Source organism: Phalaenopsis equestris, unplaced genomic scaffold (genome assembly GCF_001263595.1).
Source record: "Phalaenopsis equestris unplaced genomic scaffold, ASM126359v1 Scaffold221752, whole genome shotgun sequence".
NCBI classification, from domain to species: Eukaryota; Viridiplantae; Streptophyta; class Magnoliopsida; order Asparagales; family Orchidaceae; genus Phalaenopsis; species Phalaenopsis equestris.
In genome coordinates, this window is record NW_018239953.1 from 2,372 (window position 1) to 63,067 (window position 60,696).

At 32.1% G+C, this 60,696-nt stretch overlaps 1 protein-coding gene across 1 annotated transcript; it reads right to left on the minus strand.

Moving 5' to 3' along the window:
- Positions 1–43,598: 43,598 nt before the first annotated feature.
- LOC110037587 (subtilisin-like protease SBT1.7) lies at positions 43,599–47,983 on the minus strand. The gene is made up of 2 exons (XM_020742269.1): positions 47,124–47,983; positions 43,599–45,242 (listed from the first exon to the last, which is right to left on the minus strand). Exons 1-2 carry the CDS (start codon positions 47,895–47,897, stop codon positions 43,746–43,748), a joined length of 2,271 nt encoding a protein of 756 aa, XP_020597928.1. The 5' UTR covers positions 47,898–47,983; the 3' UTR covers positions 43,599–43,745.
- Positions 47,984–60,696: the final 12,713 nt, after the last annotated feature.

Genomic DNA, 60,696 nt, shown 5'->3' on the forward strand with positions numbered 1-60,696 from the left:
TAATTTTTCTTGATTTTTATTGAGAGTATTCTTAGGTAACTTTAGTTATTTATGATGTAATTAACTATAGGGGCTTGCCCTTATAGGAAGCTTTTCCCAAACCCAGCATAATATAAACCCTATTTAATTCCTTATATTAAATAGGGGAATTTGTCGGCCAATATATTGGTTTTGCAGCCAAAACGGATGTCATAACTTTCTTTAGTTTATTTGATCGAGCCTCACCCTCAATTCTTATGTTCATCCTTTGGGATAGATACAAGATTTGAGGTAAAGCACTCTTTCATCTAAACTATGAAAATTATGGGGTCAGTTTGACTTCATCTTTTTCAAAACTAGAATTAAAAAAAAAACGTCCTTCCGAAACGGGCAATGGGATTTCAATTCCGATGATCTACGGCTTCTTACGGGCAAACCCCACACCAAAAATAGTGCCGACAACATGTAAAATTGATCAACTTGCATTTTAAAATCTATTATGAGAACATGTAAGATCCATGATGGTATTGTCTCAATCAGTTGTGGCAGAATAATATCAGATTGTATGGATGAGAATGAAGTCCATATGGTTCAGTGCAAATAAATAGGAAAATAATCTTTGATGGGTATAGAATTAGAAGACTTTAGAGTGATAGGCTAAAGCCCCCTAATCTGGACTATTTTTTTAGGTTTTGATGTGAGATGTTAGCCTCCATGTGGAGGGATAAGAGGGAACTCTAGAGTGAGAACTAGTATCTTGCCTTCCTAGCCCATCTTCAAAACTATTCAAACTTTAGTTTAACCAATATTCTTTATAGCATCTCTAGTAAAGGTAATGAATATAATTGCTCCTATTTGTCACAATCTATCTCATCACTTGTTTTATTTTTACACATGTCACTAATTTCATTGAATGAGGAAGAGTACTTTTAATATATTAAACCTCACTTTTTGATTTTTACTAAGTATTTTAGTTTAGAAGTAGAAGTAGTATTGTAGTGATAATTCTAGGATATAATAAAAGACAAACCTTTATCGACCTTCCAAGCTAGGGCATGTTATTCTAAACTAGAACTTCTCTTGAAAGCGGTCGTGATTAACCTCGATCTCCATGGGATCGATATTCAGGACTTAATCAGAAAGCCCTATATTACTTCATAACAATATGTATACTTGCGTAGAATCCCTACAAATATAATTGAAATTTTACTTTGCTTGAGATCAAGTTTTTGGTGCCATTATTGGGGATTAAAATCTTCAAGTTGTGGTGTCAACTTCATAAATCCTTGCATATAAAAAATATTGGGATCAAGTTTTTGACACAGTTGTCGGGGATCGCAATGGTTGATCTTGACTTTTATATTGGAGTTATTACTTTTATATTGAAGTAATTAGGCTTGGACTTGGAAAACTATATTGTCATAATAACTATTTTTGTGTGAAAAGTATTTTTTTTGTTTGAAAAAGTTTTGTGAAAAAATTGCTTGTGTGAAAAACAATGTGTTTGTGAAAATATTTTGTTTTATTGAATATATTTTTTGTTTTATTTGTTTAATTATTAATGTTTTATTTGTTGTGTTGTGTATGTGAAATAAAGTATCTGCATGACTTGTGCCTTATGATCCCGAGTTAGAAAAAAAGAGAAAAATAAAAAAAAATAGAAAGGACTTGAAAAACTAGAAATGTAAATGGAAAACATTCAATAAATGGAAAACATTCAACATCATAAATCAAAGCACATATGATATATCATTCCTAGGCAAAACTATCCGGTCAAACTAAACAAGCTGGCCTCTATCCCTATCTTAGAAGTTGACTCGTTTGAAATTAATCCGGCGATTATCCAACTGGTGCAGAACAACCAGTTAGGGGGAACTCCTTCGAAGGATCCCTATTTACACTTATCAAGTTTTCTAGAGCTTTGTGCTACATTCTGTTATAATGGCATGCCAGACGATGCTGGATGCTACTGTTAGACTAAGGTTTTTTCCTTTCTAAGTAAGGGATAATGCTAAAATGTGGTTATACTCATTAGCACCCAGCTCTATTAAAATTATGAGAAGTTAACTTAGAAATTCCTAACTAAGTATTTTTCACCTACAAGGACAACTAAACTTAGAAATGATATTATATCATTTTGTCAGTATAAAGGGGAATCAATATACAAAGCCTGAAAAGATTTAAGGAACTCTTAAGAAAGTGTCTACACCATGCTCTGCCTGATTGATTAATCATTCAAACTTTTAAAATGGGTTAGTAGGATCCCTTAGGTCTATAATTGATGCTGCCACTGGTGGATCTTTAATGTCAAAACCATTTGATGAAACCTATGCATTGATGAAAGAAATGGCTACAAATGAATTTCAATGGCCCTCTGTAAGGGTAAATCCTAAAAAGGCAGTGAGTGTTCATGATACAGATGCGATTGCAATTCTTGCATCTCAGGTTGCTGCAATATTAAGAAATTTGGACCAATTTGGAATGAACCAGCCTCAATTTACTCTAGTAAGTGAAGAAAGTTAATTAGGGCATATGATTGATTCTAACTGATCATATGAAATTTTACATACCATAAACACCCATATTCTAACTTCTACAACCCAGGTTGGAAGAACCATCCTAATTTTTACAGGTATCATACTACTGGGAGTGGAAACCAAAAATGGGAATGTAATCATGTAAATCCTAATAGAAGTTGGAGTAATCTGGGTCACACAAACTATAGACCTTCATATCCACTAGACTCTAACAATGATCAACAATTTCAGGATAAGAAGATGTCTATCAAAGAAGTTGGATTGCAAATAGGAAACCAATTGCAAGTTCAAAATGCTGCGATTAGAAACATAAAGAATCAATTGGGACAAATTGTTAATTAACTTAGCAATATAACCGAAAGAACACTTTCTAGCAACACTGAGATCAACTCTAAAGAGAACAATGATGAACAAGTAGAAATTGTCCAATTAAGAACTGGAAGAGAGATAAAGGATGTGGTTAGAAAAGAGAAAGATTTGTGAGAGAAACAAAGGAAACAAAAAGTTAATATCTCCAACTAAAATAAATTTAGAAAAAACACCACCTTCATTTCTTCAAGGACTTAGACAACATGAGTTGGATAAACAATTTTCAAAGTTCATGGAAGTACTTAAGAAGTTAATGATAAATATTCCTTTCATCGAAGCTTTGGAACAGATGCCAAATTATGCCAAGTTAATGAAGAAGATATTAAATAAGAAAAGGAAATTTGGGGATTATGAGACAGTTGCACTAAGTGAGGAGTGCAACTCTATACTTCAGAAAAAGCTTCCTCAGAAACTTAAAGATCCTTGTAGCTTAACAATTCCTTGTGCAATTGGAGAAAAATTATGTGGAAAAGCTTTAGTGATTTAGGAGCGAGCATTAATGTGATGCCTCTATCTATATTTAAAAGGTTAGGTTTAGCCAATATTTCTCCCACTACTGTAAGCCTTTAGTTAGTTAATCGATCTATCATTCATCTAAAAGGGGTTATAAAAGATATGCTTGTTAAAGTGGATAAATTTATCTTTCCTGTGGACTTTAAAGTATTAGATATGGATGAAAATAAAGAAAATCCAATTTTTTTGTGGAGACCTTTTCTTGTTACTAGACAAGCTATGATAGATGTATGAAAAGGAGAGTTGACTATGAATATTAATGACCATGAAGCCACTTTTGATGTTTAAAGACTTTGAATTATCCATTTGAGAGAAAAGATATGATTGTTTTTGAATAAATGAAATTGATTATCTAAGTAAAGACTATTTCCAAGAAAGTTTTGAGAGTAAGTTAACAGATGAGATCGAAATGGACCTTCATGATGAGTTGAAAACGTTGTTTAAAGAAGAATGCATGTATGCATGTATGTTCAGGAGAGATGTTCAGGAGAGGTGTGAAATGATGGACGTTAAGTTTTAATTCTATCTGTTGAGAAATCTCATGAACTTCAGATGAATGTACCCCATACAATTTTAAAGCCTACCTATTTAGGGAATTCATCTACACCACCAGTCTTTATATTTATATCTTTAGGTTCGACTCAATCACAAGAAGAACCTGAACTAAATGATGAAATTAGTAGAAGATCTCCTAAGAAAGAGTTAGTCAAAATCAATGAATGGTATATTCCTGGGTATTCAGACAAAATGAATGAAATTTGGATGTTGGGGCAACCAGAGTAAACATTGGATACATCGGGTCGTTGATGTTAGACTAAGTGCTTCGTGGAAGACAACCCATGGTTATCTTTGTTATCTGTTTAGTGTGATTGGTGTTATTTTGGATTGGATAATAGTGAAATGTTGGACTTTGTTCTGTGTTTGATGTGTAAGAGTGGATTGGATTAATGTTGTGAGGTAATTCCTTCGTCCTGACTAGATTTATATATGATTTATGGGAGTAGCAGGTTGACGAGTCTTTTACAACTTAGTTCTTAACTGAAGCTGAGCATTACCTTGAAGCATGTACAGTTTGGACTTGGACCACTCCATGTTAACTCTATTACTTCCTTTATCTGAATTCGTCTTAACTGAGTAAGGTCATGAACTTACTTAGTGAATAACATCTAGATGAACTGCACTATTTTATTTACCAGATTTTGTACACCTTAGACTTAGAGTAACCCTAAAATTGGCAACACATGAGAATTTTGGTCCATGGGTGAAAACCATATAAAGTTTTATAATACACCCACGTTATTAGTGTATTTTCTTCCGTTAGAAATTGGAAGTAAAGAGGGGAAATGTGAGTAGAAGAGAGATCTGTTGTCTGTTTATTAATCTGTGAGTTTGTGTACTTAAGTTTGAGTGTCTATGTTTGTGATTCAAGTTGAATGATTCATTAGTGATGATAAAAGTTATCTCAATATTTTAAACTTGTTAGCAGCCAGCAATCCCTTTATAAAGTTTAAAATGTATTCATGTTTAATCTTCAGTTTGTACTTATTCTACTATTTAAAATTCCTTTATTGTGTTATGTCAAACTTGTTTAGGCTAAATTTACTTTATACTGCAATATTCTACCATGTGTTATTTGTTGATATTTTTGTACGATGTGTAGTAAATTGTAAAAGTTATCTTTTCCTGCTGCATATTTTTGTACTTCATTGTTACATATGTTTGAGCTTAAGTTTGTGGGGAAAGAGCTTAAGTTTAAATTTAAACCTTACTTTTTTTAAAAAGTACTACAAATAAAATTTTATTTTATTTCTAATGATTATTATTATGTGGAGTCACCTTAAGGATGTTAGAATTATGTGGATATGTGGAGTCACCTTAAGGATGTTAGAATTTTATGTAAAGAAATGGAGTAGGAAAACTTAGTAGATATTTTTAGTGAAAAGGGTGAACCTAGAGTTAACGATATTTAGTGGAGAACTTAGGAAAATGAATAACTATCTTTAGTAGGAAAAATTGAATTTTTGACAAATTAAGGATTCTTAGAATTTTTATTTTCAAACATTTAAGGCTCCTTTAAAAAGTATTTTAAAAAATACATTATTTCAAGTGAAGGAAAGTAATAAGTTCTAACTTTAGAGGAGAATAGTTGAATTCAAAATTATTTAAGGACTTCTCCAGATATAATAATCCTCACATATAAAAAAAAGAAGAAAAAAAAAATAATGGATCAAAAACATCCTGAAAAAGATAAAGAAAAAAAAAGTAAGGAGAAGCTTGAGGAGAGGTCCTAATCAAAAATTGGTTTCACTTGAGTCTTTCTAGAGTAAAGAAATTAGAACAATCCTAAGCTTTCTTTTTATACTTATATCAGTACAAAATATTTTTAAGAGAGTTCTTAAGACTGGAAAGTAAAGTTCATTGGATCCGAAGTTTGAAAATCCAGCATTTATTTCTGAGTATAATAGGAAAACAAATTCTCAAGTTTGATGATAAATATTTTAGACCCTGGGGTAGTTTGATTCACTAGAAATTCTTCTAATTTGAACTATCACATTTTTAGAACAAATTTTTATATCACATTTTTAGAACAAAGTTTTAGCAATTCTAAAGGATGACCTATTAACTCTAATCTACATAAATTACTTTAAAAATGTAGTCTTACTTGAGAACAAGTAATGTTTTAAGTTTGGAGGATTTTGATATACTTAAAATATATAGTATTTTTATACATATTTTTATACCTATTTTTAAGATATTGCGCTTTAATGGAAGGTATTTGTGTGTTTTTTCTTTAGGTACAACTAAAAAGGTGAAAAATGGCAAAAAGAGTGACAAGGGATCAAATATGGAGGAAAAGTGCAAAAATGATGTAAAAGTATTTTGGCGTCTAAGCACCGGTGAAATAGAGAAGGCCACGCCTAAGTTGCAGAGGCCCCACGCTTAAGCGCCAGTGACAATTACTTGATGGGTTAAATCATTTTAAAAAATTTGAAGGGACATTTGCGGCACCTATTGGCTAAAGTGGGTGGTTATGACCACTAGAACTGAAAATATGGTTAAAAGAGTTGTGAAAGGAGGAATCCTTTGGAGAATACATTTAATTTAGACACATTTTGAAGAGGCACGTGAGGCACTTTTTAGAAGTTCAATTGAATATGGATATTTTTGAAGAGACACTTAAGAATCTCTTGGGAAATAATAAATAAGGCTTAGAAATGCTTTTTAAGGACTCTTGGACTCTTGAATTAATTTGAAGAGGAGAATAAGACTTGGAGAAGAAGAAGAAGTCTTGGGCGTGAGCCCCAAGTTGGGCGACAAGATGAGAGAGAAAGAGAGAGTGTTAGAATTTCTTCTTTTCTTTTCAGTTTGTTCTTGGAGAGGATTGCAAAGAGATTGCTTTTACTATACAAGAGATTTTGATTTCCATCAGAGATAAGTTTTTTCATTATATTTTGATTTGAATTTAATTCTTTATTTGTAAGGTTTCAAAGTTTTGTTCAATGAAAAGTTATTGTTGTTTCTCCATGTGTAGTGAGTAGTTTTCTTTACTCTTCCCTCTCGTACGTAATGAATTAGTATGCATGTGTAGGATATATAATTGAATAGAGTGAGAATATATTGTGATGATTTTTCTTTAATCTTCATTTACATGTAAACTTGATTAACTTTCATGTTAAAATCTGTTATGAGAACATGTAAGATTATGAGAACATGTATGTTATGAGAACATGTAAGATCCGTGATGGTATTATCTCAATCAACTATGGCAGAATCACATGAGATTGTATTTATGAGAATGTAGTACATTTGATTGAGTGCAAATAAATAGGGAAATAATCTTTGATGGGTGTAGCCTTAAAGGAATTTAGAGTGACAGACTAAAGCCCCCTAACTTGGTCTATTGTTTTAGGTTTGATGTGAGATGTTAGCCTCCATGTGAAGGGATAAGAGGGAACTCTAGAGTGAGAGCTAGTATCTTCCCTGCTTAGCTCATCTTTAGAACTATTTAAACTTTAGTTTAACCAATGTTCTTTATAACATCTCTAGTAAGGGTAAGGAAGATAATTGCTTCTATTTGTCATAATCTCTCTCACTACTTATTTTACTTTTACACATATTTTACCTCTCACTACTTGTTTTACTTTTACACATGTCACTAATTTGATTGAATGAGGAAGAGCACTTTTAATACATTAAACCCCACTTTCTGATTTTCACTAAGTATTTTAGTTTAGAAGTAGTAGTATTGTAGTGATAATTGTAGGATATAATCAATATCAAACCTTTATTGACCTTCCAAGCTAGGACGTGTTATTCTAAACTAGAACTTCTCTTGAAAGCCCTCGTGATTAACCTCGATCTCCATGGGATTGATATTCGGGGCTTAATCAGAAAACCCTATATTACTTGATAACAATATGTATAATTCCATAGAATCCCTACCAATATAATTGAAATCTTACTTAAGTTAAGATCATGTTTGGGATCAAGTTTTTGGTGTCATTACTGGGATTAAAATCTTCAAGTTGTGGTGTCAACTTCATAAATCCTTGCATATAAAAAATACTGGGATCAAGTTTTTGGCACCGTTGTTGGGGATCACAATGGTTGATCTTGACTTTTATGAGAGTTTTAGTTCAAGTAATTAGGCTTAGACTTGGAAAACTGTATTGTCGTAACTGTTTTTTTGTGAAAAGTGTTTTTTTTTTGTTTGAAAAAGTGTTGTGAAAAAATTATTTGTGTGAAAATTAAAGTGTTTGTGAAAATTTTTTCTTGTGTTGAATATTTTTTTTTATTTTATTTATTTAATTATTAATGTTTTGTTTGTTGTGTTGCGTATGTGAAATAAAGGATCAACAGGACTTGTGCCTTATGATCTCGAGTTAAAAAAAAAGGGAAAAATTAAAAAATAGAAAGGACTTGAAAAACAAGAAATGGAAATGGAAAAAATTCAAGATAATAACTTGGAAAACCATCATAAATCATTGAGGGATTATGTAAATCCTCTGATAAATGAAGTCACTCAAGTATACAAATCCCTATCATAGAAGCTGACTCTTTTGAAATTAATCCAGTGATTATCCAACTAGTGTAGAACAACCAGTTTGTGGGAACTCCTTCGGAGGGTCCCTATTTACACTTATCAAGTTTTCTAGAACTTTGTGCTACATTTTGCTATAACAGCATGTCAGACGATGCTGCTAGACTAAGACTTTTTCCTTTCTCACTAAGGGATAATGTTAAAATGTGATTATAATCATTAGCACCTAGCTCTATTAAAAATTTGGAGCAATTAACTTAGAAATTCCTAGCTAAGTATTTTCCACCTTCAACGATAACTAAACTTAGAAACGATATTATCTCATTTTGTCAATATAAAGGGGAATCAATATACTGGGGATTAAAATCTTCAAGTGATGTTGTCAAATTCATAAATCCTTGCATATAAAAAATATTGGGAACATATATTGGCTGCCACTCCAGAGCTTCCACTACTCCCTCACCTAAGGGCTAACAATCTCGCATTAGTTTCTAATCAACTGGACCAAATTAGGGATTTTAATCTATCACCTTAAAATCTCTAATTTAATTATCACCTTAAAATCTCTAATTTTGTATCCAACAAAGTATATTTCCTTATTTATTTGCACTTAACCCATGGATGCCATTCTCTCTCATGGAATCAAATGTGACTCTCACTATGTTGTAGAAATTGTAGCCCTTTTGGAACATGTTTCTCAACACATTTTGACATTTCAATTTGCCATATCAAAAAGTAAATGAAGATCAGAGTTCAAATCATCACAAATTATTGACATTTAAAATTGTATAAAACAAAATCAATCTTTACGAAACCATATCTCAAAGTAGGGACAAGGATAAAGAAGACTACTGAGAATTCATGAGAAGGATACGACAAAACACGGATTTCATATATAAAAACAACTTTACAAAATAAAAAAAATAAAAGAATACAATTTATCTCACAATCCTTCTTAAGCAAATCCCTAAAAGTTCTCTTCAAGCACTTTCCCTCTTTACAAGCACTCTCAATTCTCTCTTAGAAAAGTAATAAAGAAAAAATCTCTCACTTTCCTTCTCCTCTTACAATTCTTAAAGAAAATCTCCAAGCCCTTGACTCTCTTCCTTACTCACGCCCCTCTTCTTCTCTCCACGCCACCAATAATTTCATGCCCTAGAATTCCCTCTCTTTTATCAAAGGTTGTATCCCTCCAAAAATGAATTAAAAATTCCCTTCAAAAATTATATCCAAAAGTCAATTCTTTTAAATTCAAAAGACATGTCTGTTGATCCAAGAGACATAACTTTTCATAAAAAAACCATCCAAACTGTCTAGAAACATTGAATCACTCCATGGGGAGTTTAGAACAAGTGTCCCTTTTGAAATTCATGCAAAATTCATCCCAAACAACCTTAATCCGCAAAAATTCATCTCTATCTCTTTAGGTGCTGGTTCTGGAGCTTCATGCATCATTCTACTTAAGACTGCACTGTTCTGGGTTTTGGTGCTTCAAGCAGTGATCCTGGCTTTCTTCGATATATAAGTAAAATGTGATGTATGCAGTTATAGTTTAATTTCCTTAATATTTATTCTTAGTTTGCAACAAATCCAAAAACTTGATCCAAAGCAAAAGCTAGGTAAGTTTTCTACTATGAAATAAATAAGAACACAAGTATAATACTTAAATATGGGATATTATGCAAGTATATGTATCATTATCAAGTAATATAAGACTTTTTTATTAAGCCCCAAATATCGAACCCACAGGGAAAATAATAGTATGCACTATAGAAAACTATAAAGTTTAGATGACAAAAATCTACTTAGCAAATATTCTTACTTAAACTTAAGATGCTATAATAGGAGTGAAAATTTGCATATTTTGGTAATTATTGGATTTATGAAAATAAAGTAAGCAACTAATTAACTTAACTAAATATTTGTTATATGAAGGCGGTATAAGTAAAATATCTTTTTTCTTATTATGAATGAGTAATAAGTATAGAAATTCTGTTGCGGAAGGATGTTAAATGTGTTGTGCCAAATAGAAGCAATAATATTCTTTACTTTTACTAGAGATGCTATAAAGAACATTGATTAATCTATAGTTTGAATAGTCTTAAAGACTGGTTAGGTAGGGAAGATACTAGCTCTCACTCTAGAGTTCTCTCTTCTCCCTCCACCTGGGGCTAACATCTCATATCAAAAGCTAAAATTATAAATCAAATTGGGGGCTTTAGCCCGTCACTCTAATGTTCACTAATTCTACACCCTTCAAAAGTTTATTTCCCTATTTATTTGCACTCAACCCCATGAACTACATTCTCATTCATGAAATCAATATGTGATTCTAACCATTTGTTGTCTGATATAATACCATCTCGGATCTTACATGTTCTCACAACAGGTATTAGGATCTTAATTGGGCAAATTAAGAAGTAAATGAAGTGCAAGGTTCCAAATCATCACAACTTCTTCCAACATTGAAGTCTAATACTTCACACAATATTACTTCACACAATTTCCCTCAAATACTTAATTAATTATCATTTTAATGAAAAATATAAAGAAAACTACTCTAAATCCATGGAGAAAACACAACTACACATGAGTTTAAAAGTAGAAATCATTCACACAAATAAGAAATCTAAATTAAAACCAAGTGTAGTCACAAAGATAAACACTTATCTTAAATCCTCTCCATCAAATGTCTTGAATTTCCTTTGAATTCTCTTCCTTCACTCACAATACAGAGCTAACACTCAAAAAAAAAGAAAGTAGCCGGCGGCGGCGGTGGCGATAGGCGTTGGTGTCGGTGGCGGTTACTTGGATGAATGATGACTCTAATGGTTGATGGCTGGCCTCTTGTCTTGATGATCCAAGTCTTTTTTAATAAAAATCCAAAAGGTGCCTTGGTGCGTCTTCAAAATGTGTCTCCATTTAATGAATCTTCTAAAAGTTCCTCCTTTCAAAAGCCAATTGAATGAATTTTTGTGTCCATGGGCTGATTCCCACATTTTTATGAAGGGTTGCTTCAAAAAATTCCTAAAAAATTCATCTAAATTTAATGAATCATCAAATAACTACTTTTGGCACTTAAGCGTCGGGTATTTGGTGATTAGGCACAAGCCTTTGATGCTTAGGAGTCAGTCCTTGGCGCTTAGGCTCCCCATTTCAATTTTTGCATCTTCTTCATTTTTGCTCTAAATTTGGCCCTTTTTCACTCCTTTTAGCATTTTTCATACATTTGATTGTACCAGAAAGAAAACACACAAATACCTTTCATTAAAGTGCAATATCTAAAAAATAAGTACAAAAATGTGTATAAAAATACTATATGTTTTAGGTGTATCAAAATTCCCCAAACATAAAATATTACTTGTCCTCAAGTGACCCTTCAATCTTTAAAAACTAAATAAGTAGATGATGTATATGAGTTTCTTTTAGGATTTAATAAAATTTTGATTTAGAAATATAGTAGTCAAATTTAGAAAAAATGTTAGTAGATGAGATCAACTTAGAGTTTAGAAATTTTTAATGTTAAGAAATATGAAAACATGAGTTTCTATCTAATTTAGAAATTTTTAATGTTAAGATCTGATGTGGAACAAATTTTTTATTAGACACTAATCCTCAAGCTACTCCTCCCTTTTTCAATTTGTCTTTTCTTTTTCTTTTTCTTTTTCTTTTCTCTTTCTTTTTCTTTTTCTTTTCTCTTTCTTTTTCTTCTTCTTTTCCTTTTTCAGACAAAGATCGTTATATCATGATAGGCCTTTAATGATTTTGAATCCCACTCTTCCTCTCCTAAAGCAAAGAGTTGATATTTTTCTTTCAGTTAAAAACATAATAATAGTTTTGAAAATTAATTTCAATAAAAGAAATTTAAGTTTTGAAAATAAAAATCTAAATCTTCCAAATTTTTCAAAAATACTATTTTTTCTACTAAAGAAAGTTACACTATACTTAGCATTTTCCACACTAAAAAATTATAACTTTAATTTTTTCTTCCTTACTATAAATTTTAATTAAATTCTCTTACTCATTTCTATGTTCAAAATTTTACTTCCCAAACATAACTTCAGATACATGATCATTTTCTTCAAATCAAAATCAAATTTTTTTGAAATACATTTGAGAACAAATAAATTTTAAAGTTCTTTAAAAAAATTTTCATTTCCCTCTCCAAACTTGAATTTTAATAAAATTAAAGCATTTTAACATCATATATAAATATTGGTAGGAATGAAAGTTTAAAATATCATGCTAACATAAATTTTTACTTCCTAAATATGCAAGTACAAAAATTAATAACAGGATTTAAAATTAAATAGAACAAATTTTAATTTACTTAACATATAAAGATTCATTGGACTTCTACGCAGTAGAGTATAACATAAAAGCAAACAAACTCACAAACAAACATACATGACCACAACATAAAGAACAATATCTGGTAGTGAATTAAAAATTTTAAACATGCAACTTTTAAGTGAAAAGTTGGCTATATTCTAAACCTTCCTAAGATCCAGAATTAAGATCAACACAATTAACTACTACAATAAACAACATAAGTATCAAAATTACTACTATCAAATATAATAACTACATACAAAAACACAAATACATCACAATAGTGTCTACTAAACAAAGCACAAGAAAAACTAATTGTCTCAACAATAACAACTAAAAACACAAAAAAAGTACAAAACCACTTCACTGTCAACAGTTCACAACAAAAAAAAAATAAAATCAAATAAAACTATGGATCCAAACTAATCATCCTCATCTTCTAAATCACTATTGTCACTACGCCAAGTAGCTGCAAGCTCATATGGTGGATATCTGGGGTACTGAGGAAATAGAACATCGTTGTTACCTTTCATGAGGTTTCCCATAGCTAAGTTAAATTCACCATCATAATCACTATATCTCTTCATATATCCATCCATATGCTCTGCAAATTGTTCTAAGTACCTTTTCATTGGTATAAATGACATTATTCAAAATCCTATCCAATAGTTGTGACTGAGAATCAAATCCAGAAGTTTGGCCTCGTGATGTTGAAGCATGTGAAGTAGAAGCTCGTGACGTCGATGCAACAGAACTACTAGAAGATCCTCCTCTCCAGCAAAAAAAAGGAATGATGTGAATAAGATTTTAGATTCACACTGGTAATAGGCTTAAGGGGTTGTAAGATCTCCTCCCAACTGTTAAATCTAACTCTAGCCTGCTCGCATAAAGAAAAGATAAAGGATGCAAATCCCAAGCCTACAGTAGTAGCAATGACGACAAAACTGCTAATAACTCCATGTATCAAAGATCCAATGCCGATAGGCTTGAACTGCTGGATGAAATAGGTCAAGGTTGTTCTATCATGGGTCACTTCACTAAGATGATTTGTAGGTAGCAGACGAGCAGAAAAAAAATAGTGCAAATCCTTTGCAGCGGCATCAAACTTTGAAGTAGAAAAGTTAACTCTTCTTTCATTTGTAATCTTCCAAAGCCCTCTTCCATCTGTCAAAGATTATATAATCTCGTCTGGCACCTCCTAAGTAGGACTATAATTTATATAAAAACACATAGTGCTCGGGGGCAATTGATAAAATTGATTTATTACCTCAGGTAAAAAGGCATTATCTTCCCCCTCACCATGACTCCTTCAGCTTCAGGGAGATTCACATAGAACTCCTGCAAAAAAAAAAATTACTGCTACGGCAGAAAAATAACAGAACCACTCCCACTTGCGGTAAATAATCAAATCTTCAACAGCTCCTCCCAGACTTTTATAATATCGCTTAGAAATCAACTTTCTCGGTTGGAGTGCATCACTGTATTGATCTTGCGCTCTCGAACTTACAGATTTGCTTGAATCAAATTGACCCTTTCCATTGCTCCTCTTCATTCTTGGTGTCATTTCTAAAAAAATTGTATATATTCAAAATAAATTCCAAATTTAACTCTAAATCACTAAACTTAACTCCTTAAAGCTTAAACTAACAAATCTATGTATTTTCCATAGCTTTTTCTCAAATTGTCACCATGAATAGTGATTTTCGGTCAAATCCATAATGTGCTCAAAATGCATGGTAAAAATAAAAATTTTTTACATAAAAGTGAAGCTCTTACCTCAAAGATGTCAAATCTAATAATTTTTGCTTCAAATCACCAAGAAATCTTCAAATATGGTGAGCCCTAGCTTAGAAATCGCGAATGGCTCGAGGAAGAAGATGAAGTTGAGGCTCAATAATGGTATTTTTGGATCCAATTTTCACTTCAAATTGTTCGTGAACTGGCGCTTAAGCGCAAATGGTTCAGCTCTTAGGCACCTATCTCTCGGTTTATGCAACGCTTAAGCGCCATGGTGATTAAGGCATTGTTTTTATGATTTAAGTGAAATGCACTCTTAGCCTAAGTCAACCATCCCTAAATGGTCTCATAACTCTTTAATAACCATTTTCTTCCCTTTCAACTCTCCTCTTACTCAAGATTCACCAATCTTAACTAATTCAATTCAATGCAAAATAACACGTAATTTCACACAAACAAACATTTATATTAATTTACGAACAATTACAAACATTTTAAATAGATAAATTCTCAATCCAATAGTCTCAGATGAGAAACTTCCTAACACAAACACTAGACAATTATCACATTGATCAATTATCACATTGAGACAATTATCACATTGATAACATACTAAACACACTTAACATTGAAAATAAACACTAAACACATAAGCACTAAACCATGAACTTAGTTCCATTCTGCAGTCAGTGGAATGAACCCTGGCTTATCATTAGTCTCTCCTTTAGCATTTTGAATGTATATCTGAGAGAACGGACAATGGTTAATAACTCTGGTTAAATCTTCTTCAATCCACTTGTTCTTCAAATGCATAACATTGTCTGATTCTTCTAGAAAATTGGTATGACTAAACTGCACCTTAAGTTGACATCCCTTATGATCCAGATGTGTGTTAACTTCTATCACTTTTGCTTTAATTGAAGCCACATTAACCTCAATTTTAGTGATTTTCTCCGCTATCCCTTTGATACTAACTACGAGGAAACCATTGTATAGCTCTTGCGCACTCTGACTAATAAACCTCTTTCTCATTACCTCCTTCTTCTTTAAATCACTCTCCCAAGATGACATTTTTCCAAAACTCTCTCTTTTTCACATAGGATTTAGGGTTAAATGGGGATTTAGGGTTAAATGGACATAGGATTTAGGGTTAAATGGAAGTGTGGTGAGACTTATCCTCATACCCTTCAATTTATAGCATCAAACCTCCTCCTAAAATGTCTAGACACGTATTAAAACTATCTCGCACGTTAGAGGTAACCAAATCTCATTAAATCATTTTATATTCAAAATACTACCACATTTTCTAAATCACACACAATAACATAACAATAAAAACAAATACACCGATAACTATGGGTTGCCTCCCACAGGGCGCTTGGCTTAACGTCGTCAGCCTGACGCAACCAGTTCTTATTCTGGTTGACCCAACATCATAAAATCATTTAATTTAAGTTGGTCACCTAAAAAATAGGATTTCAACATGTGACCAACCTATGACGGATTTCAACATGTGACCATCCACTTTGAATATTTTATCAGTTTTAGGATCTTTGATATCCACAGCTCCATAGGGATAAACTTTCATCTCAATAAATGGGCCCATCCACCTGAACTTAAGTTTGTATGACAATAATCTTAGCCTTGCTTTATAAAATAAAACTTGTTGCCATGGCTGAAAATTTTTAGTATGAATCCTCCGATAGTGCAACATCTTCATCTTTTCTTTGTAAATCTTAGCATTTTCATAAGATTCATTCCTTATCTCTTCAAGCTTATTCAATTACAATAATCTTTTATCACCAGCATCACTTAAATTGTAATTAAATTCTTTTATAGCCCAATATAATTTATGCTCAAGTTCGACTGGTGAGTGACACGCTTTCACAAATATTAGCCTGTATGGGGACACATTCATATAGGATTTCTGTATGCAGTCCTATAAGCCCACAAAGCATAGTCAAGTTTAACTGACCAATCCATTTTTCTTGGATTCATAGATTTTTCCAATATTATTTTAATTTCACGATTGGATAATTCAGCCAAACCACTTGTCTGAGGATGATAAGTAGTAGCAGTTCTATGGTTAATATGATATTTCCTTAATAACTTCTCCATTATTGCATTTCTGAAATGACTTCCCCCATCAGTTATGATTACTCTCAACATCCTAAATCTACAAAATATGTTCATTCTTAAGAACTTTGCAACACTTTGAGCATCACATCGAGGTAAAGCAATAGCTTCTATCCATTTGGATACATAGTCTACTGCTAATAATATAAATAAATTTTTAAAAGATGGTACAAATGGTCCCATGAAATCTAATCCCCAAACATCAAATATCTCAACTTCTAACACATAATTGAGAGGCATCCCATTCCTTCTAGAAATATTGTTTGCTCGTTGACATCGATAACATGTTTTCATATAAGTGTTAGCATCTCTAAAGATTATAGGCCAATAAAATCCAAATTGTAAAATTTTGTATGTTGTTTAATTAACACCAAAATATCCCCTAAAATCATAATTATGATATTCTTAGATAATTTAATAAGTTTCTTCTAAAGGTACAAATCTTCAAATAATTAGATCCTTTCCTTATTTATATAAAATCAGGTCATTCTAAAAATAAGTCTTAGCTTTAGATAAAAATTTCCTCTTCTGTTGGTATGTCATTTCATAGGGTATAATATCACTAACAATGAAGTTCACAATGTCTGCATACCATGAAACACACCACTCATTAATATTGAACAATTTTTCATCTAGAAAATGTTTATCAATTTTCTTTTCAAAACTTAGTGGTTTCTCTAATTCAAGCCTAGACAGATGATCATCAACTTAATTCTCCACTCCCTTCCTCTCTACTATTTCGAAGTTAAATTCTTGCAAAAGAAGAATCCATCTTATAAGTCTTATAAGTCTTTGTTTTGCATCCTTGTCTTTCATTAAATAATTAATAACATAATGATTTGTATGCATAATACATTTAGTTTCAATTAAGTATGTTCTGAATTGTATGTTCTAAATTTATCAAAGGCTTATACTACTGCTAATAACTCTTTCTCAGTTGTGGTATAATTAATTTAAGCCTCATTAAGAGTTATACTAGCATAGTAGATAACTTTGAAAATCTTATCATTCTTTTGTCCTAAAACAACTCCAATAACATAATACATAATCACTCCAATAACATAATCACTAGCATCACACATCAATTTAAAAGGTTTTCCCCAATATGGTGAAACAATAATTAGTGCAATGACTAATTTGTATTTTAATAATTCAAAAGCTTTTAGGCACTCTTTATCAAAATTAAAAATTACATCTTTTTCAAGTAAATGACATAAAGGCTTAGCAATTTTTGAAAACTTTTTAATATATTTCATATAGAATCTAACATGTCCTAAAAAACTCCTACTTTTCTTCACACTTGTTGGGTGGGTAAATTAGCGATCACTTGAATTTTTGCAGGGTCTACTTTCATACCATTTTTTGAAATTTGATGTCCCAAAACTATTCCTCCTCCTACCATAAATTGGCATTTTTCTCAGTTAAGGACTAAATTGGTTTCTTCACAGCGCTTAAGAACTATTGATAAATGTTCTAAACATGATTCAAAAGAAGTTCCAAACACTGAAAAATTATCCATAAAAACTTCAATACCTTTTTCAATTAAATCACAAAAAATAGCCATCATGCATCTTTAAAATGTAGCAAGTGCATTATATAAACCAAAGGGCATTCTTCTAAAAGCAAATGTATCATAAGGAATGGTAAAAGTTGTTTTCTTCTAATCCTCAGGAGCTATTTCTATTTGGTGATAACCAGTAAAGCTATCTAAAAAATAAAAGTATTTATGCTCAGCTAGTTTATCCAACATTTGATCTAAAAAGGGTAGTGGAGAATGATCTTTCCTAGTGGCAAGATTTTCCTAGTGGCAACCTAGTGGCGAGATTTAAATTTTTTATAATCAATGCATATTCACAATCCTATGACTTGTCTTGCTGGTATTAACTTGTTATGTTCATTTAAAGTCATAGTCACTCCTCCTTTCTTAGGAACGTAGTGAATCAGACTAACCGAATCAGACTAGTGAATCAGACTAACCCATGCACTATCTGAAATAGGGTAGAAAATTCCACCTTCTAATCACTTTAAAATTTCTTTTTTAACAACTTCATTCATAATAAGATTCAATCTCCTTTGAGGATCAGCCCCGAGTTTACAATTCTCTTCCATATGAATTCTATACATACAAATTGAAGGACTGATTCCTTTTATATCAGTAATTGTTCATCCAAAGGCTTTCTTTTAACTCTTTAAAGTTTTTATCAAACTCTCTTCTTCTTCTATAGTTAACTTTAAGGAAATTATAACAGGTAATGTAGAGGAATCACCTAATTCAAATGCTCGGGAAGTAACTTCAACTTAAGCTCACGAGGTTTTTCAATTGATGGACAAAAAAGATTTATCTTTTTCTGTCGTGTCCAAAACTTCAAAACTTTATTGAACATAATTTAAATCTTCCTTATATAAATCTTCATATTGATCTAATTCCTCTTCTTGCTCGTGTTCCAACTCTTTCATTTTAGATTTTTCTTCATTAGTTGCATTGAAATGACATTCACTTAAATATCTTACAACATCCATTCTATAGCATTCATCATCTTTACCTTTTGTAGTCTATTTCATTGATTTTGAAATATTACATGTAACTGTTTGATCATTGACACATATTATTAATTCTTCTTTCTGCACATCTATCATTGCTCTTCTTGTGGCTAGGAAAGGTCTCCCTAAAATGATAGGTATCTTCTTATCTTCCTCTATGTCTAGCATAATGAAATTAACAGGAAAGATAAATTGATCCGCTTTCATTAGGACATCTTCTATAACTCTTTTAGGATAGACTATTGAACAATCTGCTAACTGCAGAGTTACTGTAGTAGGGGTTATTTCTTCTAATCTAAATCTTTTAAATATTGATAATGGCATAAGGTTGATGCTTGCTCCAAAATCACATAAAGTTTTCCCATAAAATCTGTCTTCTATTGCACATGGAGTTGTAAAACTACCAGGATCTTTAAGCTTTCCAGGAAGCTTTTCTCTAAATAATAGCACTGCTCTCCTCACTACGTGCAACAGTCTCATTATCTTTAAACTTCCTTTTCCTATTAATAATATCCTTCATAAACTTCACATAACATGGCTTTTGTTCTAGAGCTTCAGCAAATGGAATATTAATTATAAGCTTCTTAAAAATTTTCATAAATTTAAAAATTGCTTATTCAACTTTTGTTGTCGGAGCCTTTGAGGAAATGGAGGTGGGGGGTTTTCTTAAGTCCTCTAAGTCAGCTTTAAGTGGAAAAATTAGTCTCTCTAAACCTTTCAGAGCAACCTCTTTTGGTTCTTCAATCTCTTCTCTCTCTACTTCAGTTTCTTTTTGAACTCTACCTTCCAATTCTTTTCCGCTTCTAAGATGAATGGCTTTTACTTCCTCATTATTCTGGTCTTTTGGATTTACTTTATATTACTAGGAAGTGTTCCTTGGGATCAATCACTTAATGGATTTGCTATTTGTCCCAACTGATTCTCAATATTTATAAATGTAGCTCCTTGACTTTGTAAGAGATTTCCAATTTGTAACACCACTTCTTCTATAGAAAACTTGTTATAATTATTATTCCTGTGGTTGTTCAAGTTTTCCAATGAGTTTACTTGATTGTTCGCCCATTGCTGATTATTACCTCCCAAAGTATTATTCCAGTTAAAGTTGTGATGATTCTTCCAACCTAGGTTATAATAATTTGAATATGTATAATATTGAAAGTCTCTAATGATGCTTGAGAATCTACCATTTGGCCTAATGAAATCCCTTCAATCATGGAAATTGGTTGAGGAAAATTCATTCCAAATTGGTCTAATTTCTTTAAAATTGCAACAACTTGATTTGCTAACATTGCAAAAGCATAAGTTTCATGAACATTAGCTACTTTCTTAAGATTTACCCTTTCAAAAAGCCATTGAAAATTATTTATAGTTGTCTCTTCACTTAAAGCATAATTGTGATTAAATGGTTTTGATATCAATGAACCACTAGCTGCGGTATCGATAATAGATCTAGAAGATCTAGCTAATCCATTATAAAAAGTTTGAATTATTAACCAATCTGGTATAACATGGTGTGGACACTTTCTTAAGAGTTCTTTAAATTGTTGTCATGCTTCATAAGTAGATTCTTCTTCAAACTGGCAGAAAGATGTAATGTCATTTCTAAGCTTTACAGTTTTTTATGGTGAAAAATATTTAGCAAGGAATTTCTGCACTAAATTTCTCCAAATTCTGATAAATCTAGGTGATAATGAATGTAATCATATCTTAGTTTTATCCCTTAGTGAGAAAGGAAATAATCTAATTCTTATAGCATCATCGGGTACACCATTATATTTAAATGTAGCACATAATTCTAAAGAATTGACAAGATGTAAAATTGGATCTTTAGTTGGTGCTCTCCCAAACTGATTATTTTGATACCATTTGTATAATAGTGGATTTAAGCTCAAATGAATTAGTTACTACAGCGGGGGTTTGAATAATACAATGAAGTTCATCCATCATAGGGTTTGCATAATCTCTTAAAGGTCCAAACTCTTCAGCATTTTGATTATTTTGATTTGTCTTGATTATTTTGATTTGTCAATTTTGATTTGTCATTTCTTGAAATTTTTCAATAATTTTTAATACTTTAAATTTCTAAATAGTTCTTTCTAATTAAGTATCATAAGACACAAGTCTTGTCGAACTTGAACTACACATACATTACAATAAAACACATAAAATAAAAATAACTATAATAATAAAAATAATAAAAACACACAAACAAAAATTTTATATAAAAACAACACTATATTAATCCTATAATAAATCTTAAAGTTTAAATAAGACTTTTGTAAAAATAGAAATTTCTATTTTCTAAAAACTTTTTGAAAATTATATAATTTCCCTCGGCAATGGTGTCAAAAACTTGATATCGACTTTCTTCGATATAAAAATAAAATGCGATGTATGTGATTATAGTTTAATTTCCATAATAGTTATTCTTAATTTGCAACAAAGCCAAAAATTTGATCTAAAACAAAAGCTAGATATGTTTTCCACTATGAAACAAATAAGAATACAATTATAATATTTAAATATGGGATACTAAGCAAGTATACATATTGTCATCAAGTAATATATGACTTTTTTATTAAGCCCCAAATATTGAAACCACAAGGAAAATAATAATATGCACTTTAGAAAACAAGAAAGTTTAGATGACAAAAATATACTTAGCAAAATATTCTTAATTAAACTTAAAGTGCTATAATAGGAATGAAAATTCAATTTTTTTTGTAAATTTTGGATTTATGAAAATAAAATAAGTAACTAATTAACTTAACTAAATATTTGTAAGATGAAGACGATATAAGTAAAATATCTTTTTCCTTATCGTGAATCCTTTTTCCTTATCTCTTTTTCCTTATCGTGAATCAGTAATAAGAATAGAAATTTGGTTGTGGAAGTATACTAAATGTGTTGTACCAAATAACTGCAATAATATTCTTTACCCATACTAGAGATGTTATAAAGAACATTGGCTAATCTATAGTTTAAATAGTCTTGAAGACCGGTTAGGTAGAAAAGATACTAGCTCTCACTCTAGAGTTCCCTCTTCTCCCTCCACCTGGGGCTAACATCTCGTATCAAACCTAAAACTATAAATCAAATTGGGGGCTTTAGCCTGTCACTCTAAAGTCCACTAATTCTAAACCCTTGAAAATTTTATTTCCCTATTTATTTGCACTCAACCCCATGAACTACATTCTCAATCATGAAATTAATATGTGATTCTAACCATTTGTTGACTGAGATAATATCATCTTAGATCTTACATGTTCCTACAACATGTATTAACATCTTAATTGACCAACTCAAGAAGTAAATAAAGTGCAAGGTTTCAAATCATCATAATTTCTTCAAACATTGAAGTCTAATGCTTCACACAATGTCCCCATATAGGCTAATATTTAGGAAAGCTTGTCACTTACCAGTTGAACTTGAGCATAAAGCATATTGTGCAATTAAATAGTTCAATTATAATATGAAAGATGTTGGTGAGAAAAAAATATTAAAATTAAATGAGCTTGAAGAGATAAAGAATGAATCTTATGAAAGTGCCAAAATTTATAAAGAAAAGATGAAAATGTGGCATGATTGAAAGATTCTTACTAAAAATTTTCAACCAGGGCAACAAGTTTTACTATATAATTAAAGGTTAAGATTATTTCCAGGGAAATTTAAATCCAGGTGATTGGGCCCATTTATTGTAATGAAAGTTTATCCTTATGGAGTTGTGGATATTAAAGATCCTAAATCTAAGAAAATCTTTAAACTGAATGAACATATGCTGAAACCTTATTACATAAGGGATTAGTAGTAGTTTAATGATGGAATGATGTTGGGTCAACCAGATTAAGCACTGGTTACGTCGGGCTGACGATGTAAAACTAAGCGCTTTCTGGGAGGTAACCCATAAGAATCAGTGTGTTTTTGTTTTTATTGTTGTTTTATGTGTGATTAATTTTTGAGACTATTATGTGTTAGTATTGATTTTAAGACTTAAATTAGTGATTTGGACATGTTAAAATGAGAATTTGGACGTTAAGTTGACTTGTGCAAAAATGTGCACTGACACTTAAGCGTCAAATCCGGCGCTTAAGCGCGACAGTTTAAAAGCATGTGCAAAATTAATATTCTAGAAGGAAAAACCATTTGGAAGTTTGCAAAAATGTGTCTTGGTAGTTTCTAAATGTGTCTAGGAGTTATTGAAAGAATTTAAGCCTATAAATAGAAGGTTTTAGTGAAGGAATTTTACCCCAGATCATTTCTAGCCCCAAAGCCTAAAAGAGAGAGAGATTTTAAGATGATGTCTTCATGGGAGATGAATTTGAAGAAGATGGAAGAGACCATGAGGAAGAAATTCATTAGTCAAAGTGCACAAGAGATGTATAACAGTTTTTTAGCCGTTAGTATTGAAGGAAAATCAAAGAAAATCAACAAAATTGAAAATACCATGTCTGTACTGGAGACTAAAGTATTGGAAATTCATTCATATATGGATCATATTAAATGAGAATTGAAAATGCAATTTATTCACAATAGTTATATATAGAAAGAGGATAATGAGATGTTTCTTAAGCAAAAGTGGATTGAAGAAGATTGCATCAGAGCACGTCACCACCATTTGTTTTATCAACTTTATATTCTAGTTGCCCCAAGAGAGACTAATGAAAGAGACTAATGAAAGACAGACTAATGAAAGACCTGAATTTGTTCCTTCTAATGAAGAATGTAATTAAGTTCTATGTTTGTTTTTGTGTGATTAAAGTTGTTATCTTTAAGTGTTTTTAGTTTTTAAGACATGTGTTAGTGTTTATGTTACTTATGTGTTTAATTGTGAATGTGTGTTAAGTGTTTTGTACTTAGGAAAATTTTCTCATCCGAGACTATTTGGAGTGAGAATTAAGAGTCAAAAGTATTTGTACTTGTTTGTGAATTAATATAAGTTTATTTGTATGAAAATTTTGTGTTTTTTTATCCTCGAATTGAAATAGTTATTAAGGAAAATTTTGAGAGAGAGGGGAGTTATAGGAAGTTGAAAATAGTCAATTAAGTGCTATGAGACCATTTAGGGGTGGTTTACTTAGGAAAATAGTGTATTTTACTTACATTTGAAGATTTCAAAAATAATGCACTAACGCCTAAGCGCCACATCTCGCGCTTAAGCGTGAACTAACCCGAGAGGCATGCGCCTAAGCGTTACTTACCCCCTCTTAAGCGCCGGTTCACAAAAATTGGTTTGCGAATGGTTAAAAGTAAAATTTTGGTTTGAAAACATCGTCGTCTTCTACCTCTCAAAATTGTAATTTTTAAGGGCTAGGGCACATCTAAAGTGAAGATTTCTTGATGGAATCAAGTGAAATTTGCTAGATCCGAGTTCCTTGATGTAAGAGCGAGTTCCTAATTTGCTAGATCCGAGTTCCTTGATGTAAGAGCTTTACTTCTATGCAAAAATTTTGGATTTTTACCATGTATTTTGAGCACATTTACGGAAATTTGAAAATTCACTATTCATGGAGAAAAATTAGGAAAAATCTATGGAAATTGCTTGGGAAGTTTAGTTTGTGCTTTTGGAAGTTTAGTTTAGTGATTTAGACTTGATTTTTGAAGTTTTTTTTGGAGTTTATAAAATTTGTAGAATGCACCAAGAATGAAGAAGAGTAAAGAAAAAAACTCATTTGATTCAAGCAAATTTGTTAGTTCAAAGGCTCAAGATCGGTATAGTGATGCGTTGCAATCATGATGCGTTGCAATCGGTATAGTGATGCGTTGCAATCACGAAAATTGATTCAGGAGCGATGTTTTAGAAATCCGGGTGGAGATGTAGAAGATTTAATTGTTCGTCGGTAGTGAGAATAGTTATGTTGTTTCTCTGCTGTCACGGTGATTTTTGTTGTGAGGGAGTTCTATGCAAATCTCTCTGAAGCTGAAGAAAATCGAGTTATGGTTCAAGGAAAGTTGGTACCTTTTTTGCCAGAGGTAATCAACATGTTTTACCATTTACCACCAGATAATTTATGTTTTTATGCAAATTATAGTCCTACTAAAGCGGAGTTAGACGAGATTATTTCATACTTGAATATTGGGAGAGGACTTTGGAAAATTACCAATGAGAGGAGAGTAAATTTCCCAACTTCAAAGTTATGTGCACCTTCAAAGGCCTGACACTATTTCATTTTTGCTCTTCTGCTTTCGACTAATCATCTCAATAAAGTGACCGGAGAAAGAGCAACGTTGAACTATTGTATTCAAGAAGGAAAGGTCATAAACATTGGAGCTTTGATCTGTTAGACTACCATTAGTTCTGCTACAACTGTTACAACTGTAGGTCTAGGATTTGCTTCCTTGATCTTTTTTTTTGTGCGAGCAGGCTGTGATTAAATATGATAGTTGGGAGGAATTTCTGTTACCTCTAAAGCCCATCCCAAAGGTGAATGTTAAGACTTATTCTAAGCATTTGATTTTTAGCTGGAGAGGAGGATTTTCCAGGAGCTATGGAATGAAAACGTCTCCTGCATCTACCTCAGCTGCTTCTTCATTTAGACCATCTACTTCACGCGCTTCTACATCTAGAGGTGAGTCTACTAAGACTCAGGATCAATTATTGCAGACGATGATGGATAATATCAATTTTACCACTAATAAGGTACAAAATTTAGAGCGTTTTGCAGATCTTATTAATAGTTATAATAGAAGAAAGAGGGATTATGAAGAGAAATTCCACTCATCTTTGGAGAGCCTGATTAGAGGTGACTCAGGAGTGTAATTTCCTCCATATCCTCGATATCCTGAATATGAGCCTGCAAAAAAGTGGTATAGCGGTGCTTCTGAGGATGAGGAGTAGGATTGAGACATTTTTATGTTTGCTTTGGTTATGGACTATGTGATGTGGTACTAGGTATAGTTGTATTTGTCTGATGTTTTGGACTATGTTGTGTTTTGAACTTTTATATTTTATTGTTATTATGATATTTTTGGTAGTTAGTATTTTATTTTTAAATTTTAGGGTAGTAACTATTGTTTTGTTTTTAGTACTGTGATTTAGTTAGTTTAAAACTTAACTTAATTTTGTATCTGTTATAAAGTAGAAAATCTTGCTAGCTTAGATCTTAAACTTGAAATTCAGAAACTGCTACCCTTTATTTTTCTTCTATCTGCAAGTTTATCTTTATGTTAAGATTCAAGCCTCGATGTCTATCGAAATCAAATGACTGATTTATCACTATTTTACTAGTAACAAATGTTACTTGGGGATTGTGTGGTTCTTTCTTCTTGGAAGTACCATGCTACTTGAGATAGTATTTCTTCCGAATGCCCGATTAATCTATCAGTTCGTGTTTGCTTGCTTTAGTGTTATTGCTTACGATAACCTCCTAGAATGGTCAATGGGGATTTTGACCTTTTGAACTGTTTAATCAGTTAAAATTTTAATTTTCAGGGGATGAAAAATATTTTAAAAACTGGAATTTTATATGTTCTCAAATGTGTTACAAGTGAATTTGATTTGAAAAGAAACAAAATGATTATGTATATGAAGTTATATTAGGGAAGTAAAATTTGATTTTAGAAATGAGTAAGAAAATTTAGTTAAAATTTTTAGTAATGAAGCAAAAACTTTAAGTTAAAATTTTTAGATGAGAAAATGTTTAAAGTAACTATCTTTAGTAAGAAAAATTGTATTTTTGAAATATTTAGATCATTTAGACTTTTCTTTTTAATACTTAAAGTTCTTTTATTAAAATAATTTTTAAAACTATTATTATATTTATAAGTAAAAGACTTATATTAAGACTTTGTTTTAGGAAAGGAGAAGTGGAATTCAAAATCATTAAAGGCCTGTCCAGATATAATAATTTTTGCATGAAAACGAAACAAAAGAAAAAGAAAAAGAAAAAAAAGAAAGAAAGAAAAAAGATAAAGAAAAAGAAAAAGAGAAAAAAAAATTTGGAAGGAGAAGCTTGACGATTAGTGCCTAATAAAAGATTGGTTCTACATTTGATCTTTTTAAAGTATAAGACTTGAGAAACTCTTAAGCTTATAGATATAATATAGTAAGTAATATAGTCTCTTAAGCTTATAGATATAATATAGTAAGTAAAATTGTTTTTAATGAAAATTTTTAAGTGGAGATAATAAAGATTTGGAAAATCTACAATGGAAAATCTACAATCATTTCTAAATTAGATAGAAACTCTTATTTTCATCCTTCTTAACTTTAAGAATTTCTAAACTTTAAGTTGGTCTCATTTACTGAATATTTTTTCTAAATTGGACTGTTATATTTCTAAATCTAAATTTTAGTAACTCCTAATGAAACTCATATACATATCATACATATGTAGTTTTTAAAGATTGAAGTGTCACTTGAGGACAAGTAACATTTTAAGTTTGGGGGATTTTGATACACCTAAAATATATAGTATTTTTAGACATATTTTTATACCTATTTTTGAGATATTGCGCTTTAATGGAAGGTATTTTTGTGTTTTTCTTACAGATACAAATAAAAAGGTGAAAAATGCTTTAAGGAGTGAACAAGGATCAAATTTAGAGAAAAAAGATTAAAAATGTGCAAATGAGTTTTGGCGCCTAAGCGCCGGTTAAACAGAGAAGGCCGCGCCTAAGTGTCAGAGGTCCCGCGCTTAAGTGCCAGTGGCAGTTACTAGACAAGTAAAGTCGGCGTTTGCAAATTTTGAAGAGGTTTTTGACCATGGATGAAAATTATCATGAAAGGATGCATCTTAAGGAGTGAACAAGGATCAAATTTAGAGAAAAAAGATTAAAAATGTGCAAATGAGTTTTGGCGCCTAAGCGCCGGTTAAACAGAGAAGGCCGCGCCTAAGTGTCAGAGGTCCCGCGCTTAAGTGCCAGTGGCAGTTACTAGACAAGTAAAGTCGGCGTTTGCAAATTTTGAAGAGGTTTTTGACCATGGATGAAAATTATCATGAAAGGATGCATCTCTTTGGGAAATACATCGATTTGGGACACATTTTGAAGAGTTTCCAAGGCACCCCTTGGAGAACTATAAAAGAAAGAAGAGAGTGAAAAGAGTCCTAAAAATACTTGGAAAGTTTTGAAAGTTCATCAATTTGGAGAGTTAGTTGGAGAGATTTTCAGGCACCACTTTTACTTTTATTTTATCTTTTTTGTTAGTTTATTTTAAGTGATTGTAAAGAGAAGAGATTCAAATGAACTTCAAGAATTTTGTGGAGAACTTGAGATAAGTTTTTATCTTTTTGCTTTGAGACTACATTTGGTTTTAATTAAGACTTGTTGTTGGTTTGATGATGATTTCTACTGTTAAACTAAAGTGTGGTTTTATTTTCTCAATGGATTCTGAGTAGTGTTCTTTATCTTTTTTCTTAAAATAATAAGTAATTAAGTGTTGAATGGAAGTTGTGGAGAGTATTGATCTTTAATGTTGGAAGAAGTTGTGATGATTTAAATCCATGTACTTTTGTGAGAACATGTAAAAACCGAGTTGGGATTGTCTCAGTCAACAATTGGAAAGAATCACATGAGGTTGTATGAATGAGAATGCAGTTCATATGATTGAGTGCAAATAAATAGGGAAATATTCATTGAAGGGTGTAGAGTTAGAGGACTTTAAAGTGACATGTTAAAGCCCCAAACTTGGTTTATTGTTTTAGGTTCTGATAGAGATGTTAGCCCCCAGGTGGAGGGAATCGATGGAACTCTAGAGTGAGAGCTATTATCTTCCTTGCCTAGCCGGTCTTCAAAACTATTCAAACTTTAAATTAGCAAATGTTCTTTATAGCAACTCTAGTAAGGCTAAAGAATATTATTGCTCCTATTTGGCACAACACAATTTGCATAGTTCACAATAGAATTCCTAGACTTATTACTGATTCGTGATAAGAAGAAAGTTATTTTTCTTATTAAGTGTTTTTCATCTACAAAACTCTTTCATCTACAAAACTTTTTCATCTACAAAACTCTAGTTATCTTTTTAAGTTGTTACTATTTTGTCAAAATATCAAAAATATTTGAATTTTTATCACTGCAAAACATATTCAAGTAATTGTCTTTTTAAAAATAGAAAGTTTTCTAAAAGTACATATTACATTAATTGCTTGTGGGTTAGATATTCAGGTCTTAATCAAAAAATCTTATATTACTTGATAACGATATGTATATTTGTGTAGTATCCCAATATATATAAATTAAAAGTTAAATTCTTATTTTCCTTCAGGATCAAGTTTTTGGTTCTGTTGCAAAGTAAGGAAATATAAGTGAAATATAATCTGAATTATAGTTGTACTTAGCATATTAGTAGTATCCAAGGATCATATGACAAATTACCATTCCTCTTAAAATGAATTGAGATTCAGAAATCTTACACTTGATTACTAGGTGTTCTTATATTTATAGTTTTAACCTAAGTTGTTAAAAGTTTTTCTTAAGTTATACTATTATATTTATTAAACTGAATTATAGAAACTTATAAGTTAATCTCTATCATAAGTCATATTTTTTTATGTAATAAAAGAGTCACTTGAGGACAAGTAACAATTAAGTTTGAGGGGATTTTGATACACCAAAATAATGTGAAATTTTATGCATTCATTTTATGCTTAAATTTGGTGATAATGCACATTAAAGAAGGGTATTTTTATGTTTTATTGCAAGTATATGGATTTTAGGCAATTGAAGCAAAAAGGAGCAAAAGGAAGAAATTTGGAGTTAAAAACAAGAATTTCAGCATCCTGGAGCTAAAGGCAACATAACTAGCGCAGAGACACCATTTTCCAGAGAGTTGGCGCCAGAAGCATCATTTTACAGAGAAGCAGTGCCAGAAGCTCCATAAATGGTGCCAGAGGAAGCTCCATAATTGGTACCAAAGGCGCCAAAATCCGGAAAATAACTTGAACTTCAATTGACTGGCACTAGAGATGAAATAAGATGGAGTAAGGCGATTAGTGACTATTTTTTAGTGATTTTGAAGGCTCCATTCAATTCAAACACCCCATGGAGTGATTTAATCAATCTAGAAACTTTGGAAAGGCTCTTGAATGAAGGGATTTGTCTCTTGGTGTGAAGAGGTGTGTCTTTTGGGAAAAAAAGAGGGAATTTTGATTTCTTTTGAAAATGAAGGTTTTCCCTAATTCTAGAGAAGAGAGGGGGTTAGAGATTTGAAATGAGAGTTTGAAGAGAGGGTTAGCATGAGAGATAAGTCTTGGGAGAAGAGAGGATTTTCTTCTAAAGCTTTAAGAGGAGAGGGAATGTGAGAGATTTCTTCTACATTACATTTCTAAGAGAGTATTGAGTGTGATTGTAAAGAGAGAAATTGCTTAAAGGGAACTTCAAGGGATTTGATCGAGAAGGAGTGTTAGATAAGATGTATTCTTTCCTTTCTTCGTTTTGTAAACTTACTTATATATATAAAATCTATGTTTTGTCATATCCTTCTCATGAATTATGAGTAGTCTTCTTTATCTTTCATCCTATAATGAGATATGGTTTTGTGAAGAATTAACTTTCATTATAAGGTTTTAAATGTGAATAAATTATGATGATTCAAACTCTGATCTTCATTTACTTTTTGATCTGGCTAATTGAAAATTTTAAAATTTATTGAGAAACATAAGATCCAAAAGGGCTATGCTTTCTACAACAAGGTAAGATCCACACTCAATTCCATGGGTGAGAATGTAGTCCATGAAGTTGTGTGCAAATAAATAAGGAATATACTTTGATGGGCGCAAAATTAGAGATTTTAAGGTGAAAAATTAAAATCTCCAATTTGGTCCAGTTGCTTGGAAACTATAGTGAGATTGTTACCCCTCAGGAGATGGAAAAGTGAGAACTCTGGAGTGGCATCCAATATCCTCTCAACCTAACCACGAATTTAGGGATCAAACTCTGGATTAGTTAATGTTTTTATGCACTCTTAGAGAATAAAGAATAAGATTGCACCTATTTGGCATAATACAATATATATATATATTCACAATTCATAAACAATTTTGTAAATGGGAAGGAAGTTTTCTTGAATTTGAACTCTTCACTACAAAACTTTGTTTAGTCCTTATAAGTTTACTTTTGAAGTTTAGTGAATAGTTAACTTAGTTATTTTAACTGCATTTCATTTAACGCACAGAAACTTTACTTTAGATTTATTTTGCTTACTTAAGTTTTATAGTTTGAATATTGTGTTTGACGTTATAAATATAAGAATTTCAAACTCACTATGGGATCGATACGTAGGAATCCATTAGAGCCCATTATTACTTGAGCGATATGTATACTTGTGTTATTATTAGTTTTGGCAGCTTAAATATTTTAAAAGATAAAACCATTTAAACTGAATTATTTTTATTAGGATTTAACTGCATATTTACAATTTGTGTTACGGCATTGAAAGATATTTACAACGCACCACACAAAACCGATTGCATTAGTTGACATCTCTCACTCTTCTATCAATGCATTATTTTCACTGAGAGATGTGCCTAGGAGTTGTTAATACAGATTCATTTGTATAGATTATGATTTAGATGAAATTATCAAATTTATTAACTGATGGTAGGAGGCTTAAAAAGTTATAAATGATCAAGAATTTAATTTTCCTCATTCAAGCTAAATGCGGCCTTTAAGGCTTTGCACTACTTCATTTCTTCCAAGCTACTTATCTATTCTAATCTGAGAGAGGTCACAAGAGATAGATTCTCTTTGAACTTCTGCATCCAAACCATGAAATCTATTAATATAGGGTCCCTCATCCACCATTCTAAAGTTAGTTTCCCCAAGGCGGGATCCATTATTATTTTGGGGCACCCATCTACAATCTTCTTGTTTTGTGGAAATTCAAGCATGCATTTTGGGAGTTGAGAGGAGAAGCTTTATCCTTTAAACCCTATCTCCAAAACTAACTTGAATTTATATGATAAGCATTTCTCAACTGTCTTCTTCTCACCCCTATAATTCATATTGACAGCCTCATCCTTCCATGAGTTTAGCTTCAATGTCTAAACAATTAGGTAAGCTGGAGGATGATATTATTGTTATTCTAACTATGGTTAATGAACTGATAGATCATATATCACACATAGATTGACAGAACAAAAGCCAATACAATCAATTTGCTAGTTTTTAAGATGCCCTGCTGGCAATGTATTGGAGGAATCTGTCGATTGGAAGAGACAATCCCATTGAGTTCTCTTTTTATTCTCCCTATTAACCCTACAAACATATGCAATTGATGAAGAAGGACTCTAAGGAGGAAGAAGAGGATGAAGAAGAAGAAGAAGAAGAAGAAGAGAAGAAGAAAGAAGAAGAAGAAGAAGAAGAAGAAGAAGAAGAAGATGATGAAGATGATGATGATGATGATGATGAGAAGGGGGAGGATGCTGAGGATGAGGAGTAGTTTTATTTTCTTTTATGTGAATTTTTATGATGTTATTTTTATTCAATGTTGCTGCTACTATTTGTATTTTTATTGAATTAGTCTGTATTGTGGAATTCATTTTATATTCCTTTTTGAATATTCAGACTTTCTGGTGCTAATTATATTCAGTATCTTGTTTAGTTCAGATTTACTTTCTATTACCTATGAATCTTATAATATACACATATGGTAGGAAGCAGTTCTATAATTTTTCTCCCCATTTAAATATATGTTGTAAATTGCTAAAAATGTTTGAAACTAAGTTTGAGGGAGGGGTTGGAAATCTTGTAGAGCTTAAACTTATTTGTCCTAAATAAATTAAGTTTGAATTGTTATTTTTAATTAATTTGAGGAAAGTGGGGGATGAATTTATAACTATCAAAATCATGAAGAAGTAGAAACATAGTTAACTTTTTTAAACTCGATGTAAATTAAGTTAGACTAGTGTTAAGTAACTTTGGCAATTTAGCATATAGGAAACTGTTTAATTTTTTTTATAAAAAAGTATCATATATTTTGTTAATTATGTGTATTTAGATAAATACTTAAAAGGAACTAGGCCTCATTAAAACTGTTTTTTCATTTAATACTTCTTATACATTTGAAAAATTAAAAAGAAGAGAAATGTTGAGTGTTTAGTTTAAAAAGATGATAGTGGAATTAAAAATGATCACAAGGCCTATCTAGATATATTAATCCTCATAAAGTTATGTTAAGGATTGAAACATTCATCCTAAAGCAAGGAAAAGGAGTATAAAATAAAATATAAAATGAGGAGAAGCCTTATCAAAAATTAGATTCATTAGATTCTTCTAAAATTTTCAACCTCACTACATTCTTAAATTTTACTACTTACCATCTAATTTACCTTCTTTAACATGTGTTAATTTCTTTTAGAAAGTAAATATAAAATCAAATTTTCTTGGTTGCATGCAAAGTTTCTTACATCCTAGGGCTAGAACAAATCGAGAGGATGACACGTAAGTGTTGACCTCACTTTTGGTTGAGGTTTAGTTTTTCCTCTTTAGAAGGCTATCGCCTAGCCATAGACTTTCCTGTTGACTATTCCTAGAAAACTAGAAAAGGAACCCTCACCATTAGAAACTCTGAACTCTTCATTACTCAACTTGAACCTCCACATATTAGTCCTAACTTCTAGCACTTAGTAGGTAGGGTCAGTATGGAGGATATCAAGGAGAGTCCCTATAGGACTGCTTGACCTTAGGGCTGACCCTGGGTGTTATTATGGAGCTAGTTCACTCACTTGCACTCACTATCACCCACAATCACTCATAATCCTAAAACCCAAATTGTTGACTTTGATCCCTTGATCTTTTGGGAGACTGATGTAGATGGTCCCCTGACCCACCTAGACCCACTAGCCCTAGGCTAGAGTTTAGCTAAGACCAGTACATATAGGATCCAAATGAGGATTTCCTTGGTCCATAGCTCATACATAGTGTTTGGTACCTCAATTCTACCCAAAATATTCAACCTAGCCTTTTGCCCCTAAATCCACCCAAATTACCTAAATGCCTTCGAAGCCTAAATTTGGACAAAATTCCTAAATTCACCCAAAATACCCAAATTTGTTAAATGATTTCAAACTATTTCAAAATACTCAAATTGCCCAAAACCACCCAAAATTGCCAAAATTACCAAAATATCACCAAATTTGCCAAAACTACAAAAATACCCATGGGACCCAAAATTTTCCAAAACATCCAAAATCACTCCAAATGTCTCCAAAACCCATATGTACCCTTCAATTGAACTCAATTTCGTCAGTTTGAACATTTTGACCAAAACCCCCAAATTACCTTTAAAGGCCCAATCTCTCCAAATTCATCGCAAATGTCCATTAATTTGGCCCCAATTCCCCTCAATTTCAATCCTAAACTCAAATTAATCTTTCAAATAATCAATCCAAACCAAATCCAATCCTAATTGCCCCATGCTTTGAGCCTAATTTTGATCTAAATTAAAACTCTAATTTTGATCATATGACTTAACCCCACCAAATTGAGCCCCATAGCCTACTAAATATCCCCAAATTAAAATCCTAAACTCTTCATAACAATCCTACACATCAAATTAGATCTTTAATTGTCCTTGGTGAAGCCTCAATTTCATTTAATTTTGACTCAAGTCCGAAATCCCCAAATTGGCTGTCTCCAAATTCCACCAAATTGAATGCCCTAACCCCAAAATTGGCACCCAATTAACGTTGAAAACTCTTTATGAAATTCCTATAGACCATTTGGAACCATAAATTTAGACCTAGCCCAACCTAAACCTAAGTCTAACCCAACACCCACCCAACACTCCAAAGTTGACTAAAAGCTAAAATCCTCCAAATTGATCTAAAATCCTCCAAATTGAACCTCCAAACTAATTCAAAATCACTCAAAATCTTTTTCAAACCTTTTATGACAATCATCTACATAATATTGACCAATAAATTGAGCTCAATGTCATGGCTAGCCTAACCCAAACCCAACTTCTAGATACTTTGACCCAAATTGAACCCATGCACCAAAATTGACTTAACCATGACTAAGCCACCAAATTGATCACACGAGATCCACCAAGTACACCCTATGGACCAGGCTAGACCCACCTAAACTAGCCAAGGTGAGCTATGGGTCATTGGTCCTTTGATTTATGGAATTTCACCCGATATTTGGTCTAAACTCAAATATCTTTGTCGTCATCACTTACCCTTACGAGTTAACCATCATTAGTAACTCCCTGACCTCCCTGAGCCAAGAAGTGACCATACTCGGGCTAGCCACCACCTTAGCCACCGGAAACAGCCAGCCCAAGGGAGCCCCAACGGGCCAAACCCAAAATTAAACTTCCTTGAGCTGGCTAAGTCCCATTGGCCATTAGCAACCAATTCTCAGCCCTAAGCTCCACCAGACAGCCATGGCTATGAATGAAGCTCTCCAGGCCAAGGAAGAGAGTGCTTGGAACCTTAGGGAAACTTTTCCAAAATCTCACCAGAGCTTCTCCAAACCATCCAAACTGCAATCCTCTTGCTCTCAGCCACTGATAGCCACCCCTTTGAGCCAATTTCTTCACTGAAATTTTCCCTAAAACTAAGAAGGATCTCTCCACTCCACCAGAGTGCACCAAACTTCAATTAATTGTGCACACACTATCCCCACAGTGAAATAAGTTGATTCCCCACAGAAGCCCCCTCTCAAATAGTCTCTAACCTAGCTCTAGACCAACACCTTAAATTGAGTTTGATCAAAATGATACCTAGATAATTCAACAGGGCACAAGGCTTCATCTGAAGGTTTGTTGGATCCAATCAAAGCTACCACAAACATATGATTGAGGTCTCCCCTTTCAGACAAAGGTATTGAGCTCTAACCTTAGCCCAAGCTTATTTTGTTTCTCCATTTATGATGGATTCATTTCATACTTGATTAACCGTATAGATGTGTTCGTCTTGAGTAGATGAAGGTTTAAAAACAAATCACATGTGATTTGGTTGATTCCATCTCTAGATCTTAAGGTTTTAGTGTGAACGGTTTACGGGTTAAGTCACTTGGGGACAATGAACGGATGTCGTTCGATCGCGCGTGTACCCGATAGACAGAGGAGATCAAGTCGGACAGACTCTTGATGCGTGAACCGCGGACCGCGTGGTAGCTTAGGTGCATGGCGGCGTCAAATAACAAACCGCAGCGTGTGGGTCCGGAGCCATCATAGGATCCAGTCAGCGCCGCGTTGATAAGTAGAAAAATAAGGATTTTGAATTATTTTAAATGCATAAATTTCAAAAATCCATATGTTTCTCTAAAAAAAATCATAAAAATAAAAGAAAAATACCCACTTGCTCAGTGAATAGAGGAGAATAATGTGGACGAAAAATAAAAAAGTTTCTTATTCCCTAATTTTTAATGAATTAGATACCCTTTGAAATATTTTAATTTATTATGATCAAACATTGCTCACAATGGCTTGAATATTTGAGAGTTTGTTCCCCATCATAGAGGAGATGTTCTTTAATTTTTCTAAGGTCAGAGAGCATCTCTATGCTTCTAGCCATAATTTTCAAGCTAAGGTGGCCACTTTGGCTTATTTTATTTATATAAATCAAAATATCATTTGAAAAATTATGGGAATAAATTTAGTAAGTTTCTTATAGTCAAAGAAGTTCTATGGTCAGAAAAGTCTAGGAAAAATGTCATGATACTTTGAATTATCCTGTAAATTTCCATATTTAATTAAATATAAATATCTTTTGCTAATTTTTGTAAATTATTTACGTATCAAAAATTGACAAAATCAGTCCCACATTGTTCATAAAAATCATGTTAATCCATTGTAAAAAATTGAAAATTATTTGATTAAGTTCAAGTATTAAAGTTGATTTTCGAAGGAACCTTGTATTTTTGTACAAAAATAATTATAATAAATTAAATACACTTGTAAAAATTATGAATAGTAGTTTTTTGAGTTCCTTGTGATCAGGGGCATTCAGGAAAAATAATTTTGTTTTTTGGAAAATACTTTATTTTTTAGTCTTATTTTGAATTTTAAAATAATTTAATAAATTAAAAATTTCAAAAATATCAAAATACTTAAAAATATGCTTAATTACTCTCTAATCGCTTAGGATTCATTAAGATATTTTTCCTAATTTTTCCTAAATTAAAAATAATTTTTAAAGGCTTAAAAGTGAATTTTCCTCATTTTCCCATTAAAATAATTATAATAAATTAATTTAAAAAACCATTAAATTTTGTCTAAGTATTTCTCTGACCTAGGGAAACTCCTAATAATTTTGCTCATAAATAAAAACTTTATCTTGGGAAGCCAAATAAATTAATTTTTAAAAATCCTATTTTCTAAATTTAAATAAATAATTAAATTAAATTAAATTTTTGAGACGTTTCTCCTCTAATATTGTAATTACCTAATGGATATGACACTCTAAACCCTCAAAGTCATTTGAGTTATGTTTAATGAGTTACGAGGTGAAGTGTCTTAAGGGTAAAATAGTCATTTTAGACTTTGGTGTCTTAATCAAAATTTAGGATTAACAGAGGAAAAAATCAGTAATTTTGATCTTCATAATATGATTGGATGATTGAAATATAATGAGATTAAAAGGTAGAAACTCACTCACCACCCTTGCACAACATCAACAAAATCATAATTCTCCTAATCTTTATGACTTGGAAGTCAACTAAGATCAAATGATTCTTAAGTGATGGGCTTAAGCTGGAAAGATGATAATTTACTTTTCTTAAGCCCAAAGTTGAGGATGATGTGATCATTCAATAAGGATACATATCACTTAAATCAATATTCTGGCAATCACCATTTCACCTATAATGATTATTAAAGGCTTGGTAGTGACATAGTCTTGGTGTCTCAATTGATTGGATTTAGAAGATAATATGATTGGTGATTAACATCTTTAAACAATACAAGTCTGACCTTAATTGTGGGCACCACAATCTTAAATGACTTAAACTTACCTTAGGGGCACCCACTCACATAACTCTTAAATGAAACATCAATTGATTAATTGAGTATCTTATCCTTGGGAGAATTAAATTGTCAAGTTTCACTGAGCAACGGGGTAGTCACACTTCGACCTCAGATGATTAATGAAACAATATGATAAGTCAAAAATGAACTCATAATATTTCAAGAGATCTTCAAAGTGATTTGGGGTCATGCCCCGAGCACTTTGAAATCTATAAGACATTCTGAAGGGCAAATTGGACTTATTATATTTTGTTCTAAAATCATCTACTAGGATCTTCTGAGATTCAATAAAATCATAACTTAGGGTTAGGTAGCTAAATATTCATCTACTCCTGCAATTTTAAATTCCCTTTAAAATTATATATATTTCTTGCAAGTACTGACCTTTCAGGTGGTGGAACGAGAAGAATCAACAGATACGCTTTTAAATTAATACATTTACCTTTATGTACTTCTTGTGTCGAGCTTGCATGTTAAATAATGATGTCACCCTGCATGAAAACCAAAACTTCTTGGATAACCAAAAAATCAAAACCAAAACTAAAATCAACCAAGATAAAATTTGCCGCCACAAAATTCAAAATATAAAACAACTCAAAATTTAATCACAACCATAAAAAAAACAAAAACTGCAACTAAATTAAGACATCTCTATCAGATGATTGGGAATCCCTCAGAGGAGGTAACCTATGGTTGCTAACAAGACTTCCCACAATCTAAATTAAAGTATGGAACTCATTGAGTTGAGTTTATTAAATTCATTTAGACTAAGTGAATTCGAAAGAAAATAGTAGTACTGGAACGAGGGAACCGTAGGATCCTAACCGTTGTCGCTCTAATCAACTTTAACATGCCCCATAATATTTAAATAACCATGACCATAGGAACATTTGATTTGACATCATAACTTGAGACATTAGAAAACTTAAACTCGTCACGAAGAGGAGCACTATATTTTTACAATTATCATTGTGGGCAACACAACCATCTTCAACAGCAAAACATGTCTACACCAGCTGAACCATTCCTTAGAACTAAACAACAAATCCATAGGATTTCAAGGTTATTTGCTTATGCAACATAAATCCTCAACTTATCTTTAGGCCTTTGTATGACTCTGCTATACAATATAAACCCTAACAAGTCTTAGGTTTTTGAGGTTGTTGTTTGGCATGACTTAAATCTTCACATCTTTCAGGCTATTTATGTGATCGTTTCACACGAATGTAAGCCCTAACTAATAAAAATTGGCAGGATGAAACATCTAAACAATTTCTACTCAAAATTGAAGCCAAACCCTAGGATAGACTAGGAAGTCACCGAGATTCTCCTTCAGATATGTGACATCCCCTAATTCTTCCTTCTTTGGACTCTACAACAAAATGTTCCAAGTTTAGGTCATTCCCCTTTCACACCTCTTTGTCCGATCTCATTGAAAAGTCTTATCCTTTTGACCTCTAAGAAGAAAATATTCCCTAATTTTTATCGAGAGTTTTCTTAGGTGACTTCGGTTATTTAAGATGTAATTAACTATAGGGGCTTGCCCTTATAGGAAGCTTTTACAAACCTAACTTAATATAAACTCTATTTAATTATTTGTATTAGATAGGGGAACTTGTCAGCAAATAAAATGATTTTCGCGGACCAAACAGATGTCATATATTTCTTAGTTTATTTGATCGAGCCTCACCATTAAGTCTTGTGTTTATCTCTCGGGATAGATACAAAGTTTGATGTACAATGCTCTTTCATTTAAGCTATGAAAAATATGGGGTCAGTTTGATTTCATATTTTTCTAAACTTATATGTGACGGGATTCCGATTCTGGCGGCCGACAACTTCTAACAGGCAACTCCTCCAACCAAAATAGTGCTAATAGTAGGCGCCAACCACTTGGCGCCTAGGCTCCATGATGCTGGCACCTAGGCGCCACACTCATGGGCACCTAGACTCCCATGCTATTCCTTGTAAACTAAGAGAAGCAACTGCCTGAAGCAGTTTGTTCTGGTAGTTTGAGAAGCCTATCCTAGGGAGCCTTAAAGAGTTTATTAGGAAGTTGTGGGGTGATGTTTATGCTAATAAAGTGAGTATATATATATGGTATGTATCTGAGACTTAAAGGTATGATGAAGGAAGGTCTAGGATTGATAAAGATGTGAGAATTGTTTAGATTGGCTTGCTGTAAAGTCTATCCTTCTTCTTGTAGTGCACATTATAGGGAAAACCTTCAGAAGCAATAGCCAGGAGTCATGAGGAGCATTGTTTGAACATCCTTAAGTCATTGTAAAGGAAAGGAAGATAAGTTTATTGTGTCTTTATTATTGTATTCATGCTTCTTGGGAAGATTGCTTTACCTTACGATGTGATGATTAAGTAAGATGTGTAGAAATGTTAAGGTTTGTGAAATTACTTTTAATTTTTGAATGTGATGATTAACCTTCATATCTTCATTTACTTTTCATTCTGGCCAAGTGAAATGTTAAAATGTGTTGTGCATCATAATGACTCGGGAGAGCTATAGTAAAACCAACTAGGTTAGTCACGTTGAACTGTGGAGTATAGGTGGTTATGACTCATAGGTAGATGCAAATGTTAGGGAAATATTCTTTGATAGGTTCAAAATGGGATTTAAGAAATTAAAGTAATCTTAACTAATCATTTTTAGCACTCGGGAGAGGGTAAAGAAGAGAGTGATCCTATTTGTCACTAGACATTTTTAGAATATGCACTTTTCATTTCTTGTACTCCACTTACATCATTACAAGGGAGGGTATCTTTAAAACCTGATATTCATCAATCCAACACCTAGTTAAGTAGGATTTCAATCATACAATGCTCGTAATACTATAGGATTAGTTTGTAGAAATTTAACCCTATCTAATGTTTATTGTAAGAATGAAATCAGTAAGCTAGAACTTTTCCTAAGTTTAGTTCCCTCATTCCCCATGGAATTGAATTTCTAGACTATAATATCTTTTATCACTGATAAGACAAATGCACTTGCATGAGCACCTAGAGTGTAGTTGCATCTGAAGACGGGTATCAATCTTCTCTTCACAACGACCTCTGAAATTTCACTTCTTTTCTCTTTAAGTGAAGATTGGGGGTCTATATATTGGTTTTTTGAGAGGGACTTTTTTTTAGCGCATAACTCCCATGAACACTTGATCAGATAATCCCACTAATACTTAATGATTATAGGTGAGTTTCTATTAATCAGACTCCTTAATGACCTCAAAATTGAGTGATTTTATGCTTATTCGATTTCTCTCTTCAAGTGGCTCAATTTGACGATGAATACATTAATTGGAGTGCATTTGATCATTTAATTAATTATCCAAGGCATTATATTGCACTTTTTCGATTTGATCTAGGCTTGATTAATTAGCTCATAGTGAACCAATTATATTCATCCTATCCAAAAGGTCAGTTTGATAATAAATTTATTGAAATTGGGGCCCATTTGATTTTCAACTTGAATTTAGAATATTTTTTTATTAAAAAATGCATTGAGAGTCACATTTGATTATAAAATTTTTTTTATATGATATTAAGCAAAATAAGGTTTTAATTTTTAAATTTTTTTTTTGGGAAAAGATGAGGGCTACACTGAGTTTTTTTAGAAATAAATATAATAAATACAACCTTAAAACACAAATGCAACAAAACTCATACCTAAAACTAAAAAAGAACCAGCATAGAAAAGAGAAGAGAAAGAGAAATGCAAAAAACCAAACAATATGAACAACTCAACACAAAAATCAACTACTCCAAAGAGTTAAAAAGAGAAGAGCAAATCCAACAAAACCAGTCAGCAGAAACATCAAAGGTTTACAATCAAAAACATCTTCATAGACCCATCTGGAAAATTCTGCCAGTAAAAATGAATGATCTAAAGAGCTACCAAGATTTAAGACGTAACAATCTAACGAGCAATAATAGAGCTCCAAATAAACAACAATTAAATCGGTAGAATGGTTAGATTTCCCTCCATTATCAAATAAATATAAATATTCAAAAGAATGGTTGAAATTTAATATGTAGTTGGAAATCATTAAAGCTCAATTAAATTGAATTATAAAGAAAATAATAAGTATAAATCTCTTCTAAATTAGAAAAATTGAAGAAAATAAAAATGAATCAATCACAAACCACAAGACTAGAGCAAACTCCATCAAGCCAACTGAAGTACAACTTAAAAAACAAGCCCAAACAACAAGTAGCAAAGCAAAATAAAAAAAAAAAATGCAAAAAATAGAAAACCAAAAACAAAGAATTAACTCGACCAAGAGCACCAAACTAGACTTCTCCAAACAAGCCAAAAACTGATTAAATAAATGGAAAAAAAAGATTATGCAAAATGAGAACAGTCAAAGAAACAAAAAGCTACAAAATAAAAATTGTTAAAATGAGAAACACTAAGAGAAATGAATTGCTAAAAAAAAACAAAGAAAGTAGCAAAGCAACTAGCCAAAAATACAATATGAATAAAGTTCAAAATTATAAATCTGCCTATTAGAAATTGGAAACAATTTTTAAACTTCAACTACTTGGTGTTAAAGATAATCAACCAATGAATATAATGAATGCTAGAAGCAACAATGGTATGTTAATTTTGCTTTTTCATATAATTTTAATGGAATCAAGAGCAAAAAGACTTAAACGAGCAGTAGATAATATTTTTTTCTTCCAACCAGCAAACCAAAAAATGAATTTTATCAATAAGCTCATGACAATCAGAGATAACCAACTCAGGAAGTTTAATAATGACATCAAAGTAATCCCAACGTAAATGTTTGATAGAAAAACCATAAAAATTACAAATGAGATGTTGAAGACTACTATCAAGGCTTTTTTAAAATAAAAAAGTAATGCCAAATTTAAGAAAATTAATATGAAGATTAGAAGCTTTTTTAAGTAAAGTTACTGAGAGTAATTGTAATAAAATTAATATGATTGGAACCGATTTTACTAAAAATAAGAATATGATTAGCATAAATCAAATGATTTATATAATTTACATAATTATTTGTAGTCAACTGATTATCAGGCATGATAGGAAGATCACCCACAATGATAGCAAAAAGATAAGGAAAAAGAGAATTACCCTGTCTCAACTCTGAAGATGATAAAAAATAATCATTTAGATCACTATTAATGATAACAAAAAAAATAAACATCAAATGTACAGACAACTATCCAATAAATGAACTTACTAGGAATATCAATCCTTTGTAATCTTTGATACAACAAAATCTTTATTAAACTTATCAAAAGCTTCATAAATATCAATTTTAGCACAAAACTTTTTGATACTATTACAAAAATTAAAACCATAAATAAGTTCATTAGCTAAAACAATACTTTTAGCAATACCACGATCACTAACAAAAGCATCTTGATCTAGATGAATAAGTTTAGGAAAAACCTTCTTAAGCCCATCACATAAATTTATTACATAAAGAAAACGATTACCTCTATGGGAAAATTTAAAAGCAAAGAGAAAATCATTTGTCACAGAAATGCCGTTATTACCAGCAATAATCCAAATATCTCCGAGCAATACAAGATCTCCCCAACAAACTCTTTGTTGTTAAAATGCATCCAAACCAACGGGCAACCGGCCCATTACAGCTTTAGTACTACACTACGCGGTAAACATGACCGTAATTGGGCTACTGACGTCATACTTACTGGAAACCCATTTAATCCTTCCCTCAGCCACTTCTCCTTTCTTTCCGCTACCCGTAAACGTCAACGCAAAACGCTTCTCCTCCCCAGTCTTCTCAAACCTCAGGCTATTCGGCTCCACCGCCACCACAACTCCTTTCGGTTCATCAACCTTCACCATATAATCAACCATCGCCTCTCCCACATTCTTCACCGTCCTCCAAACAGTCACGTTCTCCTCGGCTTCTCCCAGCGACACCAATACCGATGGATAATTCAGATCGGCCTCAGAAATGCTCTTAATCTTCGAGCAGTCAATCTTCTTTCCCGTCACGATGTTTACTTCACGACTGGTGTAGTTCAATCCACAAAGGTAAGGCGTGTAATTCTCAACTTCAGTATCGTAAACTAAACCCGGATTCATAGCCTTCATTGGGTTTACATGGCCGGCCCCAAGTGTGAAATGGTCCGCCGGAACACCGCGTTCATCCACTATCGGTCTTTTGTTTTGGTCGAATATGTCTGCGGTTGTCATTATCGCGGATTTTATCGCTGCAGCGGACCAATTCGGGTGGTTGCTCTTTATCAGCGCTGCGATCCCGGCAAGATGCGGTGCGGACATGGAAGTGCCTGAGATTATGTTAAAGGGCTTCGGCGTTGGTGGACCTATTGGAAAAGGCCAGGCTGCAAGAATGTCGACGCCCGGGCCGGTGATGTCTGGCTTCAGAATACCAGGACTAGGGACGCTCGGTCCGCGTGAGGAGAAAAAAGCCATCGCTGGAGCAGGGGATATTCCTATAATCGTGCCTTCGAAAATGATTGACGCTGTCGGTATCTGTGAATCGGATATATAGGATTTTATTTTTGAACCAGCATAAAAACTTACTTCCGAAGCCGGTAGGACGTGCAGGTTTGCTTTTATGGAATACCCTTCCTGTTCACGGTTTGAAATGATTATTGCGGCTCCGCCTGCCGCTTTGACGGACTTGCCCTTGGCAGACGAGCCAATGTGGCCACCTTTGTCGCAAAGCACCACCTTTCCCCTCACATCAAGACCGTCAAGGGAGCCGTTGCCACAGAACCTTGCCGCTGGGTTTTCTGCCTGGCCGGCGTAGACGAGCGCAAGCTGTGTGGATGTGAAGTTATTGGGTTGGTATAACGACTTGCCGGAGAAAGTCAGGCCATTACCGATCTTAACTGTTGCTGAGATGGTGCGGTCAGTGCTGCTTGCAGCGACGGTTAGGATCCATGGCGCCTCGTTGAAGAGGGTTCTGTGATCTGGGCCGCTGTTTCCGCCTGCGCAGCTCACGAATATTCCTTTCTCGACCGCGCGGTAAGAAGCAATTGCCAATTCATCTTCGAAGAAGAGAACGGAGCTGCTGCAGAGGGATATGGAGAGCACATCGACCCCATCTTCCACTGCGGACTCCATTCCGGCCAATATATCGCTCGCATGGCATCCTTCTGTGCATACCTTTGAAAACGATACAATTTAATATTTAGAAGTCGAACACGAAATAATTTTATGCAAAATTTTAAAATAAGAATTATCGTGTAATTCTCATAAAAAGACAACATTGGTTGTTTCGTAATGCATCTGGGAAAAATATGAGTTATGCTTAGGCTGCAATGCTTAGGATTTTGCTACTGTTTTAGTAGCACATGTGTGGGGTCTAATAATATTGCAATTATTTGGATTTGTGCATACACAACTTGGACTTGTGCAGTGGGGTTTGCTTCATTTCTGATTAAAAATATATGTGGGTGAAGATGAATTATAGTGTTGTCATTACCAAGGAAGTTTCTAACCATCTAGGGAAGACTAATGAACATTTTTATTTATTTTATGGATTCAAGTTTAATTTGAGCCCTTTCTTTGCTTATTAGCCTCTCTTGTTTGTAATGAATGGATGGAAAAAGTATAGCTCTCTATTACATAAATCGAACTTCCTATTAGTATGTAGTGATACTTCATGCTTATTAGCTTCTCTTGTTGTGGATTTTACAGTTGGTCTAGCATTCTAGGTTGTTGCATATTCCTTGAGTATTCTTGTGTTACAAGACTCCCTGCAGGGTGGATATTTTATTAGTTGTTTTCAAGTTAATATTTAATTTGGAACTACGAATTGTTCGATATGTCATTGAATTTATTCTACAGACAATACTTTCAGAATTATATTTTTCAAACAATTTAAACTAAAATGTGTGTATATACTGAGGACGTTACAGTCTTTGGGTCAATAAGCAACGCATTCAAAACTTTTTTTTTCAAACATACTAACAGATTCTGAAACACCAGCTTTTGGGCAACAGATTTTTAAATACAGCTTTTCAAACTAATTTCTGTACAGCCACAGTTTAAACAAACGCTCCCTAAGGCCAAGGGGAGTGGTGCGAAAGAGGTGGGTTTCATTTTTCTTATACTTATCTCATTTTTTTAAATAAATATAAAGAGTGATCTAGTGACTGTTCTGTTTTTTTTATAGAAAAATTATGGCATCTGTAATTTTTAGTTTCAATCGAAAGAAGTTCTTATTTCTCTTTTTGGATTTGAGCATCTTCTCCGTCAAATATCGCCTCCATGTATTTTCTTCTTTATTGTTATTAGAATATTATGTTAATTGTATTGTCGCTAACTAACACGTATAGAAGTACCTAAATGCAAGAATTGTGTAGATAAGTTTTTTCTCTCAAATTTATTACGTACAATTTTAGTTCTCTATAGTCGTTCTGAGTATTATAAACATTTTTTTGTTATAAAAAAAATTACTTATAAGAATATTTTATCAGTTTTGCAAAAATTTGTACATAATTGATAATAAATCGAAGTTGTTTTTTTGGCTCCTTAAAATTTTAATGTAAATTAATAATTATTTTCATTAAATATTATTTAGTTTATGTTAGATAAAATATGAACTTATAAGTGCCAATGAAGATACCTAAATAGAAAATAATGCTGATTTTTTCAAATAAAAATTAAATATCTAATTTGATAATTAAACCCCAATACATTAAAAGAAATATTAAATCAGAGAGCTCAACCAAATTCATGCCCCAAACCCTTTCCCAGAAAAAAAAAAAAAGAAAAAAAAAACCAGATCAACCAAATAGCTCTATGCGTTTTCTTATTATAATTTCAATGGAATCTTGAATTATCAGAATTGCCGGCCAGACCACTTCTTTTATGTTGATGCCAAGAGAAAAGTTACGTACTATATATACAAATATCTTTAATCAATATGTTTATGTTTTTTTCAATTAAGTCCACAATCATTATTTTAGAATTGCCGGCCAAAGGACAGAGTGTATCTCATTAAAAAAATAAAAAAATAAAAATCTGTATTTTTCAACGTACCTTGTAAATTGCCAAGTGTGCCCTCGGAGCCATTCCGATCGCCACACCCTTGGCGATGCCGAGCACTTGCGCGTCCTCCACAATTGCGCCCGCGGCAGTGCTGGCCGTGTGCGTCCCATGCCCCATGTTATCATACGGAGGGACAAGAGCTTCACTCTCCTCCAACATTCCTTTCGAGGACGCCGAACCGCTAAGGAACGCTCTAGCCCCAATGAGCTTGTTGTTGCACTGCGATGCATTGAAGTCGCACCTTCCCTTCCATTTAGCCGGCGGAGGAGGCATCCCTTCGCCACTAAATGACGGGTGGTCGGGGAAGATGCCGGAGTCGAGAACGCCGATTACGATGCCTTCTCCGCCTCCCAATCCTTTCCAGTTGCCATTGCCGGGTGCGTCCTGAACCAGGCCGAGGAAGGAGGGCGTGTGGGTAGTTTGGATGGAGAAAATACGGTCGGCATGTGCGCTGATGAAACCTGGCATGGCAGAAATCAAATCCACTTCTTTCTCAGTTAGCCGAGCAGCAAAGCCGGTGATGGTGTTTTCGTAAGTGTATATCATTCTTTTTATGTTTGATGTTTCGGTGGTGGGCGGTAGGAAGGAGTGGTACCATTGTTTAAGATTGATCAGGAGGGAAGATATTTTTTCGACGCGGATGATATAGGTTTTACGGAGGGAATTCTCGGCTGCGGAAATGGAGGGGAGAGAATGGGTAAGAAGGAGGAGAAGGAGAAGCAGCGATAAGAGGCGGAGGGCGCTGCTATTGTTCCTGTCCTCCATTAGTTGTCTGAGTTTTGGATTTGTGTACGGGCTGTTTTATATTGGGGAGAGAATGAAGGCGACATGCGACATATTTTCTTTTATTTCTTTTTAATGCGGGCCATACCTAGTCAAAATTTATAGGAAAGTCGCGTTACAAAATTGAAAATTCTAATAATATATTTCAGAAAAAATTTAGGAAATAAAACTAAAAGGAATGATAAAGAAACAAATATTAATAAAAAATTTAAAACACAAAATAAATGGAGTGAATGAAAAAAATATTATTTTAATGAACCTAGATTTCAACTAACATAAAAAAAAAATGAAATGAGAAAAAAATCACATTATGATTAGAAGGGCAAGACAAACATAATTTAATTCTAATTTCACCCTTAAAGTAAATTGATTGTTTCTATTCTTGTTATAAAAATTATTTATGGGAATAATTAAGCTAATGAAGTGTACTATCCAAGCCTTAAAAAAAAAAAAAAAACTCATCTTTCAGGAACAAAATTCTTTCTTATGATTATGAAATAGAAAAATTCATACTAAACCACCAAACTAGCAACAACCCAAAATCACACAGGGTTTTAGAGAAAAGAAAAGCCACAAAAATAAGACTCAAAATATTAAAGTTGAAAAAAAAGATAGACATAAGAGAAGAAAGAACTCACAAATAACTATCATCTAAGCATTATGTATAATTTTTTCTTGAAACAAGTAGGCTAATTAAGTGTATGATCCAAAACCTGAGAAAATCGAGGAGGAGAAAGAAAAAACTCATCATTCTAGAAAAGAAGTTTTCTCTTGTGATTATGAAATAAAAAATCTTTAGCTAAACTACAAACTTGGCAAAAACTCAACATAAAATAGCTAAACTACAAAGCTTGCAACAACTCAACATCAAATAGAGTTTCAGAAAAAGGAATAGGCTACAAAAATAAGACTAGAAATTTTTTGAAAAAAAGGCCGACATAAGAGATTAACTCACAATTAACTATCATCCAAGCATTATGTGATATTAGTATAGTATAACACTTCTTTAGGAAAATCCGACTAATTTCAATTTCTACTTTTAAGTCTCAGGATAAGTTGGATCTTCTAAATATAAAAAACATTAAAAAAATAATTTCCCTTAAGATATGTTTTTTCCCTTCAATCCAAACAAAGTGAAAAATAATTTGTTCGACAAGAAGAAAAAGCATAGTAGCACTAGGGTTCATAATGCTTTCAAACATGTAATAACTTAGGAATAGAAACTAATAACAACAAGCCTTTATCCCACCATGTGGAGTCGTTTGGATGAATCTTTTTTCTCCATTATGTTGTATTGAATGCCATATTTTTATTTAATTCTAAAAATAAGATAATTTTAATACAACATGCCATAATCTTTTTTTGTTTACCCCTGCCTTTTTAACATAAGAAAATCTAAAACATCTATTCTCCTAACGGGGTGAGATCAAATGTTAGATATTTATTGTGACCAAGCCATCTAAAGTGACTATTTCTAAACTTGTCTGCCACTAGAACTACTAAAACCCTTTCATAGATTTATTAATTTCACCTTCTATCTTTAAGTGTAAAGAAACATAAAAATAATAAATAATTAGTAAATTGATTTACAATGATTGATAACTATATTTGTAGTGGGATGTTCAAAAAAATAATGAGGGTCGACCTTCGTATGCTGCTTGCACAAACTAGAACTTCTATTTTTGAATAAAATAAGTTTTGCTAAAATAATAGTAGTTTGTGGAAACTAGATTTGATCTTTCTAAGAATAGAAAACAGGCTTAAGAGCATCCTTTAAATCAAATAATTTCTTACACCAGTTCTCATTAGAAAAAAATTATGCAGAAACTAAAGCACCTTGTAAAATATATATTAGATTTATTTTAAAATATAATATAATCAATTAATATATTGTTAGTGTGTTGAAATTTTCTTTTTTTAATTATAGACCATACTTCAAGATGTAACTGACATGAGTAAATTTTAGGTGATTTCACCTACTTTAGTTCCTGCATTTTACATGTTGTTTTGTTTAATTTATTATGGATTTACAATTATGGAAGGTTTTTTTAGTGATATACAGGTTATGGATGAATCTTTTTTCTCCATTATGTTGTATTGAATGCCATATTTTTATTTAATTCTAAAAATAAGATAATTTTAATACAACATGCCATAATCTTTTTTTGTTTACCCCTGCCTTTTTAACATAAGAAAATCTAAAACATCTATTCTCCTAACGGGGTGAGATCAAATGTTAGATATTTATTGTGACCAAGCCATCTAAAGTGACTATTTCTAAACTTGTCTGCCACTAGAACTACTAAAACCCTTTCATAGATTTATTAATTTCACCTTCTATCTTTAAGTGTAAAGAAACATAAAAATAATAAATAATTAGTAAATTGATTTACAATGATTGATAACTATATTTGTAGTGGGATGTTCAAAAAAATAATGAGGGTCGACCTTCATATGCTGCTTGCACAAACTAGAACTTCTATTTTTGAATAAAATAAGTTTTGCTAAAATAATAGTAGTTTGTGGAAACTAGATTTGATCTTTCTAAGAATAGAAAACAGGCTTAAGAGCATCCTTTAAATCAAATAATTTCTTACACCAGTTCTCATTAGAAAAAAATTATGCAGAAACTAAAGCACCTTGTAAAATATATATTAGATTTATTTTAAAATATAATATAATCAATTAATATATTGTTAGTGTGTTGAAATTTTCTTTTTTTAATTATAGACCATACTTCAAGATGTAACTGACATGAGTAAATTTTAGGTGATTTCACCTACTTTAGTTCCTGCATTTTACATGTTGTTTTGTTTAATTTATTATGGATTTACAATTATGGAAGGTTTTTTTAGTGATATACAGGTTAGCGGAGAGCATACGTGCATTTTTGAACGAGAAAAACCATGAAAAAAACAATCAGAGCTGGCGTGAGCATGTCAAAGAATGGATGCCTGCAGCATGACCGCACCGCTTTTTTAGAGGTTCGACATGATCATGCTCGGATCAGGCTTGACTATGCCACCCAATCGAGATTGCTTGCATGAATACACTGGATTTTGGTAAGATGAAGTCAACAAAACAGGAAATACTTTTGAAAAGTTCTTTCTTCCCAAATCTGAGAATTTCATTATAAAAAGAGGCCTCGGGCAATTTTTGAGAGGAGACATTGTTGACTGCTAGAGACGAAATTTGGAAGGATTTCAGAGATTCTCACTTATGATTTCTTCCTTGTATGAGGTTGAAATCCATGGGGCATTTTCGGCTCCTTTTCTCCTTGATTTTTCTTATTGATTTTGAGGAGAGATTGTATTAAGGAGAGGTTTGTTGTAGTGAAATAGGGAACAAATTATTTTGTATGTTTTTTTACTTTCTAGTTTTACTTGTAACAATCATTTTTATGGATTTGATTTCCATCATTCTTTCTGAAATTATTGTGGCTAAGTTCTTTTCCACAATTATGTGATGGAAGAATCGTGATTTTGTGATTTTCTTGGATTGTTTTCCCCATTAAGATTTTTTGAGCTTTTATGTCTTTATTGTTGTGTTAATCATTAGATTTTATTAGCTCGTGTCTAGGCAATTAGGATGATAATACATTTTTTGATCTACAACTTTTGCTTGTTAAGTAGATGAATGAAATTGTTAACTACAAAATTCTGGGAAAGAATAGACATATTCTATCAAGAGTTCGTAACCTAAAAAGGGATCACAATAATCATGTTAAATGCTTGGGGATTAAGAGAACTTAACTTCACAGGTTCTAAACTACATCTGATTTAGGTGAACCGACCCTCAATGATGCGATAATTTAGCTTCCAAAAATGATCAAATTTTTTACTTAATTTATATTTAACGGTTAGTGTGCAAAAGTGATATGTTGTAAAATTTAGAATTTATTATTAATTATTTGCCCACTAGGGGTACTGATCCTGAGAATATAGTTGTGTAAAAAATATATGGTTGACTCCGCTATGCAACAATGAATGCCAAAACAACAATGCCAAAAGCTTGATGCAATATTTTATGAATAAGAAATTTCAGCAATTAATGTTGGGATTCTACGCAAGTATACATATCGTTATTAAGTAATAAAAGACTTTCTATTTAAACCCCAACTATAGATCCCACGGGGAAGGTTTAAATTTGAAATGATAAATTTACTAGGAAATTCACAAAAAGTTAATACGAACTTACCAGTCACTAATTTCAAATGTTGAGATATTATCAGAACTAACTTATTTAACTAATAACAAAACTAAAATATAAAGTTTAAACAGTAACTACTAAACTATTAAACTATTGAACTATGTTTATCTGATACAGATTTCTTAAGTGAAAAACATTTTTTCCCACTACAATGAGGTTTTGGTAAAATTAGATGAGATAAATGGTTCAAACATGTATTGTGTCAAATAAGAGCAATTTTAATTGTCTACCCTGATATAGTGTTATAGAAAATTATTGGCTAATCCCAAATTTAGTCCCTAAATTCATGGCTAGGCTAGGAGGATACTGGCTCCCACTCCAGAGCTCCAACTTCCCTTTACTTGAAGGCTAATTCTCGCTTTAGTTTTTAAACACTAAGACGGAATTGAGAATTTTAGTCTGTCACCCTAAAAGTTCTCAAATTCTACACCCAACAAAGTAAATTTTCTTATTTATTTGCACTTAATTCTATGAACAAAGTTCTCCTTCATTGAATCAAATGTGATTGAATCAAATGTGATCAAATGTGATCCTCGCTCTGTTGTAGAACTCATACTCCATTTCCCAGATCATATATTTCACAATATACTTTAACAATCCAATTGGCTAGATCAAAAAGTAAATTAAATTCGGAGTTGAAAAATCATCATAGTTTATTTTATATTTTAATATTGGCACATCCATATTATCTCTTCATTTCACCATATCTCAGAGTATGGAGAAAGATAAAGTAAACTACTCAAACTTCATGAGAAAGATACAACAAAACGTAAATTTCATATATAAAAGAAAGTTCATACAATATTAATAAACAAACAACACTTATCTGAAACTCTTTCTCAAAGCAAATCCCTTATAGCCTCTTCTAGGAAATGAAGAAAGAAGAAATCTCTCACTTTTCTTCTTCTCCAACACTCTTAGAGAAGAGTTCACAATTAAAAGAATAATGGACTTTAAATGATCGTGGAATGAAAAATGGAGGAATGTGTTGTGTGGAAGGTTGAATTAGGGGTGATGAAATGTTAGAAAGAGTCACTTTTTTGATCAATTTTACCCCAAATAAAGCCTAGAGTCGGTTCTCCAATAGGTGCCTCCAAAAACTCTTCAAAATGCGCCCAGATTCGTCGAATCTTCTAGAAATTGATGCTAAACTGACATTGGCGCCGTCGGCGCCACGACGGCGCCAGTGTCCTGTAATTAAATTCAATGCTCTTTGTTAAACGGTGTCGTCGGCGCTGCTTCTGCCACCGTCGGCGTTGAACAAATTTCAACTTCTTCATTTTTGCTCCAAATTTCATCCTTTTTGTTTCCTTCTTGCTTCAAGTCCTACTTGCTTCAAGTCGTAAAATTCAACAACCTGCAAGAAAACATAAATATACCTTCCATTAAAGTGCAATATCACCAAAAAAGAAGCCAATAAAAATAATTATAAAATATGGGTCTAAAAATGCATATATTTTTGGTGAATCAAAATCCCCCAAACTTACATGTTACTTGTCCTCAAATAACTCCTCTACTATGTAAAAATATGACTTATGGTAAGGAATTTAACTTCTAGATTTCCATATCTTAGTCCACTAAATACAATAACATAACTTAAAAAAAATTCAAAACCACTCCAGTTAATACTAAAGGTATAAGAATATTTAACAATCAAGTCCAAGATTTCTGTTTCTCTATTCTTTTCAAAAAAAAATGCAAATTGCCATATTAAAGTCACTTAAAGTATTCGTATAAAAAAGAACTTCCTAAAACTTTACTAGTAAATAAACTAATACTCAATTAAAATTTTAGAAAATGCAGCAAGTCTTCTTTTTTAAATTGATTCAAGTAAAACTAATTTTTAGTTAGGCATCTCCTCAAGCTTCTCCCCATATCTTTTCTTTTCTTTTCTTTTCCTTTCTTTTTTTCTTCTTTTCTTTTCTTTTTATTTCTTTTCTATATGTGAGGATTACTATATTTGGACAGCCTTTAATGATTTTGAACTTCACTATCCTCTTCTTAAAGTAAAAACTTATCACTTTTTTTTTTCACTTAAGAAATTTATATTAGCTTAAAGATTTCATAAAGTTTAATTCTTTTCTTCTTACATGAACCTTTAAGATTTTTAATATCTAAAAATATAATTTTCTTTACTTAAAATAGAAAAACATAGTCTTTTTCTTTTATATCAAATATCTAAAACTCTAAAATTTTTTTACTTAAGCTTACTATATATTTAGAAACATAAATATAGCTATCTAAAGTTAAACCCTAATATCAAAGGTCATGTTAAATTTAAAATTTTTGAAAATATAGCTAAGTGAGGATAAATAAAATTAAGTCTTTTTTTAAGGATAAATAAAACAAGACTTAAAACATTAAATTGCGCATAATACATATAAAATATGTTGAGAAAGAGTTAATTACAATACATTTGCTCAAATACAAAAACTAACAACAGAATTAAACTGAATTTTAAAAATGAAAACAATTTTACAAACTACAGTTAATAACTCAGCATAACAACAATACAAAGTCTCACAATCTAATAAACAATCTCAACAATATAATAGAAACAAACAATACAATAACAAAGTACAATCAAACATAAAATAAAAAAATCAAATCAAATCACCAATCATCATCATCATCTTCTTCTTCTACATCCAAATTCTTCCGCTGATAGAGAGTAAAAACGGGGTGAGTAGGAAACTGAACTGAATGATCACCCTTCATGTATCTCACCAGCACATCATCATAAGTAGCATCATATTCAAACTTTTGTCGTATCAAATCATCAATGTAAGCATTTCTGGAATCCATGTTTTGTAATCTATGATCTTTTCTTAAGATATCTTCTTCCTGGATCATCATTTGGTCTAAAAGCTCTCGGTTTGTACGGTAACTAGAAGTAGGGGTCCTCGAAGTAGAAGGAATATCTCTGGTTTTACTTCCAGATCTCCAATCAATATGAGATTCATATGTTTTCATATTGGCAGGCCCAATAGGTCTTAGAGGCTCAATCCTCTCTTCCGCAGGTTTAAAATCAACTTTAGCCTGTTCACAGAGTGTAAAAATAAGTCCAGGGTGTGCCAAACCACCAATGGTCTCTCCCAAAGCAATAGATCTAGTGTTCATATAGATAATAGAGCCTACATTTATCCTCATCACCTGCTGAATACAAAAGTTTAGGATGGCTCTATCCTTGGTCACCTCACTATGATGATTTGTAGGAATCATTATTCCAGAAATAAAGTAGTGTCAGGCCTTAGATACTACATTAAGCATAGAAAGAGGAAAATTTAATTTAACACCATTTTTGTCTTTCCAGGTCCCTCTTCCATAAGTAAGAAAAGAAATAACCTCATCTAAGGCCTCATTAGTAGCATAAAATGATTTATACTAGCAACCGTAAACATCTTCCAACTGATAAAACTCATTAATTTTTCTTGGAGAAAACTCCACCTTTCTCCCACGAACAAAAAACAAAATCGTCAGAAGCTTTAATAAAGTTGGCATAGAATTCCATCACTACACCAATAATCGCATTGGCAAGAAAATAATAGAAATATTCCAACTGCCGAGCATTAATTAATCACTCGACTTGTCCTCCCAGATTTTTAAAACCACGATCCAGAATTACTTTTTTATGCTCAAGTAGACTATTGAAACGAGCACTAGCCCTGAGAGCACTAGCTTTTTGTTCATCAAAATCTACTTTTCTGTTTCCTTTGCTCATTCTAGGTGCCATGGAAAATCTAGAAAAATAAAAAAAAATTGAATAAAAAAATAAAAAAAAATTAAATAAATTCCAAAAATTTTGATAATCACAAAGTAAATTGGTTTAAACTTAAATCCACTAAGTAAGAGTTCTTCACCAAAGAATTTTCTCAAAATCTCTCCAAAAATTCCAAAATTTTTGGATCCAAAAATTCCAAAATTTCAAAATTTTTGGATCTAGGCAATGTGATAAATCATTGGTGAAAATAAAAAAAATTTAACTCAAAGTGTAGCTCTTACCTAGAGAAGATGAAATTTAAAGTTCCTTTGCCTTAAAATCGCCTCAAATCCAAGAAAGTGCATTCCCTAGGTACAAAAATCGGAGGTTGAAGGTGACTCAAAGGGTAAAAATGGAGGTTTACGTTGAAAATCACAAATTTTAAAGGGTATGGTCTGTTTTCGGGTCGAGGGCGCCGTCGGCAGCCATGCCAGCGCCGTCGACGCTGAAGGCTTAAAATTCATTTTTCAATTTTTAAATTTTCAATTTTCTTTCAATTTTTTCCAAAGTCTTTTTAGTATTTTTAAACACAAATTTTTATCTAACAATAATTCACAAACAACACAAACAATCATTTTCACAAACAACAACAAATTAACTTTTATATATGAAAATATAATTTTACAAACACATTTTTCTAATCACACTTTCACACATCTTAAGCAAACTAAATTTTAAATCAGTGTCGAAATCAAGCCACAACACTAAACACTGACACTAAACTATACACACAATCAAAGTTCAGAGAATTTTAAAGCAAAACAAACTAAGTCAAATCCACACAATTACATTAAGTACATAAGTTTATCGTTTTAAAACTAGTAGAGAGAGTCCAAACTCTTTAATTATGCTGTCTCATCTTCAGTGTTTTCTCCTCCTTTGATATCTCCCATCGACTGGTAATGAACGTACAAATTGTGGAAGGGTCGGTACGGGAATGGAAGGGTCGGTACGAATTGTGGAAGGGTCGGTACGGGAATTGATCAGTCAAATTTTCTTTGATCCATCCTCTTTTTTGAACATCCGCACTAATCCTGCTTCAATTATTCCAGTATGATCAAAATTTTATTTCATCGTCCAATCTAGGTGATCAAAAAGGTACTTAAGATTTTCTATTACATTCGTAATATTCTAAAGTTCTTTTTCAATTTTCTTCAATTTCTTTTCTACAATAAGTGAACGTCCAACTGTTGGTGGCATCAATGAAGTTGAAGCATGTGATGAGTGATCTAAGATAGTATCTAATGCTTCATTCTCATTCCCAACATAACTATCATCAATAAGAATCATGGGCTCCAAAGGTAATAAAATTTTTTCTTAATTTTCATATGGAACTTGAGATTGACTGCAAAGTAGAAAAATTATGGAATGATGCCCAAGTCCATAAATTGGCCCATTCATAATAACACCTATAACAAATTTAAAAATGATAGATCTTATATCAATGGGGTTTTCCATTTGAATGCAATAATTAAAAATAACACTTACTTTGGTGGCTCTACTAATCTTCATGGTAGGGAGTAATTTTGCAGAAATGAAGAAATGTCACTGCTTCGATATTGGATTAAGCAATGAAGCATGGAAACTAACATATCTTTCATCTCACATTTCCCAAGTATCACTTTCATCCGTCAAAAAATTATAGACATCTTGCATCAAATCTCTAATAGGGATGAAATTTGTATAATGATAGATTGAAAAATTTTCTATCATATACAACTCATTAATTCGCGCAGGAGTAAATGGTACAGCCTTACCTCATACGAAGACAACTCCTTGGGTAATTCCTTGTAAATTGACATAGAAATCCTTTACTACTGGTACAATAACTGTAGCGGTAGTGTAGCACAGAACTTCTCATCATCTTTGTACAATGATTTTATTAATCAGAGAACTTGGATTAATCAATCCATGATTGAAAAAGCCTCTCTCCTTGATAAGCCTCTTCTTTACAATAAATTTGTCGAATAATCTTTACGCATCAAAATTGATAAACTTTCTTTTATTGAAAACTCCATACCTGAAAGTATTTCTAGAATTGGACGCCATGGAATTCAAAAATAGGAAGTTTCCAGTCATTCAAGGCAGTTTTTAGGACTTTAAAAACTCCTCCCGGTGGTTATTACGGAGCGAAATCTAGCCAATGTCCGTCAAAAACCATCAAAAACCATCAATCTGCTATTGGCGTTGTCGGTGCTGTCGATGGCGCTGTCGGCGCTTTGGTCCGTCTACGGGCACTGGCAACGCCCATTCTGTTGCTGTCGATGCCAGAGGCCAAAAATTGTCCATCTGCGGGCACTGTTGGAGCCATTTTGGGCGCTGTCGGTGCCATTTTGAGGTCATTTTTTGCTCTCTGGCGCTGTCGGTGCCCACCCTACACAGCTCCACCATTTTGTTTCGTTTGGCTCTGTTTTAGCTCTGTTTCGCCCCGTTTCAGTTGTGTTGTGTTCCTAACAGATAGACCTACAAAATAAACATAAAATAATCATTTTTTAAAGTGTAATTTCATTCAAAAATGTGTGAGAAGTGTAAATGAGATTAAACATAAAAAAAACATATTGAAATGTGCTAGGACAAAATTTGCTTTCTTGCTTGTTTTTGCTCCAAATTGCATCGTTTTTGCTTCTTTTTCTCCAAAACTCCATTTTATGTACCTGAAACCAAAAATAAACAAAATACCTTCTCTTTAAAGTATAATATCATTGAAAATCACGAAATATAGGCATTAAAAATATATAAAAAATTGAACATTTTTTAGGCGTATCAAAATCCCCCAAACTTAATTGTTACTTGTCCTCAAGTAACCCTTTTACTACATAAAAATATAACTTAGGATAGAGATTAACTTATAAACTTCTATACTTTAATTAATAAAAAATATAGTAAAATTTAAGAATACTTAGCAATCAAATTTAAGATTTCTGAATCTCTATTCATTTCAAGAAGAATTGCAATTTGTCATATCAAGGATACTTAGAACATTCACATGAAAAACAATTTCATGACAACTTTACTAGTAATTCTACTAATACTCTAATACAAGTTTAGAAAATGTAATAAAGCCTTTTCTTTAAGTTGATTCAAGTGAAGCCAATCTTTGAATAAGCATCTCCTCAAGCTTCTCCTCACTCATTTTTCTTTTCTTTTTCTCTTTTTTTTCTTTTTCTTTTTCTTTTTTTTCTCTATTTTTTTTTCAAGTGAGGATTACTATATATGGATAGCCTTTAATAATTTTGAACTTCACTATCCTCTTCTTAAAGTCAAAACTTCTTACCTTTCTTCACTTTATAAATTCATATTAGTTTATGATTTTTCATAAAGTTTCATTATTTTTTTTTACATGAAATTCTAAAATTTTTAATACTTCAAAAATACAACTTCCGTTACTTTTAAATAGAAAAAAATAATCTTATCCTTTTATACAAAATATTTTTAACTTTAGAATTAATCTTTATTATTAAAAACTTTTACCTAAAATTACCGTAATATTTACAAACATAAATAGAGTCATTTAAAGTTAAACTCCAATATCCAAGGTCCTGTTAAATTAATTTTAAAAATATAGTTAATTGAAGACAAATAAAATTTAGTTTACTTCTTTTTAAAAGAAATTTTTCTTCTCCCCCAAACTTACATTTTTAAATATATTACACTTAATTCCATAAAATGTAGCACGAAGAAGAAGAAAAAGTTGAATCTACTAACTACTACAACATCCTATCAAATTTATATATATTCATAATCAGGATAGAATGACTGAAGGAGAAAGTAAATCTAACCTAAAACATGCTTGCAATAACATTAAACTAAAAGAAAGGATATTAACTTTAAAATCTATTTTTCTTCCTACCCCCAAACTTGATTTTTAACATGTATAACATTTAGTGCAGAAAATATAAGTGACCGCGACTTTATATATGCTTAAAAATATAAGTAATTAATACTGCTGCTAAAAGATTTAATCCCTCAGCAACTGTACCAAAACTTAATAACAGTTACAGATTTGATAAATATGAACGTAATAAATATTCAATAATTGCAAAGCCACAAATTATCAACGCAAGTACACGTATCACTCAAGTAATATTGGGCTCTAATGGAGACCTAGATATCGATCCCACAGGGAGTAATATTAGAACTACAAACTAAGGTTTTAGAAAAATAGTACTTTAATTACAAAAATGAAGTTCAATTTGCTTATCTGTCACTAATAGGCAATTGATATAAATATGTAATTTTAATAACTATTAAATAACTAAATAAACTAATGAAAGTTCAAATGTGATATTCAATATAAGAAAGCATCATTCTCCTTGCCAAGAAATTATAGTGAACGAATAAAGTGAATTAGTTCAAATTATATTGTGCCAAAAAGGAGCATACCTATTCATTACCCTTTGGTCTAGGCATAAAGAACATTGACGAATCCTATGCTTGTTTACTGAATCTGCGGCTAGGCTGAGAGGATACCGTCTCTCACTTTGGAGCTCCCACCTTCCCCTCGCCTGAGGGCTAACACCTACACTTCAGCACCCAAACGATAGGACCGAATTGGGGATTTTAGTCTGTCACTCTAAAATCTCCAATTCTACGTCTGATAATTTTATTTCCTTATTTATTTGCACCCAACTTCCAAGGGCTTTGACCTCCCTGAACTTGGATGTAATCTTCACTTTAGTTGTAAAACTCAACATATTTTAACAAATCAATTGGCCTGATTGAAAGTAAATTAAGATCGAAGTGAAAAGATCATCACAATTTCTTAAACATTTTCTTGGCTTCACCAATTCAAATCACCATTTCACAAATCTC

What these genes read in the sequence shown, in the direction of transcription:
- LOC110037587 (XM_020742269.1), bottom strand. Translation starts at nt 47,897, where the DNA reads ATGGAGGACAGGAACAATAGCAGCGCCCTCCGCCTCTTATCGCTGCTT. An exon ending in CACACTTGGCAATTTACAAG is followed by an intron (nt 45,243 to 47,123) that starts GTACGTTGAAAA and finishes TCGTTTTCAAAG; the next exon opens with GTATGCACAGAAGGATGCCA.